Source organism: Podarcis melisellensis (assembly GCF_964234715.1).
Source record: "Podarcis melisellensis genome assembly, chromosome: W".
NCBI lineage: Eukaryota > Metazoa > Chordata > Lepidosauria > Squamata > Lacertidae > Podarcis > Podarcis melisellensis.
Window position 1 is genome coordinate 991,758 of NC_138535.1, and position 72,089 is coordinate 1,063,846.

General features: G+C 46.0%; 1 protein-coding gene across 2 annotated transcripts; it reads right to left on the reverse strand.

Moving 5' to 3' along the window:
• Nucleotides 1-8,002: 8,002 nt before the first annotated feature.
• Nucleotides 8,003-49,835, reverse strand: LOC309361314 (proteasome subunit beta type-7-like). 2 transcript variants are annotated; one of them, XM_081896204.1, is made up of 8 exons: nt 49,694-49,834; nt 47,964-48,057; nt 47,720-47,817; nt 47,231-47,371; nt 45,191-45,306; nt 22,690-22,748; nt 11,317-11,468; nt 8,003-8,232 (listed from the first exon to the last, which is right to left on the reverse strand). In XM_081896204.1, exons 1-8 carry the CDS (start codon nt 49,765-49,767, stop codon nt 8,121-8,123), a joined length of 846 nt encoding a protein of 281 aa, XP_081752330.1. In that variant the 5' UTR covers nt 49,768-49,834; the 3' UTR covers nt 8,003-8,120. The 2 variants fall into 2 exon arrangements, with proteins under 2 accessions (XP_081752330.1, XP_081752331.1); XM_081896205.1 differs by lacking the exons at nt 8,003-8,232; nt 11,317-11,468; nt 22,690-22,748 and adding an exon at nt 31,734-33,241 and having other exon boundaries at nt 49,694-49,835.
• Between the last annotated feature and the right edge of the window lie 22,254 nt (nt 49,836-72,089).

The window sequence follows — 72,089 nt, forward strand, 5'->3', positions numbered from 1 at the left end:
CACCGCTTAGGGGAAAGGTTCCTGCTTGTTCCTTTTCATAATGTGAAACTAAATATCTGACCTAGAGCACTTAGGAACATTTTAGGGAACACCACCATGTCGGAGAAGGCTACGAAAGCATATGACAGCAGCCCTGATAAGAAGAAGTGCCTGATAACTTTCATATTTGAAACCACAAAGAAAGGCACACACCACAAACGAACGAATACAGGCAGTGGGGCCTTCACCTACTTCAAAATGTGGCATCTGATTCCTCCTGCATTTTTGGTCCTGCTTGCGTATGCTACAGAGGATATAAACAAATCTTACACTAGAGAAAAGCTCTTTAGCTTTTGTGTATCACTGTAGCTTTGTATACACTGTATCTTAAGTGTATTCTGCTGAAGGACAAAGCTTGCTTGGTGTTATTTATGAATTAAGGTCCCAGTTTCCCAATACACACATTTGCTATTTCACCCCAACACTCTTCCTAAATGGATTCACACATTCATGCATTCAGTTGGGCCAGTGAGTGTTCACATCATCCTGTTTTACTTAGCATTTTGATTTGAAAACCCAAGTTCCACTTTCTCTGCACTTCCTGCAAGATTGTATAGTTGAAGGAAAGAGCCTCTAACAGAGCTTTTGTTTGCTTTTGAAGCTGTAGACATTATTAACACGCAAATATTGGGTCGGATCTACCCACTAGTCCTCTAGTGGGGGGGTAATTGTATCAATAAGCATTGAGGTATTTGTCTATCAACATCTTGATTCTGCTGTCACTAATGCATTTGACAACTTTGGAGGTTCAATCAACACAAAGAGCTTCAATATCTCCCTTTCTCATATAAGATGTTTGTTTTGGAACACTTTCCACAGCCTAATGTGAACAGGGAGATAAAAATTATTTTGCCTAAGACCTCTCCTGGCATGTACACTCAGAGCCATCTCAATTTTCAATTAATAGATGTCCAAGGAGTATCTTTCATGGGAGGGACATACTTAAAAAAAAGCACAAACTGTCGGAAATCAAGCCCATATCAGGAGAAACTGGCAAGTCTCCCAGGCACCCAGCTTGATCTCCTGTTGACCTCCCTGGCTGCATTCCCCAGCAAGATCCAGGCTAGGTCGCAATAGGCGATCCTTCTCAGCGTGAGAAGAACACATTTTCCTGCCCACCCCCCCCCCCCCGGGCAGGGGAAAGAGATAGACAGAAACGTATTTACATGCCTTTATTTCTGTCTTTGCAGCGTTACAAAAAACATGACTGCTCTCTTCAAACTCCAGCAGTCTAGTGACAAACACTTCCTGTACAGCTCATATTACATTCTGAGCTAATTCCGGTGCTTTGCACTGTGAAATGACTGTCCCTCTGTTTCCCACTGGCAGTCCCAACATTCCCATTATGTTTTGCTTTCAAGCTAGCAGTTTGCAGCTGCATTGCTTCTATATCGTAACATACTCCCCCATATGAATCAATGTGCGCTGCGAACATAGCTTGATCCAGAGAAGAAAATAAACAGTTGTTATACATATAACAATCCCCTGTTGTTTCAGTTCCACCCTTGGAACTACCCGCCACTGGTTTCCCCAGTGTAACTCTCTGGTTGTCTGACTTCCAAGGAATGAGTGCATCTGCATTACCTTGGCTAGGGAATGTAGTGTTACGCTTAGCAACTCCCTGTTGTGTCTTTGTCTGTGACTTAGACACAGCTTCAACCTGTCTTGAGTTGTCAACAATAGTAACACATGCAACAGCTGAGTTATCAAACTCTTTTGAATACCTCTTGGGTGGTACACCCTTTGTAACTCTCTCGGACCTGCGTATGAGGTGCTGATCCTCTCTGCTCACTGGTTCAGTCTCAGGACTCTTTGGAGAACCAGTTCCAATAGTAAACAGTAGTTCATCCTTCACCTGTGAAGGTCTAGCCATTGTGTGAGATTTCCTCTCAATGACTGTGTCAACTGAGCTCTTTGAGCTATCACTGTCACTCTCAGTACCACTGTAAGTAGTAAAATCATCATCATCATCTGAATTGTCCTCAGTGGGAAATGTGTGAACAATTACTCTCTCCTGTTCAGGAGCACTCTCTAGAAATTTTGTGAGAATCACCTGATCAGATTCAGACAAAATTACTCTGTAGAGACCCTTTTCATAACCCACAAAAATGCCTCTGGCATTCTTTACTCCACCTGGAGCTTCAGTCAAAACATGAGACCCAAAAACCTTAAAATGGGCTACAGAAGGTTTTCTGTGAAATAGCTTTTCAAAAGAACATCCCAAACCTTTTGAAACCTTTCTCAACCAAGTGTAACAAAAACACAATAACGATTCCACCCAATACTCATGTGGCAAATGTGAACTCAGCAATTGCGCCTTCATCCCATTTTGCAATTCTTTGTTCACTTGCACACAGACACTTTTGTTCCATGCTCCTGCAGAAACAGCAGTCTTGTGCCTTATCCCTTTCTTATCCAGGAAATCCTGAAAATCCTGTAAAAGAAAAACTGGCTTTTCATCTGTGAAAAGACAATCAATGTTAGCATCATGAACAGTCTTAACCTTGTCACAAAACTCTTTAAACCTTTCTAAGGCTTCTTGTGGTTTCTGCAATATGTATATCCACACATAATGAGTGAAATAATCCACACACACAAGATAATATCTTGCATTGCCTCTAGATGGGGCTAGAGGACCAATCCGATCAACACACACTCGCTGAAAAGCTTTGGTTACTTTAGTCGTCTTCTGGACGTCCTTCATCATACCTGCAAGAGAAATCATGTTAGATTCAGATGCATTACAATTTATGCAATCACTTTGGTCAACAAATAGAATCCATCTTTCTCTCTGGCGGAAAGATACAGCTCTCCATCTTTGAAGATTTTGCAGCTTTCTCTATCATAGGACAAAGTCAGTCCTTTCTTTGTGATCTGCGAAACACTCAGCAGATTGAACTTTAAATCAGGAACCAAATACACATTGTTAATAGTCAAGTTCAGACTTTCAAGATGTCCTCAAGCAGTCGGTGGCAATTTAAATTTGTATTTCTCTTTTTCCTTTTTTCTTCTGTTGGGGTGGGTGGGTGGTATGGATATTTGGTTGGGGATTAATTTTAGTATTATTGTTCTGTTTTGTTTTCTGTTGTTTTATTGGTTCTGTATAGTTTGTATTTTGTTTTTAAGGGGCGGGATCAGGGCTGCCTGGGAGTGGGGCCCCAGCCAACACGATGGCTGGGACAAGTTCCACAGGGGCGGAAGCACTGGGACATCCGATCTCGGTGATCATGGGCAGGAGGCGGAGTTACGCTAAGACCAGACCATGTCATTACCGAGGAGGCAGGTTTAGTCGCTGTTTGAAGACTATCCCTGCCTCCAGGTCTGGCCTTGACCGGATGGATACTGGAATCAACAGGGGAAACCCACATGACCTGAAGGTGTTGCTGTGTAATGCCAGGTCAATGATGAATAAAACCACTGCCATCCACGACCTGATTGTGGATGGAGGATTTGACCTGGCATGTGTGACAGAGACCTGGTTGGAGGAAGCAGATGGGCCTGTCCTTGCTGCCGCTTGCCCACTGGGTTTCTCTTACGCACAGCAACCCAGGTCATGTGGGCGGGGAGGGGGGGTTGCAGTGATTTTTAGGAAGTCACTAGTTTGCATCAGGCGTCCTACTGGGAAGACCCAGTTTTCTGAGTGCATGTTCTGGAAGTTGGGCAATAGGGGCAGTACAGGATTCCTTTTGGTGTACCGACCTCCCCGCTGCACCAAGGATTCCCTGTCCGAGCTGCTTCAGGTCGTGGCGGATGTTCTCCTGGAGACACCTAGCTTGGTTGTCCTAGGGGATTTTAACATCCATGCCGACACGACCTTACAAGGGGCCGCTCGGGACTTTGTGGAAAGCATGGCCTCCATGGGGCTGTCCCTGAATAAGTTGGGCCCAACTCATAGTCATGGACATGCCTTAGACCTGGTATTCACCTCTAGTGACGTGGGTGATCTGACACTAAGTAAAAGTGAAACCAAAGAAGTGCCATGGTCAGATCACTTCCTGGTGCAACTGGACTTCTCCGCGACCCTTCCCCTCTGCAGGGAGGTGGGACCAATTCGGATGGTCCGCCCCCGCCACTTAATGGATCCAAATGGTTTCCAGAGAGTGGTAGGGGATGCTTTATCCCATGTTGATGGCCTTTCAGCTGATTCCCTGGTGGCCCGCTGGAATGCGGAGTTAACCAGGGCTATTGACTGTCTGGCTCCGAAGCGCCCTCTCCGATTGCATGGAGCCCGGACAGCCCCGTGGTTTTCTTCGGAGCTGAGGGCGATGAAACAATCGCTGAGACGGCTAGAGCGTCGGTGGCAGAAAACTCACTCCGAATCTGACCGGACACAGGTTAGAGCTCAACGTCGAGCCTACCAAGTGGCGATAGCGACGGCGAAGAAGACTTTCTTCACCGCCTCTATTGCATCTGCAGAAAATAGTAGCAGGAGACTCTTTCAGGTGGTCCGCAATTTAACGGAACCACCTTTACCACCGGGGTCTTGTAAAGACCCCAAGATCTCCTGCAACGATTTTGCAAAGTTTTTTGCAGATAAAATCACTCATATTCGGAAGGAGCTAGACACCACCGTGGGAGCAGGGCTGGGGCGGGAGAGTGCTAGAGCCCTGTCTGGTCAAGTTGCATGGAATCAGTTTCAATCCGTTACCCCCGAGGATGTGGACAGGCTGCTTGGACGCGTGAAACCAACCACCTGTCTCCTTGATCCTTGCCCATCCTGGCTAATAAAAGCAAGCCGGGAAGGGCTGGGCGATGGGCTCTGCGGGGTGGTGAATGCTTCCCTCTGTGAGGGAACATTCCCAGATCCGCTGAAAGAGGCGGTCGTTAAACCGCTTCTTAAAAAACCATCTTTAGACCCGGCCAGTATGGCCAACTATCGCCCAGTCTCAAATCTTCCATTCTTGGGCAAGGTGATTGAGCGTGTGGTTGCTGAACAACTCCAGGCACGCCTGGAGGATGCGGACCATTTGGATCCCTTCCAATCGGGGTTCAGGCCTCATCATGGGACCGAAACTGCCTTGGTCGCACTGGTTGATGATCTCCGGCGAGCTAGGGACAAAGGTGAGAGTTGTTTCCTAGTTCTGCTGGATCTCTCAGCGGCCTTTGATACAATCGACCATAACATCCTTCTGGACCGTCTAGAGGGGCTGGGAGCTGGGGGCACTGTCATACAGTGGTTCCGCTCCTTCCTCCTGGGCCGTGTTCAGAAAGTGGTGGTGGGGGATGAGTGCTCAGACCCTTGGGCCCTCACTTGTGGGGTACCTCAGGGTTCCGTCCTCTCCCCCATGCTTTTTAACATCTATATGAAGCCGCTGGGAGAGATCATCAGGGGGTTTGGACTGGGTGTCCATCAATATGCAGATGATACCCAGCTCTACCTCTCTTTCAAATCAGAACCAGTGAAGGCGGTGAAGGTCCTGTGTGAGTGCCTGGAGGCGGTTGGAGGATGGATGGCGGCTAATGGATTGAGGCTGAATCCTGACAAGACAGAAGTACTGTTTTTGGGGGACAGGGGGCGGGCTGGTGTGGAGGACTCCCTGGTCCTGAATAGGGTAACTGTGCCCCTGAAGGACCAGGTGCGTAGCCTGGGAGTCATTTTGGACTCACAGCTGTCCATGGAGGCACAGGTCAATTCTGTATCCAGGGCAGCTGTCTACCAACTCCACCTGGTACGCAGGCTGAGACCCTACCTGCCCGCAGACTGTCTCGCCAGAGTAGTGCAGGCTCTAGTTATCTCCCGCTTGGACTACTGCAATGCGCTCTACGTGGGGCTACCTTTGAAGGTGACTCGGAAACTACAGCTAATCCAGAATGCGGCAGCTAGACTGGTGACTGGGGGCGGCCGCCGAGACCACATAACACCGGTCTTGAAAGACCTACATTGGCTCCCAGTACGTTTCCGAGCACAATTCAAAGTGTTGGTGTTGACCTTTAAAGCCCTAAACGGCCTCGGTCCAGTATACCTGAAGGAGCGTCTCCACCCCCATCGTTCTGCCCGGACGCTGAGGTCCAGTGCCGAGGGCCTTCTGGCGGTTCCCTCATTGCGAGAAGCAAAGCTACAGGGAACCAGGCAGAGGGCCTTTTCGGTAGTGGCGCCCGCCCTGTGGAACGCCCTCCCAGCAGATGTCAAAACGATAAACAACTACTTGACATTCAGAAAACATCTTAAGGCAGCCCTGTTCAGGGAAGTTTTTAATGTATGATATTTTAGTGTTTCCTGGTTTCTATGGAAGCCGCCCAGAGTGGCTGGGGGGGCCCAGCCAGATGGGCGGGGTATAAATAATAAATTATTATTATTATTATTATTTCAAGATATACAGTTCCAAACCCGATCGCTTCAAGCTCCTGGCCATTGGCCTGTTTCACAGTGAAGCTTTGCATCTTAAACGTTGAAAACAGTCCTCGGCGCGACGTCATGTGTTGCGTGCAACCCGTGTCAAGAACAAAAGCGTTCTCCGTTGAAAATTCGGCTTTTGTTGACGGCAATGCTTTTGCAGGTTTCATCTGGGACTTGGTATGACTTTTGCCTGACGCCTCGGGCTTTGCAGAGCTCCCCTTAGCTCCTTTCTGTTGACATGGCTTCTTACAATTCCGCTGAAGATGCCCAGTCTGTCCACAATTGAAACAACGGACAACGTTCAAAGCAACAGCCTGCTCTTCACCTGCAGTAGCAGTGGGGGTGTCAGAACTCCAAGCTTCCCTCCCCCTGTCTTTGACATCTATTGCAGCAAGGCGATCTCTCTCATTGAGAACCACGGCACAAATTCTTTCCACTGTAAGGTCTGTGGCAGGTAGAGAACCCAGCTGACTTGCAACTGTTTTATAAGTCCGATTAAGGCTGTTAATAATCATGAAGCAGAATATCTCTTCCTGTAGAGGAAAATTGCGTTGCACCATCTGCTGGCATAAGAATTTCATCTCTGTCAGATGCGCTTGTACATCTCCATCAGGCGCTAGCCTTAGATTGGTCAGTTTTTCAAAATGCAGCAATGCTGAAGAACCAGCATCTCTTTGATGTATTCTACGCAGCGTTTGCCAAATCTCACACGCATATTCAAAATCTTTAACACCAACTTTTTTCAACTCTTTAACACCAACTTTTTTCACTCTTTCATATCTATTTAATTCCATCCCATGTAGAGCAGATGGGAGGCTTGAGAGAGCTGGTACCAAGACACCGCTTAGGGGAAATGTAAGTTTCAAGGGTAAAAGGTAAGATAATAGCCATTTATCAAAGTTAGTTTGAATAGTACTGAGCTTGATACTGACTTTCTGCCCTTCCTCTTCCTTGGAAAAATACTTGTCACCTCATTTACCTGTACTATATCCCAAAAAAAACCTTAGGTGTGGGGTGAGGTAAAGCCACTTGGGGTTGATTGGTGTAAAATCCAGAGCAACACTCTTTCCAGCGTCAAATAACTTCCACCTTATGCCTGTTACTTTTGCTTTGTTGCTTTACTAAATGATCTGTAACCCCCTGCCTCTGCCATACATGCTTAAGTTACGTGAAAGTGTTCAGCAAAAAATGCTGTGACCACACTTTATTTATTCCTCTTGAGTTATGAAAAATATGGGAAATGATTAAATATAAAAGCAATATAAAAGGATATTGCATACAAAACCAAGGAATCTGCTAAGCACCTTAAAGACCAACAAATTTACATCACAAGTTTTCATGACCTAAAACTTGCTTCAGCAGATTTATCGAATGAAGCAGGCTTTTAGTCCACACAATCTTAGGCTATTGCTTGTTGGTCACCAGACAGCTTCAGCATAAATACACCATTAGCACACAGGGGATAAGATCTGTTAACTTTTGCATCTAAGAATGACTGCTGCTCTACTTGTGAAGTGGCTGGGGTCACATAATAGGCTGGATGTACAACTGGGTTGACCTACTGAAGCAAATAATCATTTTAGAAAATTATTTTTTCCTGCCTCAGTTATTACACAAGTCAACCGGTCAATTCATATTGGTTTTTATTAAATCTGCATACAGAACATTAATGCCAGCATACAGATGCAGAATTCAGGTATGAAAATTCTCAATCCTCTTCCACTGCCCAGAAGTTCCCAGGAAGTCAAGATGTATCCATTGTTTGCACTGTCTCATCTGCCACTTCAAGATCCAAGGGTGTAACTTTCGTATAGAGCACACCTGTAGTTCCTCTCTCACAGCTGTATCGCCCTTGCCTGTTTGAGGGTGGAGGGGGAGAACAGAGAAGCAATTATAGAGAGTAATGTGTGTCTGCCAGAAATCCCACTAACAAGGGGGGCAGATGGAGATTGAGATATATACTTAGATCTAGTTGCTGTACTGAGTAAAGTTGCCCTTTTCCCAAATAGAACACAGCAAGTTAATCCCCCACTTCTGACTACCACACAGAGGAAACAAACCACAAGGCCCTGAGTTACAAGTCACAACAAGCCAGACTCCAGCTTATTTCCTCTGCTGCAGGGCAGTTAGACATGGGCCAAGAGGGAGGCATCTGTACACATAGATTAAAATACAACTGTTTAATGCTGCATGTGAATACATTCTAAGACAAAGTTATTGGAAAGGAAGACTCCATTTTGGAGCAGAAAATCAAGTTAGAGCTTCGACCCCTGCCAAGAGACCTCATTCTGTATTTGTAACCCATATCCCTCTTGCACTATGGCTTTTGAAGAACTTCTCCTGGACAGAGAGAATGTCAGTGCCGCCAGTTAGCCCAGTTGGAGGCTATGAGTGGAAACCCCAGGTGACCTTTCTGGGAGTTGTGGATTGCATTAGGACAGTGACCCAGAAAGCTGATTACAATAAGCCTTTTCTTTTTACAGAAGGTTACAAGCACAGGGAAAGTGGCTCCTGCAAAGACAGGATCCTTTTTCAAGGTCGGTAAGTAGTATGTTCCCAAATGGTCCTTTCTAGTCGTTTAAAGAAGTAAATAGCTGCTGCCATGCAAAATGATGCAGTTCTTGTTATTGCCCACATCCTAGTGCAACTCCAAGAATAACCTGGTGCACGGAACAGAATGGAAAACTGCACAGCAAAGTGGCTATTCCCTTGCAAACAAAAATTGAAAGTTCTTACTCTTCCCTACTTTGAAACAGCCATGTCCTTGGCAAAGACACAGCAGATGTACAGGGAATACTGGTCTCCCTAAAGGGTCACAATCCCAGCTACTGCCTTTTCACACCATACTATTTGTGCTGGACAATTGCATTTTAAGAACATAAGAACAGCCTCCTGGATCAGGCCAATTGCCCACCCAGTCTAGCATCCTCTTCTCACAGTGGCCAACCAGATACATGGAGGAAGCCCATAAGCAGAACATGAGCAAAACTGCACTCTGCCCACCTGCCATTACCAGCAACTTTTATTCCAAAGCATACTGCTTCTGACAGTGAAGGTAGAACACAGGCATCTTGGTTAGTAGCCCCTGGTAGCCTTAACCTCTCTTAAAGTAATCACTGCCTCCTGTGGGAGCATGTTCCATAGTTTAACTATGTGCTGCATGAAGTACTTTATATATCCTGATTCTTCCAACATTCAGCTTCATTGCATGTCTATGAGTTCTGTTGTTGTTGAGGGAGAAAACCTCCCTAGCCACTTTATGTCATGCATAATTTTATAAACATCTATCAGGTCACCTCTTGCTTGCCTTTCCTGTGAACTTAAAAGTCTCAAAAATATCAACCTGTTACTCCACCTTGATCATTTTGGTTGCACGTTTCTCAACTTTTTCCAACTCTAAACCTTTTAAGGTGAAGGGACCAGAGCCGTTTATAGTATTTCAAAGGCAGTTCCACCATAGATTGGTATAATGACACAATCATGTTGGCAGTTTTATTTTAAATTCTTTTCCTAATGATCCCTAGCACGGAATTTGCCTTTTTCACAGCTGCCACACACAGAGTCAACATCTTCATTGAGCTATCGACTACAAACCCAAGGTCTCATTCCTGATCAGTCACTGCCAGTTCAGACCCTATGAGTGTAGATGTGAAATTAAAAAAAAAAATGCCACAAAATACATCACTTTACACTTATTTACACTCAACTGCCTTTGCTCCTTTGCCTCCCTTTCACTCAGTTTGGAGAGGTCCTTTGGAGCTCTTCACAGTCTCAAATTGTTTTAACAAACCTGAACAATTTAGTATCATCAGCAAATTTGGCCACCTCACTGCTCACCCCGAAGCAAAGATAGTTTATAAACAAGTTAAAAAGCACAGGTCTCAATACTGATCCTTGGAGGTCTCCGCTTTCTACAGCCCCACATTCTTTTCATATGGAGAACTGTCAATTTATAAGCAAGTCCCCATTTATGTGCAATCTATTTGTGCATGACTGCACACACGTGTAGTGCCAGGGACCCAAAAGAGGTATCTGGAAATGAGGAGCAGTGTGAATCCTGGCTCACAAGGACACCCACCCCACCCCAGGGCTCTGGGGAGGTTTTACTCACAAGCCAGGGGGTGTGGCAGGGCTTGCTCAGCTGATGCGCTGGGAAGAGGCAACTGCAGCTGCCAGGCAGGGAGGCTGAGTAGCTCAACAAAGCCCTGCTGCCACCCTTCAGGCTCATTCATGAGTAAACCCTCCTGAAAAGGTTGTCTTTTGGCTCTGGGGTTGGTCTCCTCACAAGCCACCAGGTGCTCCCCATTTTATGGAATTTTGCGTATGTGTGCAGGGGCCCGGAATGGAACTCCCACATAAATGGGGAGCCACCTGTATTTCTACTCTCTTGGCTTCCTGCTATCTAACCATTTCTGATGTGCAGGAGGGCCTCTCTTCATATTCCATAACTGCTAAGTTTATCCAGGAGTCTTTGTGCATGTCTCTCGGAAAAACCCTTCGTTCCTGTTAAAATGAACTCACTCCACTTTTGGAACTAGCAGACTTTCTCTTAGGCTGACAACTACTTCAGGCAGAACAATTCTTGTTGCATTTATTTTTCAAGAGTGTGTTTTAATTATCTAAGCTAGAACAGTGTGCAGCCTCAACAATTGGGATACGATTACCTGTAACATTTCAATTACAAGTGTTTGCACTCTGAAGGCATAATCTAGCATAGCATAGCATAGCATAGCACTGTAGAGTTGGAAGGGACCCTGAAGATCATCTAGTCCAACCCCCTACAATGCAGGAATATGCAGCTGGTCCATACAGGGATCGAACCTGCAACCTTGAGTGTTATCAGCACCATGGTCTAACCAACTGAGCTATCTGCCTGTTCCTGGTACCTGAAGGTTTAACTCTCTTGTGTGTGGAAACAATTTAAACAGGGACACGCTCACCTTTCCCCTTTTTTGTTGGGCATATTGTAGGGACGGAGAAAGTCCAGCTTGTTCTTACTGAGGATGCAAATATCAATGTTACTGCCAGAGCCCAGATCGTTGTATATGCCAGCTGCTATGGCGTCTCTCACAAGCTGTTTGGCTTCTTCCTCCTAGGAAAAAAATTCAAAGTGGGTATCAGGCATTTGCCCCCCTTCCCATATTTCCAAGCAATTGCACAATGCCAGCCATCAGCCTCCATTGGAGTAATCATCTCCTGAAGCAAAACTTCCATAGAAACCAAATGCAGGACAGGATCTGTTTGCAAGGCCCAAGATCCTTTTGGTAGAACCTGTGCAACTGGAAATATTGCTCAGTTCAAATAAGCAATGAAGTGTATCCATAAATGCTGTAACTATTCCAAGGAAGAGAACATCCAAACCAAAATCCACTTGGAAAAGCAAGCAGGGGAAGGAGGGAATTTTGATCTAAGGGATGAGAAATTTGTGGTCCTTCAGATATTTTTGGATGTGTTCAACAGCTGCTGGGAGTTGCAGTCCAGCATCATTATCCATATATGGTGCTTCCTGCAGAGGCCCCAAAGAGTCTCACAGCTCACTTGTGACACAGGCAGAGAGGTCTGCATTCTGCTTGCCTCATTTGCTTCCACTGAACAAAATGACTGTTCAGAACACACTCAACCTAAGCTTTGTCCTGGTTCAGAATTAAAAGCAGAAACCACCCCCCTGTGAAAGATGGGCTTCCGGGATTTTTGTCATCAAATACGAGTCCTTGGACAAGCCTCAGACATGTTCATGTGACCCTATCTCAGCGACATTCCTCAGTTTAGAAAGAAAAAAGATGTACTGAAATAAGCAAACATAATACTTGATACTACCAGAAAAACAGAGGCATTCTTCCTCAGACTGAAAATACAGCTGCTTGCCTGCTCTGTGCCAAATTCAACACTATTTTAGCATGCTTTCAAAGCCATTTTACATGTTTAAACTGACAAAACCAAACTCCACTTTACCAAATCAAGTACCACCTACCACCATCAGGCCCATGTAACATTTTTAACATCCATTTTATTAAATCCTATTAATTTAAGAAACAGTTGCATACGAGTGGAATATTGTTTTTGCTCAAGAATGGCATTGTGAAACATTGCTCAGGAAAAACTGGCCCTGCATACATGCCACATATGCTAATTTCTACCACCGAATGAAGTTCTTAAAGCTGCAAAACAGAGGTGTATATTGAATGTGCTGACAGTCACAGTCTTAACGATGGTAGCACAAATGACGCAGGGCAATAATTAATCTAAAAAAGCACCCTAAAAGTTCTGAGTATATAAAAGGAGCACTTCCTCCTTTATGGTTACAAAGCCCAAGCTAACTGGGAATATCCTTCTCTGGGGCCCACGGCTGCTCCTTAAATGAGATTACAGTAATACAAGTCAGCTGTGATAAGCAGCCCTTTATGGAGCGCTCGGCTTGCCTCCATTGCTGCATCACACAATGGGTCCCAAGGCTCCAATGTGCTCCTCCATTTACCGCCACATGACAAATGGGCAGCACTTGTAAAAGGCACAAAGAGGTCTGGACCAGCCATGTAATGGTCACCACAGATGTGCCAAACTGCTAGAGGGGGGCACAGCAGACCCCCAAGTTCATTAAACTGACCAGTAATGGATCTCTCAAAACGTATCTGAGGAATTGAACAGTAAAGGCTAAAATAAATAACTCAGCATGAAGGCTCATCCGAAATGGTGTTTGATAAATTATTTATAACTGAGGACATTGTCTGCATTTAATTTTGGAGCTACTGGTAGCATCTTTAAAAGATGATTTATGTGTTGTAATGCCATTAAACTCTATATTGGCCCACTGCTGGCTGTAAAGTCTGCTGAGATTTAGAGAATGAGTTTTAAACTGTCACTGCAACATCATAGTAGAGAGAGGACGGTATTAAATCTTTACTTTAAACCCATTATCAGGAGAGTTGCATTTTGTAGATGCTCCAAAACTGATAGATTACCTCCCTCTCCGACAGCAGTGGCAAGAGTCCCAAAGTCAGGTCTGTTTCTCCCCTTCCCCATCCCCATCCCCCAACATTTCCACATTTGTTTTACAAGTAAGTGCCTTGGTCACTTCACTGATTTGCAGATGGAAGAGTATAGAGAACCCAATTTGTGGTGCCAGTTCTCCACTCCATCCAATGCTTATCACACAAGTTCCTAAGTCATTAAGAAACACAAGTTTTGTAACTGGAGAACACTGCTGTCTGCTATCACAAAGGCAGGAGACCAGGGGCAGAGGAAATCAATTACACCAAGTCTCCAGTTGCTAAAATTAAAGAGACAATTTCCTACAGCAGGGGCCCTTTAGATGTTGGACTAAAGCTTCCATCATCCATAACTACTGCCCCATGCTGGCTGGGGCTGGTGGAAGTCCAACAACATCTGGAGGGCCACAAGTTTCCCTTCCTTCCCCACCCCACAAGACACGGAATCATCTAGCATCCATGGAAAGGAGGTGATCCAAGGTGCATTTATTTACCCAGGAATCCAAGTGAGCTTGGTGGGACTTACTTCCAAATCAACATTCATAGGATAGCACTGAAAACTTATTTTGCGCACAGTACCTCAGCTGTATTAATTTAAAAGCAGTGATGGGTATAAAAAAAAATCTCAGTACAAGATATACACTCTCATATTAATTTAGTGAGTTACATAATGAAAGGTCAAACTTGTTCATGAACTGATTCATTGAAGGACCCATAAAAAATAATGCAGCACAGAAGCTTATGCTGCCATACAAATAATTTTCAAAATGGGAACCACTTTAGCCAAGCTGACTAGATTTACTCCTGTACTGACCTTCACCCAATTAAGCAATTTCTTCCTTGCATCCAGAAATAGCTGGATGAAGTGACACTAACCCGGCCTCCAGCATACAATGCTACAGCAAGCTGTGTACATTTGTGAAGCATTTTACCTCACTGGTGATATTCCTAATGCAGTAGCCAAGCTGTTCTAGTTACCATTCAGCAGCAAAGAGTAAAAGCATTAGGAACACAAAAGATTCACAACTTCCCAGTTCCACACGGGGAACTGAAAGGTGGTAGCTTTCCATGTTACAGACCAAATGCCATGTGAATGTTTGCTTCAATGAGGCAGGAAATCAAACAGGTGACGTAACCACACAGTAATCTTCCAGATCTCGAGGCAAGAGAAATTATGAGGTCATGGGTCCCCCACTCTGTTTGAGAATTTAAACATCTAGGAGTGGGGGGGGGGGGTTTGTCTAGGTTGCCTATATAACTATGACGGACACCATAGACACACAAGCTTTGGCAACAATAAATAAACAAGAGGTTGTTTCATCACGAGAATTCACCCCTTGTATGGGTGCTGATATTTGAAGTGGGGCTCCTGGCAAAGGAACAAAGGAGCACAGAGACGAAGTGCCGGCAAAGCATCGGAAAGCAGCAGAGAGACGGAACGCACGGTATCTGCTCTGCGCGTCAAGATGATTGATGAAGGTATGTGCTACTGCTCCGGGCAGCCTGCCAGCTTCTAATTAATGGCTTTATGGCTGGACTTTGAACTTTTATAGCCGGTTTTGCCGCGGCACAGGCAAATGGCTCAAAGGGACGCTATGCTGGGGGAAAACGAAAGTAAAGTGCTGTTGTTTCAAAGCAGCTGCAAATGTGACACAGCAAAAATTAAAGGGCAACATTGAGAAAGCACTTGGGGACTTTCACTTTTGAGCTTGCTTTTGGAATGCAGTTTGAAACAGCTGCAGATAAGCAACGCAGCATACAGAAAGGCGCAGGCTCAAAGGCAGAGGCTGTTTTGAAATTGCCTTTGGATTAAAGCAGTCTGATTTAAAGCAGCAGACATGACGCAGAAGGCGAATGCCAGAGTCATGATGGCCCTTCAGGATGCTTGTGGGATTCCTAAGCTCAATAAGAAAAATTACGCGGACTGGGTTTTGTATGCAGAGGCAATTCTGCGGAAAGAGGGTCTGTTTAAGGTAATTTCAGAAACCCCCCCAGCTCCAGTTACAGATGAATGGAAAGCTAAGGATTCCAAGGCAAGGGGAACTCTTACATTGATAGTATCCCCAGAAGAGCTCTGTCTATTGCGTGATAAGACCTCAGCCAAAGAAATTTGGGATGCTTTGAAAGAGGCTCACTTAAGGACAGAAGCTGGGTCCACTATGTTTTACTTCAACAAGCTGCATAATATGGCTCTTGCTGAAGGTGGAGATGTGCGTATACATCTGATGGAGATGCAGAATCTGAGACATGAGCTGCAACAGAGAGGACTCAACTTTCCAGAGGCTGTGTATTCCTTCATGATACTACAATCTTTGGGTTCAGGTTGGGAGTCTGTTGCGACTCAGATTGCTATACAGCCAACTGCTCAGCTGACAGTGAACTATGTTACTGCCGTGATATTGAATGAAGCGGATCGCCGCGGTGCTAGCTGCATCAACAAGGGGGAGACTTCACAGTCGTCATCCCGCAGTGCAGTGGAACCACCAGATGGCGCCAAAGCTTTGAAGGCAGTGAAATGCTACTCATGTGGACGTCTAGGCCATATGAAGAGGGATTGCAAATATCCCAGGGCCAAGACAGAGCAGCGCAGCGGAAGCTCATCGCGTGGAAAAGGCCAGAGCAAAGGCAAAGGTCCGGTGTCCAGGACAACGCAGCACAAGGCAATGGTCTCACGCTACGCTCCAAAGGTTGCAAAGGTTGCAGAGGTTGCAGAGGTCCAGAAGACGTCTAGATCTTTCTTCGTTGTTGATTCAGCGGCAACACATCACATGTGCAACGATAAGCGACTGTTCGTGTCTTTTACACCGCAGGAAGGTGCGATTCACCAGGCAGATGGCCACACGATTCCCAGTAAAGGCTACGGAACTGTTGTTCTTCACAGTTTGGACTTGTCGATACAGGACGTGCTTTATGTGCCGGACGCGAAACATAATCTGCTTAGCGTTGGACAGCTGATGGAGCGGAAAATAGACGTTTCCTTTAAGAACAATAGATGCATCATCACCAAGAAAAATGATTATCAATTGTATGCTGAATTTGTTGATCGTTTGTTTGTTTTGTATTATGATGATGTTGTGCAGGATGACACTTGTTGCATTGCAGGTTCTAACAAAAGTTTGCATGCAGAATGTATTCACGATTTTCACAGGAAATTTGGACATTTGCATTTTGAGGCAGTATCTAAAATGCCTGCCTTGGTTGAAGGTATGACTATTAAACCCTGCAGGTACCACATGAAGTGCAAGGCATGCGCAGCAAACAAGGTGAAAATGGCTGCGAAAGGTAAGGTGTCTAGTAGGCAAGCTACAGAGCCATACCAAATTATTCATGCTGATTTGGTTGGTCCACTAGCGCCCTCTTTGGGTGGGAATAGGTACTTCATGGTTCTTATTGATGCATTTTCCAGGTATATTTTTGTGTACAATCTCAAGCAGAAATCAGAGGCTTTTCCTAGGTTCAAGGAATTCTGTGCTTGGTTGGATAATGTGCATGGTAAGAAGATTAAGATTCTTTTCACCGACCGGGGGGGAGAGTTCACTTCTCAGCAGTTTGAAGCTTTTCTGGCTGAGAAAGGAATTCAACACGATTTGTCTAGTCCTCGCTCGCCATGGCAGAATGGGCTTGCGGAACGAGCAAATCAAACATTGCTTCAAGGGTTAAAAACCTTGCTGCATGATGCAAATCTTCCAGAGAGTTATTGGGCCGAAGCTCTCTCATGTTTCACTTACAGTTATAATCGCAGGTTATCTTCAGCGATTGGTTGTACCCCCTATGAGAAGATGTTTGGCAAGAAGCCATACATCAAACACATGAAAATTTTTGGTTCGGACATGTGGGTTCACTCACCACAAAACTCCAAGTTAGACAAGCGTGGATTGCATGGTATCTTTCTAGGTTATCAGAAAGGGTCTTACAGAATAATGATGACTGACTCTAAGGAGATTAAGCTCACAAGAAGTGTTGAGTACAATGCCAAGTGGGGGGAGAATGTGGGAATTTCCCAATGTTATCCTGATGACAGTGATGAGACTGAGGATAGTCAAAAGCAACCGCAACAACCCACACCCACTGATGAAGGTTCTGATTCTGAGTCTGAAACTGAATCAGATGATTCAGAGGATTTCAAGAGTGCGAAAGCCTCTATGCGACCCTCTGAAAGCTCTGATCAAGAATTGGAGGAACCATTGTTCACAATAGGTCACTTTTCTCCTAAGAAGGAAGAGGAGAGTGTTGAAGACCTAAGGCTAATTCGTAGGTCACAGAGAGCCACAAAAGGCAGACCTCCAAAGAGATTTGCTGATGAGTTTGCTAAGATAGCAGTAACAGCTGTTAAAAGCTCCAAGAAGGTTTTTGAACCTTCAAGTTTCCAAGAAATCCAGGATTTGGATTCAAAGGAAGCTGAGCCATGGTTAAATGCCATGAAGGCTGAGCTTGATTCCTTGGAAAGGAACAAAACATGGGAGCTTGTTCCAGTAGTTCCAGGAATGAAACTGCTTGGAAGCAAATGGGTCTTCAAAGCCAAGACTGATCAAAATGGCAAGATAGTCAGACACAAAGCCAGATTGGTAGCCAGAGGATTTGGTCAGGTACCAGGTGAAGATTATCACGAGACCTACTCACCCACAGTGAGGTATGAGAGCATTAGGCTTATGCTCAAGCTAGCTGCAGAGGAGAATCTACACATTAGTCACCATGATGTCAATACAGCTTTTCTGTACGGATCTCTAAATGAATCACTTTATATGCTTCCACCTGATGGCGTACAGGTAAAACAGGGATTTGTTTGTGCTCTGAAAAAATCCCTTTATGGTCTCAAACAAAGTGCACGGTGTTGGCACACAAAACTCACTGAAGTATTGTTTTCTCTAGGTTTTAAGCAAGGGAAATCTGATCCATGTGTATTTGTCAAAGAGGAGGGGCAAAAGAAACTGTATTGTTTGTTTTATGTTGATGATCTTTTATTCTTTTGGAAAGATGTCACAATGTACAATAACGCCCTAGCTCAACTGAAAGAGCACTTTGACATGAAAGATCTTGGTGAGGTAAACAACTACCTATCTCTGGAAATAGAGAGAGATCAAGATGGTAACATTCTAGTACACCAGTCACGGAAAATTGCTGATGTGTTAAGCAAACTAAACCTGATGGATGCTAACCCTGTGGACACACCAATGATAACAGGTTATCAGGTAGAAGACACTGAAGAAGCATTTTCTGACACTACACTGTACAGAAGTGTGCTAGGCAAGCTAAACTTCATTGCCAGATGTTCAAGACCAGACATTGCTGTTAGCTGTAATTTGCTAAGCAGACAAGTCAACAATCCTACTGTTAAGGATTGGAAAGCTCTGAAACGCATAGCGCGGTATTTGAAAGGCACTATGCATTACAGACTGAGATTTAACAATCAGAAGTCTGGTGGTCTTGAGATATTTGCAGATGCAAGTTTTGGAAGTGACACTACAGACAGGAAAAGTACGTCTGGAGTTTGCTATAAGTACAATCAGGGTCTATTTGATTGGTCATGCAAGAAGCAAACAACAGTTAGCTTAAGTACTTGTGAAGCTGAACTGAATGCACTGTCTTATTCACTTAAAGATTGTGAATGGTTGTTACAATTGTGCAAAGACATGAAAATTCCTGTCAAATGTCCAATCCAAGTTTACCAGGACAACAAAGCATGTTTGGCTTTGCTGAATTCTGAAGGTTGTAAGCAAAGCACGAAGCACTTGCAATTGAAGGTGCAACATGCTAGGGAACGTATTCAGAAGGGACTCGTAACGGTGTCCTATATGCCAGGTAATGAAATTCCTGCTGATGTATTGTCCAAGATTGTATCAAGGGATCAACACTGTACCTATGTGCAGAAGTTGGGTTTGTACTGATATTGTACGAACACGCTGCCCAGTGATGTTCACAGAAAGGGGGAGGATGTTGGTTTCTGCTTCCCTCACTGAGCAGCAGAAGTGCTTGTCACAAGACAGGTGTTTACATTCCACACAGTCTGTACTGTTGGAGGTTTTCCCACGGGAACGGGAGACTGGATGTGACGTATACTGGTTTCCTGTTTTTCACTGCTCTTTGCAGTTTCAGTTTTGTGTTTCTCTCCGTGCCTTAGAGGAGAGATGACGCTTTCTCTGCTCCGGCAGAGGGAAAATGTTTTTCTGTAACTTACCAGCTTTGAACTGTAAATAAAGTAGTATAGAGCATGTTGGCTCATACTTTTCATCATTCCGCTGTGCACTGGACACTGCTTATCAACAACAGATACCAGAGGGTGCAGGACAGTTTGCCTTTGAATAATTTATCTGTGATGTGATGGTCTTGAAGAACACCACTGCCCTTTAAAAGCTCTATCAAGATATTCTGACAATTAGCAAACAAAGGAGTTGCATTAATCTTGACGGAAAAAATATTAATTTTCTACACATTTTAATGACCACAGCACCAAGATTTTTAAAGTTATTTTCACTGCATGTGCATCAGCAGTTGACCAATTCAACATTAACACATTTGAGTGGTACAGAGATTTACCAAATATTGTTCAGTCTTTTCACAGAGGAGCTGTCATCATGCAACCTGTTATGCTACTAAACCTTCCAAGAATTTGTGCTAGAGAACACCCATCTAAAAAGGCGTACTTCATTCTGACCAAGTTAGAGCCTCCCTTCATAGTTAGAAAAGCACACACACAAACAGAATTAAAGCCTTTTTCAAAACAAAAAAAAATTCCTTCCAGTAGCACCTTAAAGACCAACTAAGTTAGTTCTTGGTATGAGCTTTCGTGTGCATGCACACTTCTTCAGAAGTCAGAACAGGATACAATTCTCTCCCTCCCATAAAACCAGATTAGCCAATAAAACATTTGTTTTTTTCAACTAGGGAGGGGTGTGTTCCCTGGCTGAAAGATGAAGGAGAAGGAATGTGGCAAGACTGGAGGGGATCCTCACTTCAATTCTTCCATATAAATGTGGTTATAAGCTGTTTCAAAATGGAAACTTGCTTTATTTCTTCTGGTCAGAGGACAGAGCAAGCTGCTCTGTCTAAAGCATTATTAATATAGTAATGGTGATGATTTTTGGATGAAGAGTGGTATGGAAGTGAATAAACCAGTAAAATCATAAATAAATGAAAAGACTGCCAAGGCAGTACAGTCAGGTGTGAAGACCCTGGGGCAAATGGGGCAGCCCCTCTTTTGTGATGCTTCTGCACCTTGACAAGTGACACCACAGGCACACAAAGTATTGGTCTTCTCCATTCTCAACACATCCATTCCCAATCAAGAATAAAAGCTAAGAATTGCTGGGTTAGCACTGACCTGCTAATCTGAGTCTTGTGAATAGGAGCCTGGCCTATCTAGATGTTCACTGTGACTAAAGTAGCGATATTACCAGGATAGAAGCAGTTAAGATCCAACTCATTAATACAATCACCCATCAAGTAAAAATGTTGGGTTGAAGGTGATTCCTTTCCCAAGACAAGCTGTCGACTTCAACTGAGTGCTGAGTCAAATTTTGCTCTTCTCTGTGAGGATAAATAGAACCTCCAAGAGCGAACACCTCTGGCAAGGGACAGGTAGGGGCTCTTCCTTCCATTACTTTGTACTGGGCTTCCTTCAAAGGACTCAGAAAGCAAAGTCCATTGTTTTCAGACACTCAGAGCCAGTAGCATCAGCTACCACGGCCAACCAAAATTAATGGATTCCTGTTTATGCTCAATTCAGCAGCCAATTAAAAATGCAGCTTGATTGTGTACATGACAATTGTTTAAATCAGGTTGGCCTTTAAGCAACTAGAAACATACTATTTCTGCTCCCATTTTTAGCCATTCTGCTGTTTCAACACACAAATATGGTACAGTAGTACCTCTGGTTACGTACTTAATTTGTTTTGGAGGTCCGTTCTTAACCTGAAACTGTTCTTAACATGAAGCACCACTTTAGCTAATGGGGCTTCCTGCTGCTGCCGCGCCGCTGCCGCATGATTTCTGTTCTCATTCTGAAGCAAAGTTCTTAACCAGAGGTACTATTTCGGGGTTAGCGGAGTCTGTAACCTGAAGCGTATGTAACCCGAGGTACCACTGAGTACTGAGGATTTCACCCTTGACAAGCTGGGAGTAGAGAACCACTAAGCCACAAAAAGTGACTTCAATGCCAGTCTCCGCTTAAAAAACCCTCAAGGGCACAGAATGTGGCTTTGTGAAGAACATGCACAGACTGTTGTTTAGTTGTTTAGTTGTGTCCGACTCTTCGTGACCCCATGGACCAGAGCACACCAGGCACTCCTGTCTTCCTGCAGTTTGGTCAAACTCATGCTGGTAGCTTCGAGAACACTGTCCAACCATCTCATCCTCTGCCGTCCCCTTCTCCTTCTCTTTCCCAACATCAGGGTCTTTTCCAGGGAATCTTCTCTTCTCATGAGGTGGCCAAAGTACTGGAGCCTCAGCTTCAGGATCTGTCCTTCCAGTGAGCACTCAGGGCTGATTTCCTTCAGAATGGATAGGTTTGATCTTCTTGCAGTCCATGGGACTCTCAAGAGTCTCCTCCAGCACCATAATTCAAAAGCATCCATTCTTCGGCGATCAGCCTTCTTTATGGTCCAACTCTCACTTCCATACATCACTACTGGGAAAACCATAGCTTTAACTATACGGACCTTTGTTGGCAAGGTGATGTCTCTGCTTTTTAAGATGCTGTCTAGTTTTGTCATTGCTTTTCTCCCAAGGAGCAGGCGTCTTTTAATTTCGTGACTGCTGTCACCATCTGCAGTGATCATGGAGCCCAAGGAAGTAAAATCTCTCACTGCCTCCATTTCTTGCCCTTCTATTTGCCAGGAGGTGATGGGACCAGTGGCCATGATCTTTGTTTTCAGATTACAGACCCAATAATCACCCATACGTTTCACTTTTGCACTCATATCTTAAAGAGCCAGGCACAAAATATCTGGAAACACCAGCATTTGAGGAAACATCAGTTACGTGTTTAACACATCCTGCAGAATTCCTGCAATTACATCCACAAGGCACAGGTGTCAGACTTGTACTGATTTTTCCATGAGAACATAGGTAAACACATTTTACAGTTTTGTGTCTAACTCAAGTTTTGTGCATATTTATTAGCACAGAAACAATACTTTGGATAATCCCCACAGAAGACAACAAAGTGACTCTTCAGACTGTTGTGGCATTGCTGTAACTGAAAACCAACCATTAAAGATCATTCAAAGGATTAAAGACTAATAAGCAACCCCATCCTACAAATCACACTATGCTACTATCACAATTACACAAATAAACAGTGGGAGTACAGGAGGCAGATAGAATGTTTACCTCCATGTCAGGCTTGAATTTGTCTTCAAAAACTGCCATAGCTGCCATTGAACCTGAACCTGAAAAGAGCAAGAAGTTTTCATTTTAATTTTCACTAGTGTTACGTCCAATACACCATTATGGTTTTCAAATGACAGAACAGAAAAGGCAATGATGAGACAAGAACTTTACAAATACTCATTTACATTCCTATACAGTGGTACCTCAGGATGCAAAAGGGATCCGTTCTGGAGCCCCGTTCGCATCCTGAATGGAATGTAAGACGTGACGGCGCGTGCCGCGTTTTGCCGCTTTCGAGCATGCTTGTGACATCATTTTGAGCATCTGCGCATGCACAAGCGGCGAAACCCGGAAGTAACGCACTCTGTTACTTCCAGGTTGCCACGGAGCGCAACCCGAACACGCTCAACCTGAAGCACATTCAACCCGAGGTAGGACTGTACATTTGTTTTGCTACTTTAGAGCAGCATCTCTTATTCAAGCTCAATAACAAATAGAGCCTTACTCTGAAGAAAGGCAAAGGGGAAAAGCAGGTTGATAACTCATACCAAGATGGGAAGATGCAGTCTCATCCGCAGATGCCCACTAACAACCCCCAAGTTCGTAAAGAAGGAGGGGGTGGGGGCACTGGATGGAAAGCCCCCTAGGGAGTCTGGATCTCCCGGACGCTGTCCCCAGGAGCGCCCAAGTTCCATTTCTTAAGATGAAAAATTGGATTTATGTTTTGGACATGCTTTGAGCGAGGATGGGGAAATTAATCTGCCAATTAAGCCAGCCACTGAGGTGCCAAAAGAGACGGAGTGGAAGAAGGATAACATCTAAGCTGGTATGTTGGAACGGAACGGAAATGGGGGGGGGGGGTAAAGCTTTTTCTACTATAGGACTCAGATTTATTATAATACTTGGCAAAAAACCCCAGAAAAATCATTTACATCATTTATAGTAAGCGAGAATGAAAAGTTTATATTCGTTGATATAAATATGGCTTTAAACTATGAACTGTGTGGAAATAACAATATTATATAATTAAAGATTTTGATCTTTGAATTGTCTGGAAGAAGATAAAAGATTCCCCAATTTTTGATATTAGACAGAAGCAGGATCTCATTAGCTGCTGGAGAGATGTTAAAAAATTTTGGGCGGTTTCCTAGAATGAGTCGAAGGAGTGATGACACATTTTAATTTGGAAATCCGCCATGATGGAATAAGACCGAGCTGCAGAGTTATAGTCATAGGGGGAGGTGAGTTCTTAATATGTCATTATATTTGTATTTCAAGCATGATTTGGTAAATCTCCCCTGGAAAGGCTAATGTTTGATGCAACCGGTCTGGAAAAATTAATGAGCAGACGCCAGGAATTGTATCATTGGAACTGAGAGAAGATAGTGGCTGCCAGCAGCGAAAAGATTTTTGGATTGATTCGGCAGAAATACCAGTGGGTGAGGAGATGTTGCATGGACAGAGGGGTATCACACAATTAAATCCACACAGAAACATATGATTTTATTTCAACTCACCCGTGGAAACAACTTGAAGACAGTGAAAGAAGGAAAACAACAGGAAGATTTAAAGGAACTATTAGAAATGACTGGCAAAAGCAGCAGAAACATGAGATGATCAGAGCCCCCCCCCGAACTCAAGCATTTGTTGTTGTTGTTTAGTCGTGTCCAACTCTTCGTGACCCCATGGACCAGAGCATGCCAGGCAGTCCTGTCTTCCACTGCCTCCCGCAGTTTGGTCAAACTCATGTTCGTAGCTTCGAGAACACTGTCCAACCAACTCGTCCTCTGTCGTCCCCTTCTCCTTGTGCCCTCCACCTTTCCCAACATCAGGGTCTTTGCCAGGGAGTCTTCTCTTCTCATGAGGTGGCCAAAGTATTGGAGCCTCAGCTTCACGATCTGTCCTTCCAGTCAGCACTCAGGGCTGATTTCCTTAAGAATGGATAGGTTTGATCTTCTTGCAGTCCATGGGACTCTCAAGAGTCTCCTCCGGCACCAAAGCATGGGAAGTCCCAATAATAAAAAATATATAATTTGGCAGAATATTTGGATTATTTGATATGTATATGTAGAGTTTGGAATATTTAATGTGATTTGATTGGATTGTTTAATTGGAAAATTACATATATATATATATATATATATATATATACACACACACACACACACATACACATTAAAAAAAAGATAACTCATACTAAGCTCCCCGCGGAAGCTGTACCAGGGTTTAGTGGGAGCATGTTCAGCTTTTATTTCTTGAACCCCAGCCCCCTTCCCAAATGCTTTTGAAAATATTCTCAATATCAAAAGTGAATAGTGGTGTGGTGTGGCAGAGAGGGTGGTGGGTGGTCCTGCTGTTCAAGGCAAATAAAAAAATCCTACTGGGTATGACCAAGCCTTTAGAAGCACCAGAAGCACCCCTCTAAATCCTGGAGTTGTTTTTTTTATAGATTGGGGCAGCATTTCTAGAAAGCTGAGATATTTTCTAGAAAAATATATACTGAGCCACGTATGACCAAGCCAGAAGCTCTGAGAAGAGGCAGACTAGGGCTTTAAAATCATTTGGATCATCTGAAAGGAACAGATTATTTCAGTGGGTTGGTTTAGCACATGCACAGAAAGATATAGGAATCCGGGTGGCCATTCAGTCTCATCTACCCCAGTTCAATTGTGTTTTATTTTATTGGTTTCTGGATTGTTTCTAGTTTGCACTATAAAACAGTAAGGCAGAGCACACCAGAGTGGCAAACATGAATCACACACAAAGGTTTAAACACACACATTTGGCGATTTCAAGAGCTGTCCTACAAAAATACTAACAGAAGAACCCCCTTTCTGATGTCAGCTCCAGGCATTACAAGTCCATGCAAAGAGCAGCTATGAACTATTTGGCAATCTTAAATAAGCTTTGTTCAGAAGAGAATGTGAATCTTCCCTGCATAGACATCACCATCATGTTTCAGTGCAGCCCAGACAGTATTTCAGGATGATCTGCTTTTGGAGACTGAATAAAGTTAGCGACAATTTTTTATGCCAATTAGATTTTTTGGCATTTATTACTTTTTAACTTATTTTCATACCACTATCTGTTTAGCTGGGTCACCCAGAAAGCCATATTTTCCATTTAAAATTATTTGTGTAGACTTTGGGACTTCCGGTTTTCGTCGCTGATAGAAAGGGAGCGCAGGAGACCTCGTCAGGGTTTTCTGAACAACACAGGGGCTTGGGGGAGTTGCAAAGGCACTGCACCCCCAAAAAATCTCAAGGGGGGTACCCTTGAGGGATGGCTATCTGGCAGCGTGGAAGCGGTCTGGCCGTTTTTTCAGGGGTTTTTTTTTTTGAAGAGCTCGAAGACGATGGGACTGCAAGCCCCGACCCTGTGTTGTGATGCCTCTGGCTCTCTCTAGAGAAAGCGGCGAATCTCCAAAAAAAGTAAGAACGGACCCTTAGTGTGAGAGAAGTATTTTAAAATTAAAATCTTGAAGAACACACTAAGTGAACACTGGATGTTGAAGGATTAAATTAAGCAATTCATCCCGGTGGAGGAGTTAATATGGCGCAGGATACAAAGTCTCAGAAGTAAAGAAAGAAAGGAAGTAGCCTGACTGCGTGAGTACATAACAAAAGCAGCCTCCATGGAGGCAAACAGACTTTTGAATTTGTAAAACAAAGCGACAGATTAAGGACTATCCAGAGACTTTGTTGTTCCCTCTCGGTGAGAGAGATAATTAGAAACGTAATAGCCACAGAGCTGATTGAAAGAGCAGCTTGAGACGACTAGTAGAAGCTTAACTTAAAAGAAAATAGGGAGAGCTAGGAACCTGCATTAGAAACAACAAAGTTACAGTAAAGATAAGAATAAGGGAAGATTGGCAGAAACGTCTCTTCTCTTTTAAATAAGAACTGCTTAAGAAAAAAGGTTATATTTGACTGCAATGAGCTGGGTACTCTTTTGATCCTTACTGCTAAAAAACTGGACTTAAGTTAACCCCCTCCTTCCCGTTTCTCTTTGTCGTTGCTTCTTTTTTATCTCTGGGAAAGATTTACTGTTAAGCGTTGGAGCTAGAAAAAACCAGAAATAATTGGAATGCGGAAAACATCAAAGAACTGACTAGAGACTTTGAATACCTTTGTGCTGGAAAAGCAAAAAGTTAAAGAGTAACCACGTTCATCTATTTCAATAGAGCTGCAGTCAAGAAGACTGTGAAAAGACTTGAAAAGGCAGTAAGGAGAAGGGAAAAGAATGACTGCATGAAATCCCCACCTCTTCTTGCTCTCTGTGTGATTAAAAGAGACCATATTTAGAAGGGGGATGTATAAGGATTGTTGAAGGGCTTTAAGAGAGAAAGGAAAGAGAAGTACAAAGAATCATTAAAGTTAAAATCAGCTCTACTTCCCTGCCTCCTCGGCATATTAAGTGAACAAGCTGTTACGGCTAAAATCTGGGTGCGGAGCTACCCTGCCACCCAGCTCGTCGGACTAAGTGTCCGCGGGTCCCTGTGGAAGAAAATGAGCTCAGCTGGGCACAGGAGCAAACTACAGTAGATCCAAGTTTATTGCGCAACAGGTTCAAGAAGAGATTGAACAGCGAGAAAGGGGTGACATGAACTTTTGAAACTCCCTCCGTGTCCCAGAATACAGTGCAAAATACATCCCAGTTACATCATGAATATATTAAGGAAAGGTTGGGTTACACAGATTACATCATGAATACATTAAGGAGAGGTTGGGTTACACCGGATTAACATATGGAGGAGGGAGGGGGGAATATGCAGAGCTGGAGATATGCGCAGATAAGCGCTTCCTGAGTGCCGGTGATGGGAAGACAATGGTCCATGTATGCATAGTCTGCCACCTGGCATTGCCCGGAGGAAAGGCTTGGCAGAGTGATTTGACAGGATTAGGGTCTTGACACCTTACTTGAGGGATTATGGAGGACAGGGGAGGGGTGATGGAGTCCTAGAGAAATTGAGCAAATTGGCACGTTGATTTTCTATGGATTTTATAGATTTTAGTCCCTTTTGACATTGACAATTGGGAATAAATGGATATATTGTAGCGAAGAAGAAGGTGAAGAAGACATGCCCCCCCCCCCTTTCCGTAACAAAGCCAACACCCTTCTATCCTCCCCTGTATTAGGTTATTTTCGAAACTTTACCCAATTTTCTTTCACTAAGTAGTATAAAGGACCTGGGGACTATTGAGTTATACCTGCTTTCTTGTGTTTTTTTCTTTTTGGTCTGTTTTTTGGAGGGATTCCCTGAATTCTTCCACTTTTACAATTGCTGAAGTGAAAGGGATTGGCTCTGCAGGAGGGTATTTTGATACGGACTGAGTTGGAAAGAGATGGAAGATTCTAGATTTTGACCCCAGTGGCGAAGATTGGAAACTACACCTACTCTCTGCTCCAAGCTTTGATATATTGAACTCACCTTTCTCATTATAATTTAAATTCCTTTTCTAAACTAAAGCATTTTCGACCTTGCAAAGTTGAATGAACTCTGGATTCACTTAAGGACTTTAAACACTGAGGATATTTGCATAATTGGATACCTTTGTGAAACAAATTACGATTTTATATTTTGAGGCCTTACTTGGGGGGGGGGGCTCCAACGAGACAACAAATGTGGAAGACTCTAGTGGGATTGAGCCGACAAGTGGCGGAAGACACCAGACCCATCTAGAACTGATTAGGATTGATTAGGACTACTTGAAAATTATTCTTTGTTTATAGGAATATTATTCTTCCCTTCTTGCTTGTTTGTTTGTGGGGTTTTGTTTGTTTGTTTTTTTTCTATACGAAAAAAATACGCAAATAGGGCTATATTTCGAATAGTCAAAACTGCTTGGTTTCCTTTAGGGGAACAAATTAAGTCTTATTAGAGGATTATGTTTGGGGCTTTTTTGGTTTTTTTTGTGTGTGTGTGTGTTTGTGTAAGATTTTTAATTTAAATCCTAAGGTTTCTAATGCTGTGTGTCCGGATTAAAATATAATCTATATAAGGTGACCTAAGGTATTAGACATATCAGCGTTAGTAGATACATTGTGGACTCAGAGAAGAAATTATGGAACACTCAGTGTTTATATGATGTTTATTATTTAGATTTGATCGGGCTTGGTCTGCATCTTTGGGAACAAAGACTCTACTCGGGTCTGGAATTCTGGGAGGAAGATTTTGGAAAGTACAGGATTTAGACAGAGCAAGAGAGAGATTGTGTGCCCTCTAAGGGAGAGATTAGGTAATAAAACTGACAATCTGGGAAAATAACGTAAAATGTCAGGGAAAAACGGGGAAATGGTAGGAGGGACCCCTGGGGAAAGGAAAGCATCTCAACAAGAGGAAATCAAAGATTTAGATATCTTGTGGCTAAAGATCAAAGAGGAATTTAGACAAAGCGAGCTGCATATGGAAAATAAATTAGGAGAGGTGCAGGAGAGGATAGACAAGAAAATAGAAGGGGCCGTAGGAGAACTCTCTAGTAAAATTCAAGATGTGACAGGTCAAAATCAATTGAAGAAGCAAATAGGAAAATTCAAAAGATGAGAGAACAAAAGAAAGAGACAGAAAAAATAAAGGAGGAAATAAGAGAATGGAACAATAGACAAGACCAACTGTCTGACAGCTTAGCCATGGTAGAAATGCGGCAGAAACAGTTTAACTTAAAATTTAGAGGAGTTGGCGAAGAAGCAAATGAGAATGTGAAAGGAAAAATGATTAGAGAGCTTTCTAAATGGTTAGAAGTAAAAGAGGAAGAGGTGGCCTACACGATAGATAAGGCATTCAGAATTAGAGGGAAAACGCAGCAAGCGAAATCAAAAAAACTTGCTGACGACTGCTTAGTCTTCAATTCAATTGAGATGAAAAATACGATTCTAAGATTGAGCTATAAAAAAAACCTAATAATTGAAGGAAGACCTAGTGTTATATATAAAGAAATTCCAATCAGGCTCTTACGCAAAAGGGACGGATACAGACAAATAGCAAGTGTCTTAAGAAGGAATGCCATACCTTATAGATGGGAATTTCCAGAAGGGATCACCTTCTATTACAAGGATAAGAGATTTAGATTTATGAATACCCAAGAAGCTGATAAATTCCTGAGAAGATATGAGAAGGAACTTGGGAAAGTGGATGAAAGGTTGGAAGAGGGAGAGAGATTCACAGAGGAGAGAGAGAAGAAGAGAAGGAAAGAGAAGGGGAAAGAGAAAGGAGAGAGAGGGAAAGAAGAGGAGGAAGAAGAGGAAGAAAAAGAGGAAGAGGGGGCGGTGGGAGGAGAAGAAGAGGAAGAAAACGAAGAAACTACAAGGAACAGGAAAATTAGATTATAAGCTTGTGCACGCGTGCAATAAGAATTAAAAAACGCATACGATAATGACAAATTCTAGAGATATAAAAATCACAGTAGGTTTAATATAACCCTTGCGATGTGTTTACGTTAAAAAATGAAAAACTGCAGAATGGATTTAATATTCACATAACCCAAAACCGAGATGGAGGGAAGTCAAACGTTATTTATTGTTAATTAATGTTTGTTTTTTGGTTGGTGTAGGTGTTTTGATTTGGTTGATGTTTTCTTTTCTTTTCTTTTCCTTTCTCTTTTTTGGTATGCGTTGGCTATTTTTCTTTTTCTTTCTTTGCTGTTGTTTGGTTATAGAAAATGAATAAAAATAAGTTTTAAAAAAAATGATTTGTGTACATCACTTGATCACCTCAATGGTTTAGTAAAGAAAAAGACAGCGATTAAAGAGTTTCAAATGAGGTGTCCTGCTGATTTTATTAAGTCTGCTGAATGTATAATGAAAAAGGAGACGCTGATAGTGACATTGCTGAGAAAATACAGACTATCTTATCTGAACCATTTAAGGAGGTCCAATTATAGATCAAATTTAAATGGTAGAGGCAGATTTACAGACGCAAATCAATGAACATGGTAATTCCAGCGAATGTGACAAAGACTCCTCCTGTTATGGAATATTGCTGTGGTTGAGGATCATTACCTTTACAGTACCAAATACATCACATTTATAATAATTTATTATTTGTACCCCGCCCATCTGGCTGGGTTTCCGCAGCCACTCTGGGCAGCTTCCAACAAAGATTAAAAATCCATTAAAATGTCACACATTAAAAACTTCCCTGAACAGGGCTGCCTTCAGATGTCTTCTGAATGTCAGGTAGTTGTTTATCTCTTTGACATCTGATAGGAGGGCATTCCACAGGGCGGGCGCCACTCCCTAGAAGGCCCTCTGCCTGGTTCCCTGTAGCTTTGCTTCTCGCAATGAGGGAACCACCAGAAGGCCCTCGGCGCTGGACGTTAGCGTCCGGGCAGAATGATGGGGGTGGAGACACTCCTTCAGGGTTTACAAAGCATCTTCTTATACTCCAGGCAATGGCTATTTGTTTTTGCCTCGGAGCCACGTACAGCTCCATTTTCAAAAAGGTAGGAATGGGAAACAAAAAGGAATTCTTTGCAAGTGACGAACAGGAGAGGAGAGCAACATGCACAAAATATGCCAGCTGCCAAAAATAGCAAAGAAGAAGAACTGTGCTGAACCACAAGGAGGTCAAAGTGAAGTCCTGTAGTGCTGCTCTGGATGCAGTTTATGAGGCGAGCCTTATTGCCAAGCTCCCCACAACAGGAATAAGCAGAATCAGGTGGAATAAGAGGCAAACAAGGTGTCTGGAAGAGCCTCACATTGGAGTTTTAACAGGCAAGACAAGAGCTGTAATTTGCCAGAAGAAATATTTTACAACAATCTGTTTTTTATGTAATTTATATCTAGGCCTTTCTTCTGAAACAGCCCATTTTGCATTCACATGCTAGCAAAATTCCCAACATTTTGGAAGGCAGGGGATGAGTAGGGCGTGAATAGAGAACATACTGTAAAGATATATACACAGACAGCAAGTTATCACCAGCCCGTTCCCCAACCAGGTTCTGATTCCCATCTTTGCAGCTGCAGGACTCTCATTTTTTACTTTCAAAGAGCCTTAATGGATTCAAAGACTGGATATTGCTGGGGTGGGGGCGCACACCCTATCTTTCACCCCAAGCACTCGTCAGCTCACTCCCGGGAGCAGAGGAGGTGGAATGTCCAGGAACTATGTTCTCAACTATGGGAGGCAGCCTCTTTCTGCACAGCTTCACCCCTGGTTTCCCATTTCTTGATCATGCTGGTGTGTGACCAAGACACAGAGCTGGCATTTTAAACAATGGATATCATGGCATATAGCTCGGCAAAAACTACACAAAAGTGTTAATAAAGTAAGAGGCACTAAACCAGAACATTGGGTGACAAGCCTGGGTAACAGACCACCCTCGCTTTCCCAAAGCACCACAAAATACTCAAGGCAGCTTCAGCAACTAGCTCATGCTCTTCAACGCCAGAAGCCCGCAGTCAACAGGCCTGCATCTGGGGACAGGAGCTGCATGTAGCTCTCTGGATGCCATGCGCCCCCCAACACTGAAGAGAACTGCACAACACTGGTCACAAGGCAGTCTGCATCTGCGAGAGCATGCTCTTAAAATGCCTGATGCAGCACCTGCCCCTACACCAGTCTACAGCCATCTTACAACCTGCTGTGGGCCGGGCTCTTATTGAGCATGCTACAAGCAAAGGAGGAACGTGCCTCTTGACGTGGCATTTCAATTGTGGAACATCCCCACATAATTTCATAGGCACCAACTCTGTCATCTTTCACAGTGCCAATTCAAAACTTTCCTGCTTGCTTGAGCTGCTTTGCGTGTGTAGTCCCCCTATTATATTTTGCTGCCTTGTAAAGTTGTTTTGGCTGTATTGTATACGTGGGGCTTTTGTGGTTATATGGCCACTTTTGGTCTTATTGTGCAAATATCTTAACTGATAAGGGGCGGTGTCAGGGAACTGCCATCAGCTCAGAGGCGAGAGGGTGTGACAGGTGTCAGAGGGCCAAAGGGCCAAGGGCAGCACCGGCGGGTTTACTGGAACCCTTACCGACACCGGGGAGACCCTGGGAGGTGGTGTCCATAGATTTCATGACAAATCTGCCCAGGTCACGAGGAAAGACGACGGCAGCGGTCAACCTGCTGACCAAAATGTGTCACTTCGTGGCATGTTCCCACGCGGTGACAGCCGAGGAAACGGCCAAGCTGTTTGTGGATCAAGTCTTTCAACTGCATGGGACCCCATTGAGGGTCGTCTCCGATCGCGGAAGACAGTTCACCTCACGGTTCTGGCGTAAACTCATGAGCCTGTTGCAGGTAGAGGTGAGCTTCTTGACGGCAAGACACTCAGAAACCAACGGGCAAGCCGAAAGAGCCAATGCCATATTGCAGCAATACCTACACTGCTACGTCAGCCAGAGGCAGAACGATTGGGTGGAGAAATTAGCACTAGCTGAATTTGCATATAACAATGCTGAACATGTGTCCACGGGGATGAGCCCCTTTATGTCCAACTACGGGTGTCACCCCAGGGCCTTCCCAGGACGGGCGAGGGGGAATGGAGTGTTCCGGCGGCAGAGCAGTTTGCAGAAGAGATGGAAGCTTTGCACCAGCAGCTCCAACTGAACCTGGAAAGGGCCAAAGAGGTATATAAAAAGCAGGCAGACAGGCATCGCAGGCCAGGGGAGGTCATACAGGTCATACAAAGTGTGGTTGTCATCCCAGGGGTTGCCCTTAAGGGGGGTTTGCAAAAAACTGCAGCCTAGACAGCTGGGGCCCTTTGAGGTAATCCATCAGGTCAACCCAGTGACATTCAGGCTGAAATTGCCGGACAGCATGAGAATACATCCGGTGTTTCATAGGTCCTTACTTTCGCCTTATAGGGAGGGACATGGCTCCCCGGGAAGGGAGGAAGGGGTGTCCACCCATCCACACGTAGAGGAGAGGGAACACTGTAATGAAGTAACGGAAATATTCGATTCCAGGTGGAAAGGGCACCAGATAAGAGTACTTGGTGGCCTGGGAGGGGGGAACCCAGCTCAGAAAATGCGTAGGTTCCCGCAGGCTCCATCACAGAGGAATATCTGGTGGAGGAATTCCATGCTCTGTTCCCACACAAGCTAAAACCCCAAGGGAGGTTCTTTGACGAAGTGTTTGGACCCACGGACAACGAGGGGGACTACGTAGGCTTTCAATCCTCAGGGGGAGAGGACGGACTACGGAACGAAGTCGAGGAGCTGTCTGAGGGGGAGGAATCTGACTGGGATTTCCCGTCGGCAGGGAGGAACACGGGAGGATGGGAAGCAGTTTTTGAATCCACGAAGGACGACGACTATTCTTTCCGGGGTTCCCCCCCTTCTACCAGAGTCCAGGAGGGGGATGCTGTTAGAGACCCCACCAATGGGGAGGGGGGCTTGAGGGGGTGGGTGGATGTCAGGGAACTGCCATCAGCTCAGAGGTGAGAGGTGGAAGGGCACTTGGGTTACAGGGAGCCTCCGAAGATCGTGCGAAGCAGCTCTTCCTCTGGGGAGGAGGGAAGCCTCCAGTGGAGAAGGGATGCAAGGATCGGAAGATGCTAGAGAGAGCTGCAACACCGAGCCTGAGCAAAGTGGGGGGGAGGCAGGTCCCCCTTTGCCAACGCCCTCTCTGCGCAGTTGGTTTACACGCAGAGAGGGGAGGAGAAGGATGGGGGTCAAAAGACTGTTATGCTGGGGAAAGTTTAAGGACTGCCCACTCCCAGATTCTGCTAGCGACTGAGCAGACATGGACTTGAGACGCTCTGCACTGTAAATGTTTTTGTACAGATAATAAAGCCTGGAAAAGACTGGTGGGAGTCTTGCCTCTTCGCTCTCAAGCAACCATGCCGGCACCTAACAGGTGGTTTTAAAAATATTTTAAAATAAACTGTTCAGGGTATGTAAGTTTCTCAGTGCTACCTGCATTTAAATTAAAAACAGCCTAGAAAAGTTCTACACCAATCTCAAAAGTGATTTTTTTTTATTAGACCCAGAAAGAATAACAAGAAAGGGAATCTTTTCTGTGAACTGCCCTCTTTTCTGTAAACCGCCCTGAGATCTCTGGGTATAGGGCGATATATAAATAATAATAATATCTGAATGATGTTCTATTTACAGTTACATTAGAGTCACAGCATTCCTTTTTATACATCTGATGACCTAGAGATACTTTTTGTGTTTTAAAATGACATTGCTGTCCCATATTTAACAGATATTGGACTTGTCCATTTGCACACTGCAGTTAGCAGCCTTTTGAACGTCAAACATTCAGTGAAGAGTGCTTTCTTTTACTAAATAGCCTTCTGCATCTTCCAGCACTCCTGTTTGCTGCTGCCACACTGGCAAACAAATGCACTGTGAAGAGAGTAACATTTAGATTTCTCTAATCCATCAGTGTCAACAGTCCCAGACAGCGCACTTATTCACAAATGCTCATTGTTATTCAATTTGCTGCTCCTCCTAGGTAGATATCCAGTGCTCTCCACAGACCCATTGATCGGCATCATTTTTCACTCTGGTTCCTGGCTGAGAGGCCTGGTCTCTTGGTGGCATTGCCTGTGCGGCAGACAGACATTGCCAATGCATGAAGAGCTGATTTATGAATATGAAACAATACTGGTGCCAAGAGATCAGCCTTAGCCACAAGAGACCACCAGAATGCATCTTGCTGCTTCCCAAGTCTGAAGTACAGACTTCAAGCCCTTTAATTGTATGCATGCATTTCATTATATAGCCATGGCCAGAAGCTTTTCTAGACAAGCCAGCAATCAGACAATCTTGCATCGTTTGCTGAAATCCGCATTTGTCCTTTGTCAGCATAAACACTTTAATTTGATGTTTTCACTCCTGAGTAAGCACTGAGTATGTTTTAAATTCATTCTAAGGAACAACACTGGTCTCTTATTTAGGAACAAAATGCTGGATTTCTATTCTTTGCCTGTTTTGAGCAACAATACAGAGGACTTACACACACACACACACATGTAAAATTTTACTTAAAACAACAAGAGAAAGGTATGAGGAAATTATCATTCAGTTTGTAGATACATGGAGGAATCATGGAATAGCAATACTGCTGCCTTGTGTGTGCCTAACATCTGATCAAATATGAGCAGGTCTGAGTATTTACTATTCTGCTGTGATAGCTAATTCCTTCTGGCTTAAATATGTATTCTCTGCTACCAACCTAAGTGTGGAGCTTGTCAAAATGTTGAGTTTAAAAATCATGCTAATATTTTGGCACATAAGAGATCAGTCAGCCTTCACAGGAGTACTAAAAACACAAACTGTGTTCATATTGCATCACATCTGCCCATCAAAAGGTTACGGTCCTTTCTTTCCAGAAGAGGCCAAAACTGGGTTGTGTCAATGTAGAGGCACTGCAAGACATTCATGTCTGTGCCACTTATCCATCCCAAGAACACAGCTTGAGGGCATGAATTTTGATGTCTGGTTTTATGATCATTTTAAGATTGTAATCCCTAAGCCTTAGGTATGCTGCACACTGCAGCAAGAAATTCATTCTTCAGTCTCTCAGTTTGCCATATCACAATTAAAACATGGCCCTACATTTGGACAAATTATTTAAACAGTAGATTGAAGTTGTCTATACTGAAGGCAGCCCTGTTTAGGGAAGTTTTTAATATTTAATGCTGTACTGTTTTTAACACTTGATTGGGAGCCGCCCAGAGTGGCTGGGGAAACTTATCCAGATGGGCAGGGTATAAATAATAAATTATTTTTATTATTACTTATTATTATTACTACCACTACTATTATTGATATTTACCAGACCAGAGATTTGCACAATATGCCCCATGTCATTCCTGTAATGAAGCATTGTCAGGTATGCAATAGCCCAACCCTAAGCACGTTTACTTGAAAACAAGTGTTATGGGACGCAGGTGGCGCTGTGGGTAAAACCTCAGTGCCTAGGACTTGCCGATCGTCAGGTCAGCGGTTCGAATCCCCGCGGCGGGGTGCACTCCCGTTGCTTGGTCCCAGCGCCTGCCAACCTAGCAGTTCAAAAGCACTCCCGGGTGCAAGTAGATAAATAGGGACCGCTTACTAGCGGGAAGGTAAACGGCGTTCCGTGTGCTGCGCTGGCTTGCCAGATGCAGCTTCGTCACGCTGGCCACGTGACCCGGAAGTGTCTCCGGACAGCGCTGGCCCCCGGCCTCTTAAGTGAGATGGGCGCGCAACCCTAGAGTCGGACACGACTGGCCCGTATGGGCAGGGGTACCTTTACCTTTACTAAGTGTTGTGGAGTTCAGTGTGATTTGCTTTTAAACATGCTGGAATTGCAGCCTTCTTCTTCTTCTCTTTTTAAAGGAATAGCAGCATGGTAGATAAAACAGACAGATTAATACTGTCAGGCTTCATAGGCTTAGAAGCCTATTACCATTTAATGGCAGCAGTCCTTACCAGTCAGATTTCTTTTACTGGGTGCAGCGAACAATATTCATAGGATAGCCGTGCTCTACAGCTTCAAACAAAACAGGGTCAAAGGATTCCTGGTGCAAGGCAGACATGAATCCTGCAGTTTTGGGTCACTAATCATTCACTATACAAATGCAGCAAGGTTTATTGTTCAGCAGTTTAATAATTTATAAGTTTCAGGACACATTTACAAATATTAATCCAATTTCATATTTTATGTTAATTCATATAAGGGTCTGAATAGAATAATACACCATAAATCCTATAATAGCATTCTTTCAAAAATAGATTTCATGCACAGAAGAATTAATTTACTACTTTGTAGGGTACCATGGCACCATCTATTGGTGTAAGAAAGCTACACTCTGTTGTTCTAAGCATTTTGTACAACTCTGCTTGTCTATGCCCAGGACTCCAATTTTCCGTAACACTGGCATGAAAGAACATCAAAATCAACCAAACAGATGCAGTAATTTTGGAGTACACCTCTTCCATAATCTAACTAGGGCTATCTGTAATAGAGATGCTTCTATGATTTGTGTGTGTGTGTGCGCGCGCGCGTGCACACACACATCATTTCTTCAAGTAATTTAAGAAAAATGTTTGACCCTAGTAAACACAGAGGTGTTCTTTTTTTTTGTACATATAGGCAGGCAAAGCATTAGAGCAAAGTGAATTTGGGGTCAGAATGAACTGAATCTATGTGAACAAACTCCATCAAACATCCATAGTAGTAGTAGTAGTAGTAGTAGTAGTAATAATAATAATAATAATAAATAATAATAATAATAATTGTCACGGCCACCCAGGACGGGTCCCAGCTCACAAGAGACCTCACTCAGTTGCAGCTTATTTACAGGAAAAGTTTATTGAAGATTTCTGCTTCTCATACAGTTCAGCATTGTGGCCGTACGTCTGCCACGTTAGACCGCTGAAGTCCCCTCTGACTCCTCCCCTCTTCCGCACCAACTTAATAGCCTGGCTCTAGACCACCTCTTCCTCTCCTTTCTTTTCCGCAGGGTCTTCCTGCCCCCCTGGGTTCCCTCTCTCCGTGACTCGCCTGAGGCTGAATCCTCTGCCGCCTCTTCCCCCCTCTTTCTGGCTTTAGGGCCGGGCTCCTCCCCTGAGCTCTCTCCACTTCCGCGCGCCTCTACGTTTGAACTTGGCGCGCGTACGTTGCTGCTGACCTTTCTTTCGACCGCTACACCACCCCCTGTTCTGCTCTCCACCCTTTCCGGCTGAACACCCTGCTCCAACCCCCTCTCTCTGTTCTCTCCTAATCCTGCTCCCTCCGAGAGGCTGACGACTCCACCCCCTTTACTCCGTTCCGGCTGAGACGTCTCTTGCTTCCTCTGTCTTCCACTGGGCTCCTCTCCGCTTCTCCCTTCTCCTCCCCTTTGCTTGATTAAGGTAACCCCCTTTTGAGAATCCTCTGACTCGCTGCTCAGACTCGTGGATTCCCTCAGAATTCCGTCATCTTCTTCCTCATCCTTCTGCCCCTCCTCCCACTCGCTCTCCGTCTCCTCTGTCATCTCCTCCTCTCTCCCAGAAACCCTGACATCCATCCCCCCCTCGAAGCCCCCCCTTCCCCCCTCCCGCTCGCCGGGGACCGGTTGTGGAAACTGCGGCTCGTCGGGGGTAGGCTCAGGATACAGGTCGTCTACGTCAATGTTCTCTGCTGGCAGTTCTGTGTATGTGTATTCGAAGTCGGGTTCTTCCCCCAAATGCTTCTCAGTCTCTGCTTCCATCGCTACTTCCTCCGGTGCTGCCCGCCAAGGACCTATCAGCCACCTCTTACGCCATTCCTCCTCTGGCTGCTCCTCCCACCAATAAGGGGTTTCCGTGTCCACCCCCGAGCACGATCCCCTGGGCGGGCTTGATTCTGGTGTTCTTTCCTCGGGGGAAGAGAAACCCCTGAACGTGCTATCTGACAATGTGGGTGTGAAAAGCCAGTCATCAAAGTACTCAGCTGGCATGGGTCTATGTGGGAAAAGTGCATGGAACTCGTCTTTCAAAAGGGGTTCGTCTAACTCGTAGCCTGGCACCCAACTATTAGCAGCGGCTGGTGTGCCCTCCCTGGCGAGAAAATATTCAACTCCCTCCTCCCCCCATCTCGAGTCCAGTATCTCTGTGACCTCGTTAAGAGGTTCTGGTCTTGGCGATTCCCCCCTCTCAGGCGCCCTCCTACGTGGCTCTGGGGGTGCTCCTGACTCTTGAAACCTGTGTGGGGTTTTGTAGGGAGTGAGCACCGACCTATGAAAGACCGGGTGCACCCTGGAACCTTCCGGAAGGGCTAGACGAAAAGCCACCGGATTGATCTTAGCCTCAACTTGATATGGCCCTAGCTGCCTGTGTCCTAACTTCTTCTTGGCCAATGACCTGGCCGGCATCGCGTGGGCTGCTAACCACACCCAGTCCCCAACCTGGATGTCCTCTCCCGCCCTCCTGTGCTTATCGGCCTGCACCTTATACGCCTGTTTTGCCAGCTCCAAATGTCTCCGCAGCTCCTCGTGCACCTCTTGCAACTCCGCTGCAAACTGGTCGGCATCTTGAGGCCCCCCCCCTCCTGGTGCCGCAAATCTCGGGAAGGTTCTGGGATGACGGCCATTGTTCGCGAAGAAAGGCGTCACCCCGGTGGATGCGTGTTTCGTGTTGTTGTAGGCGAATTCAGCCATCGGTAGATAGTCCACCCACGCCGCAGGTCGCTGGTTGGCGTAGCACCGCAGGTACTGCTGCATGATTGCGTTGACCCTCTCCGCTTGACCGTTGGTTTGTGGATGTCTCGCCGATGTCAGGTTGATTTTGACGTGCAAGATGCCCAGAAGCTTTCGCCAGAAAGTGGAAACAAACTGGCGCCCCCTGTCGGACAAGACGGACTGCGGAAGTCCATGCACTCTGAAGACGTGATCGATGAAGAGCTTTGCGGTCTGTTCTGCCGTCGCCACCTTGGCACAAGGGATGAAGTGCGCCATCTTGGTGAACAAGTCCACCACCACTAACACCGCCGTCTTACCTCTGGAGCTGGGCAGGTCTGTAACAAAGTCCAACGCTACCCTCTCCCACGGTTGCTGCGGTGTCTCCAGCGGTTCTAGCAATCCCGCCTGCTTCTGGTGCACTGGTTTGGACCTCTGGCAGATATCACACCTGGCGACGTAGTCCGCCACCTCTCCTCTCATCTGGGGCCACCAAAAGTCTCTAGCCACCAACTCCATCGTCTTCTCTTTGCCGAAATGGCCTGCACTAGGGGCGTCATGCAACTGTTGCAGAACCTTGGCTCGAAGATCGTCGGTGGGCACGTAAAGGGCACCCTTACGAGTCAAAAGTCCATCATGCAATTGAAACTCATCGTTGCGTCGCGACCCTCCGCGTAGCTCCTCCATCTTAGACTGTGCAAACTGATCCCTTTGCAACGCGCGTCGCACCGCGTCCAGGTCGACTGCGATGGTAGCGCACGTCCACGCCTGCGGTGCGAAAATGTGCTTTGCTGCGATTGGAGCTGCTTCCTCCAAGTATTGCGGCTTTCGGGACAGCGCGTCTGCAATAACATTGGAGTCTCCTGGGATGTATTCTATTTTGAAGTCGAAGTCCGCAAAGAACTCCGCCCAGCGCATGTGTCGCTGGGTCTGCAACTTAGCCGTCCGCCAATACTCTAAGTTCTTGTGATCCGTGCGGACCTGCACCGTGTGCTTGGCTCCTATTAAGAAGTGTCGCCACGCTTTGAAAGCTGCATGAATGGCCAACAACTCCCTGTCCCATATGGTATAATTGCGCTCCGTCTTGCTGAGCTTCCGGGAGTAGAACGCACCCGGTCGCCAGTTGCCTTGTGAATCCTCTTGCAAAAGAACGGCCCCAACCGCTCTATCTGACGCATCGGTCTCTACCCGCATGGGTTTGCCGGGATTCACGTGGAGCAGCTGCTCTTCGGAGGCGAAAAGACCCTTAAGCGTCCGGAAGGACCGCTCCGCTTGTTCGGTCCAGACGAACTTCTTCTTCTTGGAACTGAGGGTGTCAGTGATCGCCGCCGTCGCGTTTGCAAAACCTTTAATAAACTTGCGGTAAAAATTGGCAAAGCCGATGAACCTCTGGACCTCTTTCCGATTTCGAGGGCTTTTCCAGTCCAACAGCGCTTGAACCTTAGCCCTGTCCATGGCCAGTCCCTCGTCGGACAACTTGTAGCCAAGGAAATCAACCTCTCTGACATCAAACTGGCACTTTTCCAACTTGGCGTACAGCCTGTGTTCCTTCAGCCTCTGCAGGACCTCTCTCACGTCCTTATCGTGATCCTCCGGCGATTCCGAGAAAATCAGGATATCGTCGAGAAAGCAGACACACTTTTTGTAGAGGAGACCTGCTAGCACGTGGTGCATAAATGCTTGAAAAACGTGGCTGCCATTTTGGAGGCCGAAAGGCATGACTCTGTATTCGTATGTGCCCAGAGGGGTGAACATGGCGGTCTTCCACTCATCTCCTTTCCGGATGCGGATGAGATTGTAAGCTCCACGTAGGTCCAGCTTGGTGAAAATCTTGCCCCTCCTGACGGTCGCTAAAAGGTCGTCAATCTTGGGCATGGGGAAAGCTTTGGGCTTAGTCAAGCTGTTGATGAACCTGTAATCCACTATAAGCCTTTTTTGGGGCGTGTCTTTCTTCTTCACAAAGAAAACAGGGCTGCCTCCCGCTGCTTTAGATTCCTGGATGAAACCCCGCTTGAGGTTATGGTCTATGAACTCCCGAAGCTCTTGCATTTCGTCCTCCGACATGGAGTACAGCTTGGCAGCAGGCAGTTGCGCCCCTGGCACTAAATCAATCGCGCAGTCGTAAGGTCTGTGAGGCGGCAACTTGTCAGCTTCCTTCTCACAGAAAACCTCCAAGAATTCCTGGTACTTGTGAGGCACTGTTTGCACCATACCCAGATGCAACGGCTGCTCAGCTTCTCCTCCCTGATCGGTCTGAAAGCAATGCTGAGCACAATACGACGAACAAAAGTTGATCTGCCTCTGGTACCACGCAACCGCGGGACTGTGCCTCTCCAGCCAACTCATGCCTAACACGATGGGTGTGTCCGATAAGTGGGTGACATTGAAACTAATAAGCTCTCGATGGTTGCCAATCTGCATCAGCATGGGAGGGGTTTGCTGCACCACTTGCCCCCCCAGCAACCTCCTGCCGTCCACCGTGACCACGTTCAGAGGCGTCGTTGCAGGCAGGAGCGCCATGTTGTGCTGCTTAACGAACTGCAGTCCCATGAAGTCGGCGTTGCTTCCCGAATCGATCGTTATTGGAACCTCGAGGAGTCTCCCATCAGGCAACTGGAGTGTCGCTGTGAGCAGAACTGCCGGTTTGGGAGGCAAAGGGTCCACGCTCTGCAGTGATGCTGGGGGCTTGTCTACAGATCCGCCTGGCTGAGCCCCAGTAGCTCTGCTTCCAGCCAGGCATTGTCGTTTCCCTGAAGCTGCTCCCCTGGTTGCACCTCTGCTGTTACAGTTGCCAGCGCTGCAGTGTGCTTCTGGAGCCTCTGGGGGCACTCTTTCGCCATATGGTGCGCACTGTCACAGATGTAACACTTCCTGGTTCCTCTAGGAGGCTTCGCTTTGGCTGCACCAGGGACAGGGCTCTGGGATGGCTTCTGAGCCCTAGCACCACCAATCTCCATTGGCTCCTCGCTGTCCTTCCCCATTGGCGAGGGGTGCGCACGGCTGAAGTCCCTGTGCACAAAAGGGAGAGTCCTTGCTTGCGCACGCGCTTGGGGCCCGTCCTCCTCGTGCCACGGACGCCCCTCATGTCGAATTCCAATAGCTAAAGCCCGGTGCACCACGTCTTCTAGGGTCTGGGGTCTGTCCCCCCTAGCGATCTCATCCTTGATGGGGGGGCTCAATCCCTCCCAAAAAAGATCTCTGACCGGTTTACTGTCCTTTGGCCAATCTAAGGCGGTGAGCAACGCAAAAAATTTAGAGTGGTATTGGCGCACAGTCGCTTTCCCCTGCCTCAGCCCGTGCATTTGACGGCGCGCAATGTCCACATCCACAGAGGATTGAAAACAAGAATCCATCGCTTTGATGAACGCAGTTGAATCGCGACGGGCCGGTCCATCTTCGCGCCACAAATTGCGTAGCCAAGCCCTGGCCTCCCCATGCAGGTGCGAAACAATGAACCCCACTTTCTCCTCCTCATCTTTAAAATCGTGACGGAGTAAGTGCAGTGCATATACAACGTCCGCTCTGAAATTGGGATAGTCTTGTAAATTGCCATTAAAATGCGGAACTAGGGCACCCCCCCTCCGTCCAAGCGCAATGCCCTCCGCTCTGGATCCTGGGGCCCCCGCCTTGTCCGCGCGCTCCCACCTTGCCTGCAAATCCTGGCACGTCTTCTCCAAGTCGTCATTCTTCTTCTGCGAAGCAATGACTGCCGATGTGAGAGCGGTAACCTGATTCCGCAATGCAACCAGCTGCTCCTCAGCGCTCATGGCTGCTCCCGTTCGTGAGCTTCGCAAAAAAAATTTTTTGCTTTTGAGAGAGGGGACTTACTGTCACGGCCACCCAGGACGGGTCCCAGCTCACAAGAGACCTCACTCAGTTGCAGCTTATTTACAGGAAAAGTTTATTGAAGATTTCTGCTTCTCATACAGTTCAGCATTGTGGCCGTACGTCTGCCACGTTAGACCGCTGAAGTCCCCTCTGACTCCTCCCCTCTTCCGCACCAACTTAATAGCCTGGCTCTAGACCACCTCTTCCTCTCCTTTCTTTTCCGCAGGGTCTTCCTGCCCCCCTGGGTTCCCTCTCTCCGTGACTCGCCTGAGGCTGAATCCTCTGCCGCCTCTTCCCCCCTCTTTCTGGCTTTAGGGCCGGGCTCCTCCCCTGAGCTCTCTCCACTTCCGCGCGCCTCTACGTTTGAACTTGGCGCGCGTACGTTGCTGCTGACCTTTCTTTCGACCGCTACACCACCCCCTGTTCTGCTCTCCACCCTTTCCGGCTGAACACCCTGCTCCAACCCCCTCTCTCTGTTCTCTCCTAATCCTGCTCCCTCCGAGAGGCTGACGACTCCACCCCCTTTACTCCGTTCCGGCTGAGACGTCTCTTGCTTCCTCTGTCTTCCACTGGGCTCCTCTCCGCTTCTCCCTTCTCCTCCCCTTTGCTTGATTAAGGTAACCCCCTTTTGAGAATCCTCTGACTCGCTGCTCAGACTCGTGGATTCCCTCAGAATTCCGTCATCTTCTTCCTCATCCTTCTGCCCCTCCTCCCACTCGCTCTCCGTCTCCTCTGTCATCTCCTCCTCTCTCCCAGAAACCCTGACAATAATAATAATAATAATAATAATAATAATAATAATAAATTATTTATATCCCGCCCTCCCCAGCCAAAGCCGGGCTCTGGGCGGCTAACAACAATAAAATAATACAACATTCTAAAATCATTTCATTATAAAATTAATTCAAATCAAATTAATGGCAACCATTGGGCTAGAGTTCTGTGAAGATTGCCAAAGAAGGAAGTCAGGCTGTGCCCTGGCCAAAGGCCTGGTGGAACAGCTCTGTGTCTTGCATTTGCCTATTAACTACTGCATCCATTTCAAGAACAAAACATTAAATTAGAAGCTCTCACACTCTCCACTGACAAGTGCTACACACCTGTATTTTCAGTCAGCTAACATTATTTTTGCTGCTGACAGCCCCTATATAAGCTACAGGGCTGCTTTAAGAAATCTGCAATCACCCTTACAGTGTAATTTCTCTAGTGGTTCTGATGGCATTTCAGAAACTTTGTGTGTATTTGTTTTAATGTTCTGATGAAGAACCACTACCTTGGGATTTGAATTAGCAAACCATTTGTCATTCAGCATTGAAGCTACACTCTGGGAGTCACTTCTCTGGCAAATGTGCACAAGCTGTATTTCCCATCTCCCCACCAAGCCATTTACAATTTGCCAATTATTTAAATTATTATTATTAGGCATCAAGAGATATGATCACACAGAGTATGAGATCCCTCTTTTACTTTCACTTTCTACAACGCTAATGACATTTCAGAATCACACACACGAGTAAAGATGAGGAAAGAAAAACTAATTACGACAGATTTCCACTAGTGGGCAGTGCTGTTACCTAAATTGTAACAGGGAAAGACTCACCCATTGTGACATAAGGCAATTTGTCAGTAGATCCATGAGGATAGATGCTGTAAAGATGGGCTCCAGTGACATCTACCCCACCCAGAACCAGGGCTGCACCAATGTAACCTTGATACCTGGAAGACATGAATGTGTTTAGCATAAGAGTGTGTGAACACCAGAAATGCATTCCAAACAGTGTTAGAAACTGGGGTATAAAAGCTAAGAGCCTAATGACATCTTAAACCTGCATTCCAGGCACTACAAGAATGCCTAGGTGCCTTTTCATTGGAAAAAAAGATTGTGGGGGATCTGCAAGCAGCGCAGCACCAAAAGAGCACAACCACAGCCAACTTGCCAAAGCAGGGGCAGGAGCAGGGCAAGCCATGCAGTTCTGTGCAGTTTTCTCTCCCTCTCAAAATGCACACAAACACCAGTGGTGGTGGCAGTTTAAAGGCAGGGGCACTCCCCTCACCCTTCCTAGCAGAAACTATTTAAACCAATAAAAGGGAGCGGGAAAACAAGGGGGTTCCTTAAGAGTGTTGAAACGTCAAGACTCCTCTCATAAAACAGATGGGCTTCCCAGAGAGTAAAAAGCAGCTGCCCCAAAACCTGCACTCCCCGCCTCCCGCCCAGCTTAAGCTGCGCAAACAGAAGTTGAGCAAAGAAGAAACATGGTGGCCGAGCACCAGGCAGCCTTCACCACTGGTTTGATTCACAGGGACTTGAAGCTTTCCCAAAGAAAGAGGGGTGGGGAGGAAGTGTTGCCTGTCTGCCCACCTGTCAGCTGCGCATTGCCCAAAGTCTCTGGCTTGCAGGACAGAGAGACCCAGCCAGAGAGACGTAGACACATGGTGTTGGCGGGTGGAGGCAGGCTCACAGAGCCGCATCTCTCTGGCCTTGCAAATTCAGCAGACAGGAAGCAGCCCTTTGCTCTGCAGTAATGGGCTGCTTCCTGCTTGCCCGTTCTGCTAGGCCAGCGAATAGGTGGCATTCCTCACACAAGCCAGCCACTCACACAGCAAAGGGGCACACTCTCTGCCTCTCTGCTGCCATTTTTCTGCCCCTCTCAGTAGGATGTGCCAGTGGCTCCAGACAGAGAGAATGGGCTCTGGAGGCTAGAAGGGTGAAAGCTTTTGGCAGGAAGGGCATGGAAGCAAAGGGCAGGAGGAAGTGAGGCTGGACAGCTGGAGCGAGGGGGTAGTCCTCCCGACTCCCTCCCTTCACACAGATGCCACACAAAGTCTACATGCAACTGTGGTGTAGAGGAAGGGGCCATGCAATGAGGCACACTGAAGCTTCTGGTTGTTTTCTCTCTTTTTTTGCAGTGAGGGGTCCTTTCCAATTCATCCTCTCCCCTAGCAGCCTTGGAAGAGACTCTGCCCTGGAGATCTCGTTTTTGCATAATCCTGCCTCCCTCCCACCAGCCCTCCTCTCTCCCGCCAGGCTTGCATTTGATTGACGTGATGGGGGTCACGCTCTTTCCCATGGTCAGCAGCTTGTTGCTGGCAAGTCCAAGCCTTTGTGCAGAAGTGTGCAGTGGCCTGGCAGCCACGGCTAGATGGGAGGTATTTCAACACTTGTATTTTGGGGTGGTAACAAAAACAGCAGTGAGAAAGAACCACAATTAAGGCTGCTTTGGGCCCCAGGGAGACATTCCTTTAGCCCATCAAATAGTTCCCTGGGGAGCAAGCGGAAAGGGAACGCTTCAGTCCTAGGACACTGCCCTTGGCTCTCCTGCGCAGCCAGAGATCTTGGTAACAAATCACATAGCTGGAAATCTCATTTTGGTTGCTAGGTGGCGCTACTGAGTCGAAAAAGAGATTGGAGACTGGTTAATTTTGAATGCTGATGACAAACACAAATATTTCCATTTTTAAATGCTGCCCCTGGAGGCTTCTGCTTGTAAAATTGTTTAAACACACACATATTTTAGAACATGCCACTCAGCTGCTGAGCTTTCCCAACTACATGTGTCTGTATACTGCTTAACTGAATGAAGAGAGAAAGGGGAGGAGGCAAACAGTGGCAATAGCACTGCTCAGTCCGCAAGCCAGTTACCTGAAGAGCATCTGCTTGAGCATCCGGTTGGCTGTGACCACCCTTGGAAGCTGTCCAGTTGAGAGCGAGTGGAGTTCAATGTTAGAAGAGATCAACTGAGTTGTCATTTCTGTGTCTGCAGCTGTTCCAGCCCCGCAACAACTGCAAACATATTTACTTCATTTAGTAAACAAGCAGCTTCTGAATAATTATCTAGAAGCCATGGCCACGCTTGGTTGGCAGCCGCCCCACAAACCCCCGGAACACATTTGCCACTCTATAGGAATCAAGAGCTAACTAGACAGTCTTAGTCCATTAAAGCAGCTGGTCATTTTCAGGAGAGGATAGAGAAAGCCCTTTGTGAAACATGAACAATTAAATACCCATGCTTTTTCTTCCTACTTTTCCCTGGTTCCCTCCATTAGAAACAAATACTTTGCAACTTTCCACTTCCAGAAAATCTGTGGTCATAAACAGGCCTAGAAAAATGTTAGTAATATATATACTTACTAAATGTTTGGAGATATATAGTGTATTTTTGAACAGTTCTTGTCAGCAACAACCATCCCTTCAGTGGCTCTTGTATCTGCTCCAAGTACTATCCCATCCTAGATAAAGAAAGGGAGATGGCAATCCTATGCCCACTTTCCTGGAAGCAAGTGTCACTAAGCTTAGTGGGACTTACTTCTGAGTAGACATGCATAGGACGAACACTGAAAAAGCTGATATTACTGCAACAAGCATTGGGCCTCACCTTAAACACTACCCCAGCAATGGTGGTGCCAGTCTTGTGGGCTGTGGGAAGACGCAGGCCCTTCTTGGTCCCCTCCACTTCAAGCTGAGAATTCCTACAACAGGAGGTAATCATGAAAATGAGGCACTGGTGCTAAAAATTAAAAAGTCTTCTCCATAAATAGTGTAAGGAGATCCTGACTACTCTAACTGCCAGAGGATGAGAAAGAAGTGAATGCAGCAAAAGGAACCAATGCAAGCACCAAGCCCACCAACACCCCACTCCTCCCGATTTAATAAAAGGAAGAAAGCACTGTCAGGAATTTAACAACCTACCCCCATCGCTCCCTGAATCTGGCCCCCTGACTAGTTCATTATAGGACACACACACACCGGAAGCTGGTCATGCATTTAAAATTTAACTCTTAGAAATTGAAGGTTATAAGTAGATCCCGCTAGAATGAAATCCAACCTTACTTACCTTCTAAGTAAGCCTGCCCAAGGGCTGTTGGCTACAACAGTGGGTCGCTTTTGCATGCTCCACCTGCCCTATTGGGGAGCAGGCAAGTGTGTTTTCCCTTGGCATTTCAGCGCACACACAAGCAGTTTGGAGCAAAAACAACAACCCTCACGCTCCCCCCACCCCTGCAATTCTCTTCTACCACCACCACTGCTATATTTGGGGGTGGGGGAACTAGCAACCGTTTGCTCCTATGGGAGGAGTTACGATTTGGCAAAAATTGGATTCATAGCACCGCAGTGTTGGAAGGGACCCAAAGAATCACCTAGTCCTAGTCCAGCTCCCTGCAAGGCAGGAATACGAAGCCGTCCCATGCAGGGATCGAACCTGCAACTGGGCAAACGTGGGATTATCAACATCAGGCTCTAAGCAACTGAGCCGCCCAGCAGGATAAAAAGGTGGATCTGACATCTTTCCGCAGGGCCCGCAAGATGGAGCTGTTCAGCCAGGCCTTTGGTCAGGGTTCAGCCTGACTCCCCCTCCCCTTTCATAAGCACTTGCATGAAAGCGGCTTCCCAATTTTTCTCACAGGCCCATACAAACACAAACAGCACAAATAGTTGGGCCTGGTGAGCATTTAAGGTCCCCAACCCTAATCTGTGTTATACATTTGATGTTGGCTGCTCTGAACCCAGTTTTGGCTGGATAAGGTGGGGTTTAAATAAAAATTATTTTTATTTTTATTATTCTCGTTTCCCCGCCCCCCCCCCAAAGCAAAGAACCTGAGCGCTATTTTCACCCTCTGGCAGCTGCCTAGTTACTGAGGAGGAAAGAAATCCATCCGAGGTTAAGAAACCCGCAGGTTTAAGCTTTCCAAGAGGTGGATAGTGACGAAGCGACAGCCGTTCCTTCTCTCTTTGAGATAAAGGGCGGGGAGAGGCAAGGCCCCCCCCCCAGCCCGCTCACCCCATGGGTGGCCCTTGGAGGTCTGGCTCAGCCACTTCCGAGGGGGGGCTCCTCCTCCCCCCTTCGGCCCCCGACCCCCCCTCCCGGGAAAGAACGAAGCATCCGCGGATCCCAAGGCGGCTTAAGCGATCAGGCGAATAAGAAGGCCGCTAAGGAAGATCCATGGGGAAACCACAGCAGCACCGGCGCGCGCGTTACTTATTACCGTTGTTGTTTCAGAAGAGCCCTTTCTCTCCCACCCGCGTGAGGGCCTCGCTGGGCCTCGGAGCCGCCCCGCCGGGCCCCCACGCCGCCTCCCCCGCTCTCCCCCCGCGGCCGCCACTGACCGGGCGCAGTTGTGGAAGCTGAATCCTCCGGCAGCGTCGGCCAGCGAAGCCTGCAAGACGGAGAGCATCGCCATCTTGCTCGGGCTTGATGGGTTTCCCCTCAGGCAGCGGCGGAAGCGGCCTCGGCGGGATTGAGGGAGGAGGCGAGGAGAGAGAAGGGGGGAGGTCGCCGCCCTCGCCGCTTCTGTCGATGAGTCACGCGGAGGGCCCCGCCAGCTTTCCCGCCAAAACCTGAGGGAGGCGGAGGAGCCTCTGCGCTCGCCTTCCTCTCTGTCCTGCTGAAAAGGGACTTAAGGCCCTGCTTCATTCGTCGCGTTTAAACCACCCACCCGTCCAAATAAAAAGGTCTCTCTTTCTCATTTAAAACCCTGCGCGGGGCTTTCGATGATCCTTCATTCCGTTTTGTTTTCATTGATTGGTTAAAGAGGAGCAAAGGTTTCCTTTTTTTAATAAAAAAGGATTTTTTTTATTAACAATTTCAACATAAGAAAATATCAAGACATGTATTCATTATTCCCCCTTCCCCCCATCTCCCAATCAAACCCTCCCTTCCTCACCCCCTCCAGACTTCCCTCAGCTCCTCTCTCTGATTTCTCACCACATATTCTCTGCATACTGTAAAATTGTACAATTCTTTATATTATTGTAGCACCTCTGCTTGTGGTTAACGCTTAGCTGGAATGAAATATTCAACGCAGCAATAGAGAAATTAAAATAATAATTTATTTGTCAGACAAATAAATGGGAGGCTCAGTGGTATATGGTTACCAAGCTCTGGCCTGGCCTCTTGCCATTCTGGCCAGCACTTATATTCCCTTAATCCAGCCCCCTTTGCTCCTCCTGTGGCTGCCTCTGTCCAATCAGCCTGGTTGGAATTCCTATTGGCTGTTTGCTAGAACCAATCACAAAAGATACACCCATTTCCTTCTTATAAGGGAGACAAAGAGCTATATATAAATGACAAATAAGTAATAATATATCTTACATGGAATCTTAATTACCAGCTCACCTCTTGCCCTCCTTGCCCTATTGCCTTCTAAAACAAATGGTTAATCTTAAATTTTTATCTTCAACAGATGTCAAGGATCTTGAGTTCACATCATTGAAAGATCTCCTTCATTTGAGGGTCTTTTAAACAAATGCCTGACAACTATATATCAGAAGTGTTCGATGGCGTCTCCTGTCTGGCAAGGGGGGCTAGGCTCATTTGCCCCTCTGGTCTCCTATTGCAATATGACTCTATGAATCTAGCATTTCTTAAATCCTTTGCATAATTACATTTAAGCCAATATATTTAAGCTAATATATTTCATACATTATCATAGGTAGCCTTTTAAAAGAATAAAGCTTCTCAAAGTAAAAAGGAAGGAACTCAGTAAAAAACAGCTTTTAAAGAAGCCTCTTTAGTTTACACCTCCCCCTTTCACCCTCCTTTCCAGCCTCAAAATAAAATAGGAAGAAGCTTCTTCTTCTCCAGCCAAGCCAGTTGCCTTTCCCAACATTTATTGCCCTTTTTAACTCTCTCAGTTTAAGAAAGAAACAGCTTTAGAAGAGACTTTTCAAAAATGCTCTCTTTTCTGTCAGCTAGATGTTTTTTCCCCATTTGCCTCTGGCCTTAGAAAATACAGCTCAAGGTTTAACGAGAGGCCGAAGGTATCATTTTACTATTTGCCCATTCCTAATTGTGTTTTCTCAACCTGCAAGGGCAGTGTATGTAATTCCCTTTTTTTATGACTTTGAGAATTGTTTTTCCTGCTATAAATCAAGGGGGGCCCCTTGTCTTAGGAGAATGGCCAAGGTTTTCTGCCTGGCATGAAACATTTGAAAATCCTTTTTAAGCTCATTTTAAAATACAAGCCTTGATTGAAATATATAAGCTTTGATAAAAATGCAGGCTTATAATTAGATGCCTCATTATCTGTCTACTATGTTAACAGTCAATAAATTTGTGTATGTTTATTCGAAACCTGCCAACGAGTCCAATTCATTTTGTTGTATTTTAAGTAATTTGTAAAAGGTTTCCATTCTTCTTTGAAGGCACAGTTGTCCTTGTTTCGCAGTTTGTATGTCAGTTTAGCCAGTTCTGCATAGTTCATCAATTTTTCTTGCCACTGTTCTTTTGTCGGGGTTTCCTCATTCTTCCATCCTTGTGCTATCAAGACTCTTACCGCTGTTGTAGCATACATAAGTTCTTTATTTTCCTTGGCAGGTCTTGTCCTACAATCCCAAAAAGGAGCAAAGTTTTCCATTAGGGCGAAGACAGCAGCAAAGAGAGGAAGGAAGCCGAGGGTCCAAAACATGAAAGGAAGCAAAGAGCAACAAGACGAAACAGCTCCGCAGCCACCCTCGTGGCTTAAAGCGAGAGTCGTATCCATTCCTCCCTCCCTCCGCTCCCACCCCAACAGGGACACGAAGCCCCTCGGCAGGGCCTTCTTAAGCATATCCATTTCCCAGAGTTGTCAACCTTTTTTAAGGGGGGGGACCCCAAAGTTGTTGACCCTTTTTAGGTTGCAAGGTGGTGGAGAAGCAGGGGAAGGAGGGAGAGGCGCTGGGGCATCAGTTGCAGCGTGTAGCCTCGAGCGTGTAGCCTCAAACATACCAACACTCAATGCTGATTGTCAGGGGCTCAGGAGCAGAGGCACAGGAAAGGGAGGAAATGGAGAGCGAAGGGGAGGAATCCGAAGGGAATGTAAGCGATGACAGTGGTCCGAGGTCTCTGAGTCTGTCCAGCGAATCAGAAGACTCACAGAAAGGGGCTCCCATGGTCAGAGCAAGGGGGACACCCCAGGGAGAAGGGACCAGAGGGGACTCAGAGAGCAGCAGCTGGAAATCGGGACCAGCTTCCCCACCAAAGAGCAGTAGGGAGGAGGAGTCCCAGGCATCGGGATCAGGCTGCTCACCGCCAACGGGAGGAGATGAGTCAGGATTGACCACGCCTCCATCGGAGAGCGAGGAAACGGTCGAGAGGAAAATTGGAAGCTGGGCGCGCGCGCCAAGTTCAAATGTACAGGCAAGCGGCACAGTGGGTAGCCCGGGTAGGGAGCCAGGTCCTAAAGCCCGCCGAAAGGAGGGGCAGGAGTCAGGGGGGTCAGCGTCAGAAGAGTCCAGGAAGGAGGAGACACCGGGGGGCAGAAGGACCCAGAGGAGAAAGGAGCAACGGAAAAGGTGGAGTAAGGCTAGGGTCTTAAACTGGTGTACAGGGGGTGGAGACTCAGACGGGGCTTCGCCGATCTAGCGTCTAGACGTAGGGCTGCACGCTGCGGCTTGTAAATGGAAACTGAACCTCAATAAAGACTTTTGCACATTACTACCGGCTAGCGTTGGTCCTCTGTGAGCTGGGACCTGGAGGCAGCTCTGACAGTAAGCCCCGTCTCACTTTACCAAGAACCTCGCAAGTGAGTGGACGCAGCGAGGGGGCGAAGATTGGTTCTTTGCAAGCTCACAAAAGCAAGGAAAGATGACTACCGAACAGCAGATGGCTGACCTGCAAAATGCAGTGACGCGACTCAACCAGGAGATTCTCGCATCTAGGAAGAGAAAAGACGAAGCAGCTGCTGCCTGCAGAGATCTACAAGCCAGGTTAGACGCGCTTACTAAGCAGGAGCACCCCCCCCCAAAACCGGAGGGGATTGGGTTGGGGAGGAAAGGAGCCAGCCTTGTGTCTCATTTTGATGGGAATTTGCAGCAGTACCCTAACTTCCGAGCAGACGTGATGTTTGCGCTCCAATTGCTGGATAAAGACTTTAGAGATGAGGAGGAGAGGGTAGGATTTATATTATCTCATTTGCATGGAGAAGCTAAAGCGTGGCTGCGCAACCTGTGGAGAGATAAGGATCCGGCGTTCCGGAGTGCGGATGCCTTCATTAAAGCGATGGATTCGTGTTTTTTATCAACAATAGACATTGATATCGCCAGAAAACAGATACATGGACTGAAACAAGGGAGAGCCACTGTAAGGCAGTATCATTCCCGCTTTTTTGCATTGGTGAATGCGCTGGGATGGGAGAAAGATTCAGCTGCAGTCAGAGACCTTTTCTGGGAGGGGCTGAATGGACCTGTGAAAGATGAGATAGCAAGGGGGGAGAGACCCCAAAGCACTCAGGAAGTTGTACAGAGGGCACTGACGATCGGGGTGAGGCTGGAGGAGCGTCCCTGGGGCAAAGAAGAAGGACGTTGGGGACGCACGCCAGAGAGAGCACCTCCCCTCTTTCCCAGGGATGCAGCGCGTACGCAATCCACACCTCCGCAGGGAGGGGGAGAAGAACCAATGGAGATTGGAGGCGCCAGGGCTCAGTCAGCCACCAGAGCCCTAACACCGGGAGCAGTCAAAGCGAAGCCTCCTAGAGGAAACAGGAAGTGCTACATCTGCGACAGTGCTCAGCACATGGCGAAAGAGTGTCCCCAGAGGCTCCACAAGCACACTGCAGCCTCAGCAACAGTAACAGAAGCAGCTCAGCAAAGAGAACCACAGCAGGGAAACGACGAAGTCTGGCTGGAATCATAAGCACTGGGGCCCAGCCAGACAAGTCAGTGAAGCAGTCCCCAGAGATTTTGCAGCCCACAGACCCTCTCCCACCCAAACCAGTGGTGCAACTCACCGCATCGCTCCAGTTACCCAATGGACTCTCAATGGAAGTGCCCATTACCATTGACTCTGGTAGTAACGCAGACTTTATAGGACTGGATTTCATTAAGCAACACAGCATAGCGCTCCTGCCAGCCACGCTGCCCCTGAAGGTTGTCACGGTGGATGGCAGGGAATTGCTGGGGGGGCAGGTGGTGGAGCAAACGCCGCCAATGGTGATGCAGATTGGCAATCACCGGGAAGTCATCAGCTTCAATGTCACCCAACTGTCGGACACACCTGTAGTATTGGGCATGAGTTGGCTGCACAGGCACAGCCCAGCGTTGGCATGGTACCAGCGCCAACTGACTTTCGGCTCCTCCTACTGTGCAGAACACTGCATTCTGCCCAGCCCGGAAGGGGCAGAGGATGACCCGCAGCTACAATTAGGCACGCTGCAAGCAGTCCCCCACAAGTATGCAGCCTTTTTGGAAGTTTTCTGCGAGAAGGAAGCGGACAAGCTACCTCCCCACAGGTCCTATGACTGCAAGATTGACCTTCTGCCGGGGGCGACGCTGCCGACCGGGAAACTGTATTCCATGTCTGAAGACGAACTACAGGAACTCAGGGAGTTCATAGATCACAACTTGAAGCGCGGTTTCATCCGGGAGTCCAAGGCAGTGGGGGGCAGCCCCGTATTCTTCGTGAAGAAGAAAGACACGCCCCAAAAGAGGCTTGTAGTTGATTACAGGGTCATAAATTCGAGGATGAAGCCCACGGCATTCCCGATGCCCAAGATCGACGACCTACTCGCGACGGTGAGGAAGGGACGCATCTTCACCAAGCTGGATCTTCGAGGGGCGTACAACCTCATACGTGTACGGGAGGGCGATGAGTGGAAAACAGCCATGTTCACGCCCCTGGGCACCTATGAATACAGAGTTATGCCGTTTGGATTACAAAATGGCTCCCACTGTTTTCAAGCCTTCATGCATCACGTGTTAGCGGGACTCCTCTACAAAAAGTGCGTCTGCTTCCTGGACGACATCCTGATATTCTCCGACTCGCAGGAGACGCACGAGAGGGACGTCAAGGAAGTTCTGCAGAGACTGCAGGAGCACAGACTGTACGCCAAGCTGGAGAAGTGCCAATTCGACATGACGGAGGTGGATTTCCTGGGCTACAAATTGTCGGACAAGGGGCTCGCCATGGACACCGCCAAGGTTCGATCAGTGTTGGACTGGAAGAGCCCGCGCACTCGGAAGGAGGTCCAGCGGTTTATCGGCTTTGCAAACTTTTATCGCAAGTTCATCAAGGGGTTCGCTATGCAGACGGCGGCCATCACCGACACGCTCAGCTCCAAGAAGAAGAAGTTTATCTGGACGGAGCAGGCGGAGCAATCCTTTCAGAAACTCAAGCGTCTCTTCGCGTCCGAGGAGCAGCTACTGCATATGAATCCCAGCAGACCGATGAGGGTGGAAACGGACGCCTCAGACAGAGCCGTGGGTGCAGTCCTGTTGCAGCAAGATCCGCATGGGGACTGGAGGCCGTGCGCCTTCTACTCCAGGAAGCTCAGCAAGTCGGAGCAGAACTACACCATCTGGGACAGGGAGTTGCTGGCCATTCATGCAGCATTTAAGGCGTGGCGGCACTTCCTTATCGGAGCCAAGCACACAGTGCAGGTCCGCAGTGACCATAAGAACCTGGAGTACTGGCGCACGGCGAGGTTCCTGAACCAGAGGCACATACGCTGGGCGGAGTTCTTCACGGATTTCGACTTCAAGATAGAGTACATCCCAGGAGACAACAACGTCATGGCAGATGCACTGTCCAGAAAGCCGCAATACCTAGAGGAGGCGGCTCCAGCGGCAGCAAAGCACATTTTCGCACCGAAGGCGTGGGCATGCGCTTCGGCAACCGTGGACCTGGATGCTGTACGTCGCGCGCTGCAGGAGGACCCCTTTGCACAAGCCAAGATGGAGGAGGTGCACAGTGGCAAGGCTAAGGACGACGAGTTCCAGATACGCGACGGATTGCTCATCCGCAAAGGGGCCCTCTACGTACCGGGGGACGACCTCCGCGCGAAGGTGCTGCAGCAGCTGCACGACGCACCCACCGCCGGGCACTTCGGCAAAGAGAAGACTGTAGAATTGTTAGCCAGACACTTTTGGTGGCCCAGGATGCGGGGGGAAGTAGCGGATTACGTCTCGAGGCGCGACACCTGCCAAAGGGCCAAGCCAGTGCACAGACCGCCGGCAGGTCTGCTGGAACCGCTGCAGACTCCGCTCGAACCGTGGGAGAGGGTGGCACTGGACTTTGTCACGGATCTACCCAGCTCGCGGGGCAAGACAGCAGTTCTAGTAGTGGTGGACATGTTCACCAAAATGGCCCATTTCATTCCGTGCGCGAAGGTGGCCACAGCGGAACAGACCGCCAAGCTGTTCATAGACCACGTGTTCAAGGTTCACGGCCTACCACGAGCTATCCTGTCCGACCGGGGGCGACAGTTCATCTCGAACTTCTGGCAGAAGCTGATGGGCATCCTAAACGTCAAGATCAACTTAGCGTCGGCGAGACACCCGCAGACCAACGGGCAAGCGGAGCGGGTCAACGCCATCATGCAGCAGTACCTAAGATGCTACGCGAATCAGCAGCCTGCGACATGGGTGGACTACCTGCCACTCGCCGAGTTCGCCTACAACAACACGAAGCACGTGTCCACGGGGGTGATGCCGTTCTTCGCCAACAATGGGAGACATCCCAGAACCTTCCCGGGATTAGAGAGAGTGGGGGAGGGGGAGCCACAGGCAGCGGACGCCTTCGCGTCAGAGTTGCAGGAGGTCCACGAACAGCTCCGAAGGCAGTTAGAACTAGCAAAGCACGCATACAAACTGCAGGCTGACAAACACAGAAGGGCCGGGGAAAACATACAGGTGGGAGACTGGGTTTGGTTGGCAGCCCAGGCAGTGCCGGCCAGATCGCTAGCGAAGAAGAAGCTAGGACATAAGCAGCTAGGGCCTTACCAAGTCGAGGCACAGGTCAATCCAGTAGCCTTCCGGTTGACACTTCCGGAGGGATCCAGAATGCACCCGGTCTTTCATAGATCAGTGCTCACGCCCTACAAGGCACCCCACAGATTTCAGGAGCCGAGGAAGGCACCAGACCAGCTCAGGGAAGCGCCCACAGAAAGGGGGTCGCCAAGGGGGGAGCCCATCAACGAGGTCACAGAAATTTTAGACTCGAGATGGGGGGAAGAGGGGGTTGAGTATCTCCTCGCCAGGGAAGGTACCCCGGCAAGCGCCAACTGCTGGGTGCCATACTATGAGGTGGAGGAGCACTACCTCAAGGACGAGTCCCACGCACTCTTCCCACACAGACCTATGCCAGCAGATTATTTCGACGAATATCTTTTCACACCCACACTTTCAGCCAGCACGTTCCAGGGGTTCTCCTCGGACGAGGAACCAGCACCCGACACAAGTTCCCCGGAGGGATCACCCTCGGGGTCTGCCACAGACCGCTCTTATTGGTGGGACAATCGACCTGAGGGGGGCTGGAGCAGGGAGCTGCTGGAAGGGCCTTGGCAGCAAGCATCCCCCGGGGCAACGGGGGGAGACGGACATGGACGTGTTGGGAGAGGACCTTGGGTTCGAGCACGGAGGCCAAGAGATGGAAGCAGAGGAGATCGATGTCGACGAGAACATGGAGGACGATCTGGACTTATCCCGCTGGATGCACGCCACGGGAGACGAACTGTATCCGGCACTCACCCCCACAACGATGGAGCGCCCAGTACCCACACCTGAAGAAGGGGAGGGGGGAGGGGGGGCTTCGAGGGGGGGATGGATGTCAGGGGCTCAGGAGCAGAGGCACAGGAAAGGGAGGAAATGGAGAGCGAAGGGGAGGAATCCGAAGGGAATGTAAGCAATGACAGTGGTCCAAGGTCTCTGAGTCTGTCCAGCGAATCGGAAGACTCACAGAAATGGGCTCCCATGGTCAGAGCAAGGGGGACACCCCAGGGAGAAGGGACCAGAGGGGACTCAGAGAGCAGCAGCTGGAAATCGGGACCAGCTTCCCCACCAAAGAGCAGTAGGGAGGAGGAGTCCCAGGCATCGGGATCAGGCTGCTCACCGCCAACGGGAGTCAGGATTGACCACGCCTCCATCGGAGAGCGAGGAAACGGTCGAGAGGAAAGTTGGAAGCTGGGCGCGCGCGCCAAGTTCAAATGTACAGGCAAGCGGCACAGTGGGTAGCCCGGGTAGGGAGCCAGGTCCTAAAGCCCGCCGAAAGGAGGGGCAGGAGTCAGGGGGGTCAGCGTCAGAAGAGTCCAGGAAGGAGGAGACACCGGGGGGCAGAAGGACCCAGAGGAGAAAGGAGCAACGGAAAAGGTGGAGTAAGGCTAGGGTCTTAAACTGGTGTACAGGGGGTGGAGACTCAGACGGGGCTTCGCCGATCTAGCGTCTAGACGTAGGGCTGCACGCTGCGGCTTGTAAATGGAAACTGAACCTCAATAAAGACTTTTGCACATTACTACCGGCTAGCGTTGGTCCTCTGTGAGCTGGGACCTGGAGGCAGCTCTGACACTGATGAAGACATTAAAGATTTTTTTTACTCTCAGCTGGATACCATCCTATCAAAGATGCCTAAGCAGGGTAAAATTATCCTCCTGGGTGATTTTAATGCAAGAATTAGGCAAGATTTCGATCTGTGGCCTGGGACTATTGGGAAAGAAGAAATTGGCAACAGCAACCAGAACGGAATCTTACTTTTGACTATATGTGCAGCGCACAACCTTCTTATAACCAACACACACTTTCTTTTCTTTTTTTAAAAAAATATTTTTATTCCTTTTCAAATACAAATTTATACAACTATTTTCGAAATTTATTACATAGTCTTCTTTTTTGACCTCCCTGTTTCTCTGCCAATCTTCCGTTTTAAACTTTTCTTTTGTTTACACAGTTCTAATTTTTCTATTGCCTTTAAATTATAACCTCCCTAATCTTATTCCCTTTTTTACAATATTTCTTATACTTTCACAGAACATTTTGAAAACCTACAAGCGTTGTCTGCTCATCACATATACTTTTCAGATAATATGTAAATTTTCCCCAGTCCTCGATGAACTTCTGGTCTCGCAAATATCGAATCTTCCTTGTTAATTTATCCAATTCTGCAAAGTCCGTCAATTTCAGTCTCCATTCTTCGATCGTCGGTAATTCTTCCTGTTTCCATTTTTGGGCTAGGAGCATTCTCGCCGCTGTTACTGCGTATTGTAAAAGTTTACAGTCTTTTTTATTTACTTCACTTCCTACCATTCTTAAAAGAAAAGCTTCCGGTTTTTTAATAAATGTATATTTCAACATCTTTTTCAACTCATTATAAATCATTTCCCAGAAGCCTTTCACTTTCTTACATTCCCACCACATATGATAGAATGTCCCTTCCTTTTCTTTACACTTCCAACACTTATTACATGTTTTATACATTTTTGCAAGTTTTACTGGTGTAATATACCATCTATAAACCATTTTCATAACATTTTCCTTTAACGCAGTACATGGCGTAAATCTTAATCTATCATTCCATAATTTTGTCCACTCCTCAAATTGTATATTATATCCAAAATCCCTAGCCCAATGCACCATCACCGATTTAACTTCTTCGTCTTTTGTATACCATTCCAGCAGCAGTTTATACATTTTTGATAATATTTTGTAATCATTACTTAATATTTCTATTTGAAATTTTGAATCTCTTTCCACATAGCCATACTCTTTAAAATCCTTTTTAAACATTTCATTAACCTGATAGTAATGCAACCAATCATACACATACTCTTTTACCTCTTCATATGGTTTCATTTTCCACTTCCCTCCTTTTATTATTAGCTCTCATATGTTATCCATCTCCCCCTCATATTGATCTTTTTAACACTCATCACTTCTAATGGAGTTATTTTTATATCTTCTGTAGTGATGTTATTAACTATCAACTTTGCTCTCTGTTCTGTATATATAGCCTTTATTCCATTGAAAAATTCTTTTCCCATATCCATCAATTCCAAGTTCTTTAACATAAATTGCCATGATATATTATCGAAGGCCTTTTCTGCATCCACAAATATTAGCATAGCTTGTTTCTCATTCCTGGCGGTCAGATATGTTGGGAATTCAAGCCCATATCAGGAGAAACTGGCAACAATCCCAGGCACCCGGCTTGATTCCCTGTTGACCTCCCTGGTTGCATTCCCCAGCAAGCGCAGGCTAGGTCTCGATCGGCGATTCTTCTCAAACGTGAGAAGAACACCCCCCCTTTTTCCTGCCCCCTGGCAGGGGAAAAGGATAGACAAAAACGTATTTACATGCCTTTATTTCTGTCTTTGCAGCGTTACAAAAAACATGACTGCTCTCTTCAAACTCCAGCAGTGTAGAGACAAACACTTCCTGTACTTCCTGGACAGGAACAAACGGAAGAGCTCATATTACACTCTGAGCTAATTCCGGTGCTTCGCACTGTGAAATGACTGTCCCTCTGTTTCCCACGGGCAGTCCCAACATTCCCATCATGTTTACTTTTCAAGCTAGCACTTTGCAGCAGCATTGCATCCATATCGTAACAAGATATTCCAAAATATTAATTATATTCCTTATATTATCTTTCATCTGTCCACCAGGAAGGAAACCCGCTTGATCTTTATTGATAATTTCTTGTGGTAACTCTTTAATCCTCTTTGCTAATATGCTTGCAAAAATTTTATAATCTCTATTTAGCAATGAAATAGGCCTATAGTTTTTGACTTGTGTTAAATCTGAGTCTTGTTTTGGGATAAATGTGATGAAGGCTTCCTTCCAGGTTTCTGGAATTTCTTTTTCTTTCAAAATATTGTTCATAACTTATTTTAGTGGTGCAAGTAGGATGTGTCTCATTTCCTTATAGTAATTTGCCATAAATCCATCTGGTCCTGGAGCCTTCCCTTTTTAAAATTCTTTTATTGCCTCTTTTATCTCTTCAATTTCTATTGGGGCATTCAGTCTGTCTTTTCTTTCTGTCGGGATCTTCTGCACCTCTTTTTCTTTTAAAAATCTTTCTATTTTCCTCATATTATTCTTCTCTTTGCTTTTATACAAATGTCTGCAAAAATCCAAGAATCCCTTTCTAATCCCTTTCGGATCTTCTATTTCTGAACCTTCAATGATGATTTTGTTAACGGTATTCTGTTCCTTCCTTTTCTTAATCTGCCATGCCAGCTATTTTCCTGATTTATTAGCAGATTCAAAGTTCCTTTGTCTCATCCTTTTTATATTCCATTCCAAATCTTTATTTATTATCATTGCAAATTGTGTTTGCAAAACTTTTATATTCTGTCTTATTTTCAAATTGTTAGGTTTTTTTATTATTTTTTGCTCATTGACCATTATTTGCTTTAAAATTTCCTTTTTCCCTTTCTCTCTACTTTTATTTTTCAATGAATTCTGCTGGATAAAAAATCCTCTCATCACAGCTTTGCTGGCGTCCCATACTGTATTCATTTTCGTACCCTTATTGCATTTATTAACAAAATAGTCCATCAAATATTTTTGTGCTCTGTCAATAATTTTTTGATCATCAAGAAGGTAATCCTGAATTCTCCATCTAAAAGCTTTTTCCTCATATCCTTTTATTTCAAATTTTATTGCACTATTGTCTGAAATTACTCTTGGTTGAATTTCTATATCTAATATTCTTGGAGTCAATTCATTAGAGACCCATACTTGATCTATTCTTGGCATTGACTGATTTGGTTCAGAATGGAATGTGAACTCTTTTCCTAACTGATGTCTAAGCCTCCAGATGTCTATCAAATTACAATTCTTTGTCATTGAGAAAAAAGTCTTAGGTAACTTTCCATCCTTACTCGTCCCTGTTGCTCTCAGCCTATCCATTTCCATTGACACAACTCCATTCATGTCTCCCATTATTATAATCTTTTGGTCCATATATTCAAACAATTTTTCTTCTAGATTTTTGTAAAAATCAGTCTTATTACCATTGGGTGCATAGATCCTGTAATGGTTATATTGGGTTGCTCGTGCGTAAGTTGACGCCACTCCTGGCTAGGTGGCCTGGTTAAACCTTTCCTGGCTCGACAGCCCTTCACTTCGTGGCTGTTCAGTCGCTAGCAGAATCCGTCAGTGGGCGTTTCTTCAACCTCTTCCAGCAAAGAAGCTCTTTGACGCCAAGTCTCTGCCTACTTTCCCTGCGCGGAAGTCTTCTGTGCAGGGTGGGTTTGGGCAGCGGAGGACCTGTGCTCTCCTCGCTGGTCTCCTGCGAAGAGTCCTGGAGCCTCCTCTCTGCTTCCCCCATCGGCCCCCCTCTATCCCTGGTGTAGCGCTGATTATCTTCCCCAGCTGGAGACCTGCCTCTCTCCTTGCTTGGCCCCTCTCCAGCATCGCTGTGGAGCCTTGCCTCCTCCGCTAGTTGCGATGGCAGTTCCCTGACATCCATCTCTCCCCCCCAGAACCCCCTCCACCCCCGGCCCGACCTTTGGATCCAACTTTGTCCCTGTCCTCGGCCGACGATGCAGGGAATCTTGGAACTTTGAAGTGTCAGGCATAGCTCTAATGGCTTTAGCCCAAACGTAGCAGAGTTTTCCTGCACAGCGAAGAAGCTAGTTGAGGTGGAAATGACTAGTCAGCTAGACTCAGAATAACTATTTACAGGATTTATTAAAAGGAAAAATAAAACCAGCAGAGTTTCTGCATACAAAACAAAGCAAAATAAATCCTTCTCTCTCTCTCTCTCTCTCTCTCTCTCTCTCTCTCTCTCTCTCTCTCTCTCTCTCTCTCTCTCTCTTAACCATACACAGCACTCCTACTCCTAACACACCCACTACACAAACTGTGCTAGCATTCCTAGATAACAGAGTTGAGTGCTGGTAGATAACCAATCAGAGTAAGTAGTTTCTAGGTCAAGCAGACCTTGGCTTTCTGCCAAGAGTAAATTGACACTGCCTTGAGTTAATTGTGTGAAGCCAGAATCTGTAAGTTTTCATGAGAATCAATTAACAGAAACTGAACACCCCCTCACAGATTCTGCTGGACAATTAACATCAAATAACACCTATGTAGGAGATTATTTTTCCAGCAAACCTAAACCCTTGCACATTTGCTTGTTCTTTATCTTTGCCAATGGTTTAGTTAATACATCTGCTACATTTTCTTCACTTGATACATAAGTACATGTGATTATATTGTCTTGTACACAGCAACGTACATTTTGGTATTTTACAGAGATATGTTTGGAACGTGATTTGAAACCCTCTGTTTTACTTAAGGTTATACAAGCCTGATTATCAATGTAAACTCGTACTGGTTCTCCACAATTTACATTTAAATCTGCCAACAAATGCTTGAAATAAATCACCTCGTTGCACAATTCACTCAATGCGGCGTACTCGGATTCCATTGATGACACACTTACAACGTCTTGCTTGCGTGACCGCCAGCTGATTAAAGCTCCACCGACCATTATGACTAGTCCTGTGACAGATTTTCTATCTGGCAAATTTCCCCAGTCACTATCACAGTAGCAACTCAACGTTTCATCCTCCGAAGAATTTAATTTAATTGTAACATATAGCCAATTGTCTGTTTGAGGTATCTCAGAACTTGTTTTACCCCTTTCCAGGCATTTAGTGTGGGTTTTGAGACCAATCTACTTAATATGCCCACTGCGTAGCTAATATCAGGTCTGGACCACTGTGCTAGATACAATAAACTTCCAATTACAGAATGATATACATCAGGATGTTCAAATTCAGGACTCTCATCTATATGAAGTGTTTTTATGAAACCTGGATCCATAGGCACCACTGCCCCTTTGCAATCCTACATCCTGTATGTAGTCAGTAGTTGTTTAACTTTGTTCTGCTGACTAATTAGGCAGCTGCCATCTTGGGCCCAGCACACTTCCAACCCTAGATATGTCCTAACCGGGCCTAAGTCTTTCATTTTGAACTTACTGGACAATTGCTTGGCAAACCTTTTAGTTTGTTTATCTGTTTTGCAAGCATACAATACATCATCTACATAAATCAGACAAAACTCTTGATCACTGCCTGTACCACGTACATAAACACAATTGTCAGCTGTACTCTGCTTGAAACCAAATGACACTAAGGCCTCATGGAAACATTTGTTCCAAGATCTTGCAGCCTGTTTGAGACCATATAGAGCTTTGTTTAATTTCAACACTCTATTGGAACCTGTCTCATAACCAGGCGGTTCGGCTAGATACAGGTCTTCTGATATTGATGCATGTAAATATGCAGTCTGGATATCAAAATGGTTTAACAGGAGTTTTCTCTTTGCTCCAAGCGTTAGAATCAGCCTTACACTGCCCCCTTAGCAGTAGGGGGAAAAGTCTCATCATAATCTTTTCCAGGCCTCTGAGAGTATCCTTGAGCCACTAAACGAGCTTTGTATTTGTACTTTCCTGTCACCAGAGGTTTAAGTTTGTACACCCACCTGCAGCCTACAATCTTTGCCCCCTCAGGCGCTGCTACTGGTGTAAAGACCTTGTACTCATTCAGAGAGGACATCTCTTCCTCCATTGCCTGTTTCCAGAGCTCTGCCTCCTCTTTTGGTAACTTTAACACCTCCTGAAAACTCTTGGGCTCTGCAATTACACTAAACACATTTGCAGTATCTGGAGAAAAACGCACCGGAGGCACTCCTTTGTTTTGTCTTTTAGATCTTCTGGGAGAAAATTTTTCTTCTGACCCACTTTCCTCTTCAGAACTACGACCTCTCTTTTGTTGCTTAGCAACTGGTCTCTGGCTAATTCCACTTTCTTGAGAGCTCTTATCTGAACTTTCCTCCCCCTCAGACTCTGATTCTCTATGTTTACCTTCAGAGTCATGAAGCTCCTGGGAAGGTTCAAACCAAACCTCAGTATTGGCATGTAGTCTCTCCCAGCCACTATGTTCACAAAAATTGGCATTCCTGGAGATCACAATGCCATTTGTCCCTTCAGCAAAGCGGAAACCTTTTCCCAGCTCCTGGTAGCCCACAAACACTAACTGTTTGGTCTTAGGATCTCCCTTCTTTCTCATTTGTTTTGGAATTAATACCCAGGCTTTTGATCCAAACACATGCAAATGGTCAATTTTGGGTTTTTTCTGAAACAATTTAAAGTACGGAGTTGTACCTATTGTTTGATGAAAGAGCCTATTTTGGAGATAACACGCGGTGAGCATGCTCTCCCCCCAATAAGACATGGGCAAATCAGCATCATCAAGCATGGCAAACATCATACTTTGTAAAGATCTGTGTTTTCGCTCTGCAACGCCATTCTCCTCTGGGGAAAAAACATTCGTTTTTCTATGCCCAATGCCACGCTTTTGTAACCAATCTCTAAAAGCATTTGACATAAATTCGCCACCTCTGTCCGTCTGAATCCTTCTGAGTTTAATGGACAGAAATCTTTCCACAGATGCCACCCAGCCTTTAAACTTAGTGAACACGTCACCCTTATTCTTCATGGGAAAAACCCAAGAGTAACGTGTGGCGTCATCCACAATTGTTAATGAAAAACGCGATCCACCCCTGCTTACAGCAAATGGACCAATTACGTCCATGTGAACCAGCTGTAGTGGTGACTCACTAACTCTGTCACTTCTGGGGTAAGAGACTCTGTGGGTTTTAGCCTTTTTACAAACATTACATTCAAGGTACTTGTTACAACTCTTTAAATTACCCCCATCAGCCAATTCAGACATTTTTAGTACACTTTTCCAGCAAGCATGCCCCATTTTCCTATGCAATAAGTGCACACAGTTGTCATGTATAGCTTTGTTATTCACTGCAGGCTGAGATTTACTGACTACTGCTGCAACTTGAGATCCTGCTTTAAGCCAAAACAAGCCTCCCTCTGACTTAGCAGTGCCTAAAATCTCACCAGCCTTCTTAATAATGCAACTGTCTCCTTCAAAATACACTTTAAACCCAGCTTTTAGCAAACAATCTACAGACATCAGATTGCTCCTTAATGAAGGCACACAAAGTACATTTTGCAGGCATTCACGAAGACAAGGAACAAAAACTGCACCCCCCCCCGAAATCACTTCGGAAGTACTTCCGTCTGCTAGAGCCACCTGGCTGCGCTGTGCTGAGTTCTTGGAAGCAAACAATTCATCTGAATTTACGATGTGCCGAGAAGCTCCCGAATCGACCACCCAGACAGCTTGTTTCTCATCAGCAATCTTGACCTCGGCGGTCACCAGCTGAGCCGACTGTTTTCGTTTGAAGAATTTCTTTTTAGGTTGCTGCTGCTGATGATGATGATCTCAGACTGCCACTGAGACTTGACCAACTCCGGACATTGTCGTTTTAGATGCGCTGAAGACCCACATCGGAAACAACGCCTAACAGCAAACGCTGACTCCTCACCGGTATGCTGCTTTTGCTTCACCTCTGGCATGGCATGAGAACTCCTTCCAAACCGCCCGCCTGTAGAAGCCTCTGCAGCAAACGACCTTTCTTGCCTCTTCTGCCATTCTTCAATCAAACGCCCAGTAACATAACTGACTGATAAATCACGCTCCTGTATGCCTTCTAGAGACAAAACTAAATTATCCCAGCTTTCCGGGAGAGAACTCAAAATAATAGCCACCTTCTCCTGCTGGTCTAACGCACAGTCTCTTTCCTGTAGCGCAGCAAACTTTAACTGTAAACTGTGTAGGTGTTCCTGCATTGTAACCCCAGGCTGTAACATTGCCTTGTACAATGCCTTGCGAATGAACAGCTTGGAAACCGCTGTCTCACGCACATGAAGTTCTTTAAGTGCTTGCCACACACCTCTAGCTGTCTTGATTCCCCTCACATACGGCAACTGGGAATCTTCCAGCCCCAAGACAATTGTGGCCCTTGCTCTTTGGTCTTTATCAAGGTCTTCATCATCAGGCTTCGCAGGAAACTTACTCACCACTTGCCAGAGACGATCCCTCTGCAGCACTGCCTGCATGCGTTCTGACCACAGCAAGTAATTGGAGTCATTCAGACGCTCAAAAGCCATCTGAACTGGTTGTGAGGCCATCTTGAGAGCGATGTCCCTGGAACCCGGAACCACCTACTCACGACCACCGAGAGAGAAAACAGGAACCACAGCACCCAGCACTAGCACGCTGTAGCTGTTGTCCTTGTGTCCACTGCGTGACCAGCTCACAGCAGTCAGGAACCAGCGCAGACTAACAAGCCCAGAAGAAACAGGAAACTTTCTCAGAAGATACAAGGAATTAAAGGTGGAAGAAGAGGAAGCTGAAGAAGTTAAAGGAGCAGGTGCCAAGGATGAATCAGAGTCGGGGGAAGAAGACGATGAGAACGAGAGAAAGGCTTCCGGTCAGCGCCAGCGATTAATGGCGGACTTGCCTCCGAGCTCCGGGGGAAGTCTGCTCCACAGGTTCGGGTCCCGCAGCTACGGTGAAGCTGCGGAGCGGTAGTGGGTGAGTGGTGCGGTGCTGAGGGTCGCCTACCTAGCCTGCAGAGTGAAGCCGCGTCGCCATGATCGGAGAGCGCTGATTTCTTCCCAAGAATTCGGACTTAAAAACAACTACTCGTGAGTAGGATTAAGGGATTAAATTGGACTTAAATTTTTAAGAATTTCGGCACCAGCACAGGAAAGGTACAAAAGGAAAGTCTGCCTTTCCGCCCTGCAGATAATTTAAAGCAAAGTGACTGTAAGCTGTAACTTAAGAGGGAACTTTTTCCTGAAGTTGGGAGTTTATCGTTTGGAAGAGCATCTCCCCCCCCCCCCCGGTTTGCAGGAGCAGTGGGGGGTGGAAAATTGAACTTTACATGCCTGCAGGAAGAAATGAATTTAAATTTAAAAAGGACATCCGCTGCCTTGAGGGGAAACTGAATGGTGAGCTGTCAGCATTCTGAAACTGTTTCTAGTAATAACTCTGCTAAAAGATACATTCTGTAAAGATACATTGCTTGTGGAGAGACTTTTAAACAAAATAGCATTGAAGGCAGAATTGAAACTGTGGCTTATTGGAAAATAAAAGGGGTTTTTTGAAGAGACATTGTCTAAAAATTGTAAAGTGAAGTTGGAACTTTCCCCCCTAGTGGAGACTTTGTTGCAATAATAACAACTAAGCCACTTGAAGTAAGATCTAGTGGAAAATTCCTTTAAAAACAGAGGCACAGGTGTGGGACGTGACCTTGGTTTTGAATGAGAGTGTTATGGATGAAAAGGGGAAACTAGAAGAAAAAAGTGCAAGTTTAAGATCCGGTAGACAATACAAGACTGACTTTTCCCACCAGCGAAGAGCTTCAACAAGTGGAGGCACAGGAACAGCTGCTGCCTCTCAAACAAAAGTAAAAACAATGTCAACAGAGGATGCCCTGGCACAGGCACTTAGTAAAATTAACGCATCTTTGGAACATTTAACTAAGCAGGGAACAGAAACAAGCAAACAAGTCTCAGAAACTAATAAACAAGTAGCTGAGGTCTCAGCAAAAATTGATTTGAACACGAAAAGCATTGATGAATTAGGAAGGAAAGTGAATTCTAACACAGAGACTATTGTAAGACTTTTGGAGGACTCGGCTACAACCCGAAAGATTGCTGAGGAAGCAAAGGAAATTGCTGTTGCCACTCAAGAGAAGATACCACCGGTCATCAAGAAGCTGGAGGACCATGACCTGACTTTTTCTATGATTGAACTTCAAAGGAAGGAGAGAAATTTAAGGATTAGGTCAGTTCCAGAAAACGAGAGAGACAATCTGGTGGAATTTTTAACAAAAGAATTTTTGGACTTTTGGCAACAGGGTTTGGAGAAGGAAGAATTTAAGATAGTGAGTGCATTTAGGCTTGGCATAAGACAAAAGAAGAATAAGCCAAGAGATTGTTTGATAACATTAAGGTCAAAAGAAGAAAGAGATAAAATTTTGAATTTGCACTACCAAAAAACTTTGGAGATTGAAAATTCCTTCGTGGAGATAGATAGATAGATAGATAGATAGATAGATAGATAGATAATACTTTATTCGGCTATAAGCCCACAAGGTAAAACAAATCAATAGATAAAATCTTGTTTTTAAAATCTAAAATATCAACAAAAATATTTCAATGCATAATCTCCTACACAATACTTACAATCTCTAGATGTACCGTGTTATGGCCTTGAAGATAAAGATGGTGCATAGAGTTTACTGGATTTTTAATAGTCATGCAGCATTCCATGAAGTCTTTTATATGAAAGAACAGGAATCTAGCAACCTGTAATGTTCTATAAGAGTCAATGTCCTGGAGTAGATAAGCTAGATGTAATTCAGGTGGTTTAGCAGCAATTTCCAGAATGATTGAACTCAGGATCCTTGATCGGGGAACAGTGTATAAGGGGCAATTAAACAAGATATGCTAGAGGGATTCTATTGATTTGTTGTCACATGCGCATAAAACAGAGGTTTTACCGTTAGAAAATCTATTGCTCAGCACATTTGAGGGGAACACATTAAATCTGGCTCTAACAAATGCAAATCTATGCGACGCAGCCGATAAAGTAGACAGATATCGAGGTATCTGGGACATAGATGTAATGCCCTGATTTATCGGGGAACATGTACCTCCACCTGTAGTAAGATTTTGTTGCAAATCTACCTTCTCCAATCTTTGTTTGATGACCTTTTTAGCTGTAATTAGATCTAAATTTAGTATATCGGAAGGAGAGATTCCATAAGACAACAGTTTGGAATGGATTTTTGTTGCCCATGGGCTGGTGAATTCATCTCTCCAAAGGCACTGAATAAGATGGTAGTTTGGCAATTTATGCCAAAGGGACAGCCAATAATTAAAGGCATGTCTCCACATCAGAATCTCTAGGGAGGGGGTCTTAAGTTCTAAGCGAATGGCAGAGTTGCTTACACAGGAGGGTAGTTTCAAAAGGCGTCTTAGAAAAAGATTTTGCAATGTCACCAGAGGCAAGAGGTTTACAAAGGTGCCCCATAAAGGGACCGCATAGGCCATAGTTGCAACCACTTTTGCACTATAAACTTTTAAGGCAGATGGAACATGCATAGCCCCCTCAGTAAAGAAGAAGCGTAATAGAGCGTAGATAAGGGCTTTAACCTTATTTTGTAAATACGTGATATGCGTTTTCCATCCCATATTATACTGGAAGTAAATTCCTAGATATTGAAATTTGTAAACTTGTTCAATTGGCTTCCCCTCAAGTTCCCATCTATACAGTTTACGACTCCTGGAAAAAATTAGGACTTTAGATTTGGAATGGTTAATAGTAAGTAAATTTGTTTGGCAATTTAACGCAAAAATCTTAAGGGCCCTCCTCAAACCGATTTGAGAATAAGAGAGGATCACCGCATCGTCAGCGTACAATAATAAGGGGCAGCGATAGTCTGTAAGCCTGGGTGCATGAATGGTGGTATGGGCCTCCGCTAGGGGCGTTCTCATGTCACTAATATAGAGGTTAAAAAGATAGGGGGCAAGGATGTGTGATGGGATAATGAGCTGCTTGTGCGTAAAAGCTTAGTCCCTCAGAGTTTGGCAAAGTCAGTAAACCTCTGTCTCTCACGGAGCCCCCTGAGCATGGCTCCGTCAGTCGCTGGCAGAATCCGACAGTGGGCGTTTACGGAATCTACTCCAGCATAAAAGCTCCTTGACGGAAATGCGTCGTCTGGACTCTCGGCGCGACAGTTTCCGGCGAGGGGTGGGAGTACCTATGGGAGGACCTGGAACTCCTCCGCTGCTATCGCTGGAAGACTGCCTGAGCCATTCCTCCGTGTCTCTCTCTTTATGATCCCCCCTGCTGGTGCCTTCCTCCGCTGCTGAGTCTCTCCTGACTTGTGAAAGCCCCTCCACCTCCTGCCTATCCGATGGCAGTTCCCTGACATCCACCTCCCCTCCAGGGCCCCCTCCCCCCTCTCCCGCCCCCCTTCCTGCTGGCGGTGAGGATGAAAAACCCCGGAAAGAACACTCCTCATCATCAGAGGATTCGAACACTTCTCTCCACTGTCTCCCTGTGTCCTCTTCCTCGTCAGAGTTTATTCCCTCTTCCAGCCCTGATTCTGGGAACCCTGCAAACTCCTCTTCCTCATCGGTTGTGTCGAAGTGTTCCCTCCTGAATCGTTCCACGGGCTGAGGTTTCCTTGGAAACCGTTGATGAAACGTTTCTATTAACATCTCATCATTGATCTCCTCTGCCGGTACCCATGTGTTTTCCGACTCCGCTTCCCCTTCCCATTCTAATAATAATAATAATAATAATAATAATAATAATAATAATAATAATAAGTTTTATTTATATCCCGCCCTCCCCAGCCGAAGCCGGGCTCAGGGCGGCTAACAACATTAAAACAGTACAACATTATAAAACATTATAAAAATGAATTAAAATCAAAATTGATGGCAACCATAAACTAAAGTTTTGTAAAGATTGCCAAAGGAGGGAGTCAGGCTGCGCCCTGACCAAAGGCCAGGTGGAACAGCTCTGTCTTGCAGGCCCTGCGGAAAGATGTCAAGTCCTGGAGGGCCCTTGTCTCTTGTGACAGAACGTTCCACCAGGTTGGAGCCGCAGCCGAAAAAGCCCTGGCTCTAGTTGAGGCCAGCCTAACCTCTCTGTGGCTTGGGACCTTCAAGGTGTTTTTATTTGAAGACCGTAGGTTCCTCTGTGGGGCATACCAGGAGAGGTGGTCCCGTAGGTACGAGGGCCCTAGGCCGTATAGGGCTTTGAAGGTTAAAACCAGCACCTTAAACCTGATCCTGTACTCCACCGGGAGCCAGTGCAGCTGGTATAGCACCGGATGAATGTGATCTCTAAGCGAAGACCCC

Bases quoted from the DNA above. Each gene is read 5' to 3' on its own strand.
- LOC309361314 (XM_081896204.1), bottom strand. From the start codon at position 49,767: ATGGCGATGCTCTCCGTCTTGCAGGCTTCGCTGGCCGACGCTGCCGGA. The intron at 45,307-47,230 runs GTAACTGGCTTG...CATGTCTTCCAG, and splicing joins CTCAAGCAGATGCTCTTCAG to GTATCAAGGTTACATTGGTG. The intron at 22,749-45,190 runs GTGAGTCTTTCC...TGCTCTTTTCAG, and splicing joins ATTGCCTTATGTCACAATGG to GTTCAGGTTCAATGGCAGCT.